This window comes from Giraffa tippelskirchi, chromosome 6 (assembly GCF_054371585.1).
Source record: "Giraffa tippelskirchi isolate mGirTip1 chromosome 6, T2T-mGirTip1v1.2.pri, whole genome shotgun sequence".
In the NCBI taxonomy this organism is placed as follows: Eukaryota; Metazoa; Chordata; class Mammalia; order Artiodactyla; family Giraffidae; genus Giraffa; species Giraffa tippelskirchi.
The window spans coordinates 75,152,596-75,220,115 of record NC_137280.1 but is presented as its reverse complement, the minus strand read 5'-3'; the positions used below and the strand labels follow the sequence as shown (position 1 = coordinate 75,220,115).

The window sequence follows — 67,520 nt, the reverse complement described above, 5'->3', positions numbered from 1 at the left end:
CTGAATAATTATCACCCAGGGGTAATTAGCCCCATCATTTCCCCCCACCCCCAGCTTGGCTGGGGGGGTGGAGCTGTCTGGGGAAGGCCAGGGGGTGAGCGGGTGTGGAGGGCGGCAGGAGGGGGTGGCTGCATTTGGGAGGGGGCTCCTTGGGGATTAACCCAGATTGGGGGGCCTGGAAAGACAGATGGACATTTGTGCAAGGATGTGAGGCTGGTTCTGTGGCCCGGGCAGTGCACAAGGTCGCTTCTCAAAAGAGAGCCTGGTGCAGAGGTGGAAGTGGGTATAGAGAGCCGGTGCTGGGAGGCCCAGTTCAGCGGTGGGAATCAAGGAGGGGTGGGTGACCCCTGGTCTTGGGTTTCCTGAGAGTATTAACCCATTAATACTCGGCACAGCTCAAGCATATGGGGACTACCTGGACCCTGTGGGGGAAACTGAGGCACTTCAGAGTGTCTCCTGCCCACCAGCACCCAGGACTTATTTGCACATGGGGGACTAGGAATGGCTAGGGCTCACCCTCAGGCAGAGAGGCCTCTTCTTCTTGGGGAGTTCCAGAACACTGACCTGGGAAGGATGGCCTCTGAGCCTGGGGCTCTGAGAGTCTGAGCATGGCCTCCTTCCTGCTTGCCCACGGTGCAGCCGCCAGCACCCCGACTCTCTACGTAGAGGGGAGAGTTTTGACATCAGTCGACCTGTGTGTGCAAGGACACCCCCATAGGGCACCCCTCCCAGAAAACCCCCAGGGACTCCCACAGGTCCCCCTGCCCAAAACCCTGGCAGAGAGGTGCCCTTTCCTGCAGCACAGCCCCCACACTCCAGTAAGGAGCTTCTGGCTGTCCCACCTGTCCACTTGTCCCATCACAGCTCCTGGATCCTCCCAGCCCGGTCCCCGCCGGCCTGGCCTCTGCCATGCTGCACCTTCTGCCTGAGGGTTCTTTCCCCGGCTGACAAATAAAAATCCATTTGTCTGTCTGGGCCCAACTCTGGGGCCACTCAGTCCAGAAATCCTTCCCAGATGGCCCCACCCTCTATGAAGACCACGGTCCCTCTCGGCAGGTGCCCACAGAGTGTCCAGTGCATGCCCCACTCCGGCCCACCCGGGTTACATGCTGTCCCTTCATCGGCCACACTTGCATGGCCTGTGGGGTCTCCAGGCCGGGAGCCTTGTCCCCACCTCCATGTCTGTGGGACTTGGAGCCAGATGCTCAGCACTCGGGGTCTGGCTAGGACCAGACTTTTGCTGCAGACTCCCCGTCCACCTGACTGTTAGTCAGCAACTCGTAGCACCTGCTGTGTGCAGAATCTCAGAGCCTCGGTCCTCCGGTCCAGGCAGCAGTCCTGGGCCAGGCGAGGACACTGGGTGAGGGGAGCAGGGGCCGAGAAGGAGGACTCCGATCGCCTCTGTCCTGGAGGCCGCCTGAAGACCCCGTCCACCACCTCCAGCAGTGCTCCTCCTGCCAGACTGGCACTTGCAGGGGGGCAGCGGGGCACAACTGTCCCGAAGCAGAGCCTGAGCCCGCGGCTCATCTTAGGGGACCAGGAGCACCTCCAGAGCAGGAGGAGGGAGAAGAGGCTCCCAGCCCAGACCCAGGCCCCAAGGGATCCCCCCATGGCTGCCTGAGCCCCCAGCCCAGACTGACCACGGGCCTGTGCTTCCTTTCCTCCCAGCCCGGGCCCTGCAGTGCGAGCCTCTGGTGGAGTGTGCCCCGCCCGACAAGTACTGTGTGATTACTCGGGCCGGTGAGTACCCACACCGGCCCCACCTCCCGCATGTGGGCCTCTCGGCCCAACCCGGACCCCGGGGACACCACGTCCTCCTGCAGGAACCCGGCAGTGGGGCCCACCCGGGGCTGTAGGGGCAGGGACGACCCATCCTTTTTTGTAGGCTTCATGTGTCCCTGCAAGGGCTGGTTAAGAGAAACTCCTTCAGCAACCCAACAACACTGTCACCCTGAGGTCCCAGTGCCGGCTTCCCGGTTTGAGTGAGTCCCTGCAAGGCGGGAGATGGGGGTTTGATCCCTGGTTTGGGAAGATCTCCTGGAGAAGGCAATGGCAACCCACTCCATTATGCTTGCCTGGAGAATCCCATGGACAGAGGAGCCTAGAGGGCTATAGTCCTTGGGGTTGCCAAGAGTCGGACAGGACTGAATGACTAACAACAACAACAACAATGTAAAGTATTTGGGAGGGAGGTGGGGAGCAGGTGGCCCATGGATTCACCAAGACAGGGACAAGGGGCTGGGGCGGAGGGCGTCTGCACAGTCTGGCCTTGGTTGGCAGCTCGGCCAGCATGCCTTTCCCGGGCTGCCTGCCTCACACTGTGGGGTGCAGGACCCGTGACCCCCGACGTGGGCACCCTGCACTGTGCCCGGGCCCTTGGCCTGCCTGCCCAGCCACACCAGGCCCCTGCCATCCCCAGGGTAGGCCCACTCCTTCCTCCCACCTCCCGGGATCCCTCCTCTGGTCTGAGCTGCCACGGGCTGAACCTGGGCCCGAGCTCTCGAGTCGGGCCTGATAGTGACAATGACAGGCAGGGTCAGGGTGCAGGTGGGGCTCCAGGAGGTCACATGGTGGGGGTCTGCTCAGTGGGAACGCTTGGCCTGGATGGGTGGCAGAGATTGGGTAAGGATCTGAAATGAAGAGGGCCCCTCAGAGAGAAGTGATGTGACGGTGAGGGGCAGACGTGGGCACTGCGTGAGGGCCCAGAGATGCAGGCTGGGCAGCTGGGTCCGATTCTTGGAGGGAATGAGGCGCCCTCTCCCCTTGCAAGTGTGTGCTTAGTTGCTCAGTAGTATCCGACTCTGCGACCCCATGGATTGCAGCCCGCCAGGCTCCTCTGTCCTTGGGATTCTCCTGGCAGGAATACTGGAGTGGGCTGCCATTTCCTCCTCGCAGGTAGCTACTGCCACTGGGGTCACGTCTGCCGAGGCCCCGCAGAGGCCCCCAGGCTCCCCACGTGAAGCAGGGCAGCCAGGCAGCCTCACAGGGGTCACCCTCTGGGCCACCGCCCGTTGTCAGTCCCAATGACGCAGAGGCCCTTGCAGCCAGGATGCATGACAGGGGTCATAGGGTCTGGCCCAGAGCCCCCACGAGTGCACGGCAGGGCTGGGACACATGCTGGGGTCTATCTCCCCCAACCCAGCTGGCCATCAGCCATGTTCAGCCCAGAGACACCGTGTGGGAGTGAGGCACCCCTCTGATGCCTCTTGGACCCTCCCCTTTTGTCAGGCAGAGAAAGACCTCACCCAGAGGCATGAGCATGTCCCTGTCTCGGGACTAGGGGACGAGCCCTGCTCCTGGCAGAGCCACAGCTGCCGGGGCCACAGCTGTGAGCTACTCCCCCTCCAAGTCACCTGGCAGGTGGCCCTGAGTGTCCACTAGGTGCCCCTGGCTCTGGCCCTGGTGTGAGGCAGGGACCACAAGGTTGCTGGCCTCAAGGAGCTTACTAGGGGGAGGTGGCCACAGTGAAACTTGAAGTGAGAAGGAATAAGCGGGGCGGGGGGGTGGGGGGCACACTGCTTCTTCCCAGCGATCCCCAGCAGGCTCAGGATGACCCCTGGGGCTTCCTTCACCCCAAGAGCCTCAGCCCTTTCACCCTGGACAGGACTAAACACTCTGAAGGCCCACAGTTCTATCCCGGGGTCGGGGGCTTCCCTTAAATGCCCCAGGTCTGCTGTCTCTGCCTTCACTCCACTTCCCACCTGCCCCTCACCATCCATCTGTCTGTCCATCCCCCTGTCTGGGCAGGCAGCACCCCCTGGGTATCCCTTCCAGGGCCAGCAGTCAGACGCAGCCCAACCTGAGTCAGGGGTTCCCCAGACTGACAAGTGGGGAGGGAGCAGTGAGACCCCATCTAAGGGGGATGGTGCTGGGGGACCTGGGGCAGGGAGGGGCGCAAGGCGGCCTGGATCAGCAAGTGGAGGGACAAGAGCCCTCTGGCCAGTTCAGGCCTGGGCGGTGGTGGGGTGGTCATTGCTGTGTGCTCCCTGTATCACCCAGAGTGCCTCCAGCAGGTTGTGAGTCTTCCCCAAGCCTCAGTCTTCTCATCTGACCATGAGGACAGTAGCTGGGCGACCCTTGGAGTTGGGGTGGTCTCTGGGCCTCAACTTCTGTGGATCTGCTGAGGAGGGGCTTGAGACCGTGGCCCCTCAGAGGTCCTCGTCACAGAGTCAGCTCCCACTGGGTGTCAGGCCCAGTCTGTCTTCTCAGTCGGTCCTCTGACAGCCCTGGCCTAATACACCATTCCTCAGGCCAGGAAGCTGGAGCTCAGAGCCTTCAGGGGAGGACGTGGCCACAGTGGGAGGGGTCTTCTCAGTTGTAACTCAGAAACGGGTTAGCCAGTTACCAAACAGAACTTAGGTCCGCTCAACCGATGTGCAGCAAAGCCAGTCTGCTCACACTGGGTGGTGGTGAAGGGAAGTTAGTATTTATTACAGGATCTAGCAAAGAGAATGGACAGCTCATGCTCAAAAGCCCAAAACTTCCCGAAGGCTGATTTTAAAGGCAACATTAGAGACGAGGGTGGAAGGTGTGTGATCATGGGTTGGTGGTAAAGTTTTCACCTGCAGGATTTTCTGGAATCTTGACCATCTGGTTCCAAGCCATCTGGAGTCCAGTGCTGTGGTCAGCGTGTCGTCATCATCCTCCAGTGGCCGGGGGGGTCTTAGTTTCCACAGAACAGCTCATGACAAGCATCAGAGTGTCATCCGTGCCCCTTCCAGAGGGAGCCAGCTGCCCTGGCTCTGTTGTCCTGGTTATAGCTGCTCGAGTTTGCTCTTTGAAGCTCGAGGAGGGCCAAATAAGAAGCAAGGACACCGAGGGGCTTGTACCCAGGAGACCCCCTAGGTCCTACTGGTTTCATCAAGACCGCCCCTGTTATGTTCTGCCCACAGAAACACAGCTCCTTACCCAGATAACTCAGCAGAGCTGCAATTAATTGTTGCATTAACTGAATCCACTGCTGGGGTAAGAGGTAAAGAAATACCCCATCCAGTGTGCAGCCCGGGGCTGTCCCCCCATCCAGGAGCTTCCTGGGGATGGACAGCTGCCCACCTGGGCAAGCTGGTCTTTGCTCGAGGTCCCTCAGAGGGTCACACCGGCCTATGAGCCTCTTGGTCAGGCCACAGCGTCGACCCGCCAGGAGCAGGCGTTTCTGTCCTCCTTGGCCAAGGCCTTGGTCTTAGAAGGCGAGAGCCTTCCTGGCACCGGTGGCTCTGACAGCAGCACCCTACACATCACCAGCCACGCCGGCCAAAGCCGACGTTCACTCAGCTTGCTCTCAATGCTACTCACAGATGAATTCATCTAACCCTGAACAATTGCGCACTTGGTTCTCTGATTATCCACATTCTCCACACAAGGAAATTGAGGTGCCTGGAGACAGACCCTGCATCCTTTCCAGCCTCTGGGCCGACTGTGAACGTGAGTCCCCTTCAGGCGGGCTCACAGTTTCCAGCATGTTCTGCGTTAAGAGAAGCAACTCACACTGACCTAGCACCACTGGGCTCTGAGCTGCCGGCACCATCATCTTGGGGGCCCTGCTCAGCGGCTCCCCCAGGGCAGGTGCAGAAGCTGAGCCAGTATCCATGGAGGAAGGCATCTTGCCTAAGCGCTCTGCTCACTCCCTGGGGCCCCGGCTCGCCTTGTCTCCCTGCACGAGGGGTGTGAAGCTTTGAAGGCAACTGTGCGGGCTTCCCCGTGTCCTCTAGCCCACACCCACCTTTTCTAGGGCTTCCACAAAGGGACAGGTGAGCACAGGGCCTGGCCCTCCCTCTGGAGCCTGAAACCCAGAGCAGAGAAGCACCTCCACATCTGTCAGAAGGGCTCGGAAGACAAACAGGGCGCTTGGGAGCCGCTGTGTCAGTCCCTGGCCCCGGGCGTCATGGAGGAGCCAGTGTGAGCGGGAGACACGCACAGTCACACTGGAGAGCCTGGAGCCGGCTGTGCCTGCAGCACCTGGGGCCCCCGGCGGAAGGCCCTCCCCGAGTGCTGGCTGGGTGGTGGAGCAGGCACCCACAGGCCCATGCCCCTCTCTCTGCAGCCAGCGCCAGCGGCGTCCTGGTCATGAAGTCCTGCGCCCCGACCTGCCCCAACAGCACCGTGACCTCGGACGGCGTGGCCCTCTCCGTCTCCTGCTGCCAGGACAGCCAGTGCAACAGCAGCGTGGCTTCAGGGCTGCCGGGCGGCCCAGGCGCCCTGTGGGTCACTGCCGCAGCCAGCCTGCTGTGGGTTCTGCTCCAGGCGGCCTGGTGATCCCACTCGTCAGGGGCCAGCCCTGGGTCTCACCCGAGCCCTCACAGCCTGCATGGGGTCGGTTTGCAGCACTTGTCTCCCAGTCTCTCCTCCCTGCCTCCCCCAGGCCCCACCAGCCCCCTCCCAAGAGAAGCTCTCTCCCGCCTCAGGGAACCACTAGCATGGGAACACCCTCACTCAGCCTTCTTCTGGGTTCTGGAAGTCCCCTGTCCATCCAGCAGTGGGAAGGGCGCCTGGATTCTCCCCAGCTCCCTCCAGCCCACTTGAGGGGCTCCCCCTGGGGACCCCTCTCCCTCAGGCTCTGCCTCTCAGGGCCTCCTGTGCTCTGCGGTGACCCCTGCTCCGGCCGCTCCTGTGTAGGTGAAGGCGGACCTGAAAGCAGGGCTCTGCACACGCCCCACCGGCCACTCCTGCCCCACGTGGATGCTGGCTCACCCGCCCGCCTGTCCGTTGCTCAGCTGGAGCACCCACACCTCACAGACCCAGGGACGTCCTTGGGGCCGGTGGCCTGCCTTCTCGGGCTCTCACACTGGGGCTTGGGGTGCTGAAGCCCAGGGGTGGGACGGGATTTCTGGAAAGCCACCAGCACCCCTGCCAGCCCCTGCCAGGTTGGCTGACCACTGCGGGGATGGGCCTATCTCCCCGGGGGCTTTCCCCCAGGATGTGAAGAGGGAAGGAATAAAGCTGCAAGACCGCTCTCAGGTCAGTCTGAGATGTTGAGTCTGGGGGGCGGGATTCTCATCCTTGGTCTTGGGGACCCCCTGTGCCTTGAAGGCGGGTGGGGGACACGCTGTAAGTGTGGGGGAACCTCAGTGCACATGCTCAGGTGGGGAAGCAGCACTTCTGCTCCTCGAAGAACAGGGTCTGTCCCCAGCCCCTCTAGCCAGGGTGGCAGAAACACTCTCTCAAACCATGAGTTGGGGGCTGACATGGCAGCCCCTGGGGCGCCCCTCTGAGCCTCAGCGTCCCCCAGTGCAAGTGGTCAGCTCTGAGCCCCTCTCCCCCGCCCACCCTACCTCCCTGATCGGGGCACACCAGGCGCCCACGGCTCTGGGGCTCCTTGCAGGCCCCAAGATCTCCAGTTCTGCCACTGGTCTGCTCCCTGGCCCCTCTGCCCAGGGCCTCTGGGAGCCCCCCTACCTGCCCCAAAGGGAGGAAGGCCCTTCTCTGGCCCCAGGGCCTGTGTGCCCAGCCACTCAGGGCCGCTGTGCCTGTCACAGGGCGGTGGTGGCCATTCCGTCACAGTGGTCCCAGGACGTGTAGGACAGCAGAGGTTCAGGCCAGTGAGGGGGCCTGCCCTTTCAAGGGGCTTCCTCCTGCCATTGCACCTTGGGCCGTGTGGAGGGCAAGACAGGCTGCGGGCACCCTGCCTTGAACCAAGGGAGCCAGGGTTCCCTTGGGGCCCGTCCCAGCCTTGGGCACAAGCTGCCTGCATAGCCCGGGCTGGAGACCCAGGAGGAGGTGGGCCTGCGGGGTCCATCCCCACAGCAAAGCTGAAGCTCAGGGCTGGGCCACTCCGCCCAGCCTGAGAAGCTTGGGGTTTCTCTTCTTAAGGAAAGCGGAAATTTCCTTTCTTGATTCTCCTGTCGACCAACCTTCCCTCTGGGGCAGGCCCCACCCCTACAAGTCCCAACGGAAAACCATGTTGGACGCCACCCAACGACTGGTGGCTGTCTCCTCTGTGTTCCGCAGAGGGGGTGGGGCGAGGAGACTGTTTGCGGATGAAGTTGTTCATGTGTCCTCAGATCTCAGAGCTTTCTGGACTGCCTCCCCAGGCCCCATTCCACCCACCGCCGGCTCTTGGGGCAGAGTGGGGCACTGAAGCCTGAGTCCTCTCTGAGTTCTCCCCACCCCTGTCCACAGCTGCTCGCCCCCGCCCCCCACCCAGTCTCAAGTCCGCAGACCCTCGGAGAGTGCCTCCCGCATGACAGGACCCCACAGCGCCACACCTGGGAGCCACGGCCCAGCGACCGACAGGCCGAGCTGGGCCCGCGGTTTCCCACGGGGGCTGGAGGGCTCAGAGGTGAGGCTGTGGCAGCGATCCTGACTGCGGGAAGGCAGCAGGGCGGCAGGTGCAAAGGCCCAGAGAGAGGCAGGGCTAACCCCTGGCAGGAGGCTGGAGGGCGGGCAGCAGATGCCCCCGCAGGGCAGGCTCTGCGCAGCGGGGTGGGAGACCAGCTCTCACCCTCGAGCCCCTGCTCCTGCTGCTGGCTTAGGGAGAGGCATTTCGGGGGGCATGGGGGCAGGGCTGCCAGTGGGAGGCTCGGGCTGCGACCTGTTATTCCTGATGTCCCCAAGGGAGGGCCAGGGCAGGAGGGCAGGCACCAGCTCAGAGAGACCACCGGCCAGCCGGGGTCCTGGAGCCCCGAGCCCTGCTTGTGCCCTGGAGTTTATTCTCAGAGCTGCCACCCCTGGCCTGGGTACAGCCCTAGGGCCCCCCACGAGTCACGTTCTCCCTCACTCCCCAGGGGGCTGCCCATGCTCCCTTCTTACGCAACATCCCCAGGTTAAGATGACACAAACCCCTTGATCCCCTAAGCTCTTGTGATTGAGCTCCTGGCAGGCCCGGATGGGGACCCACCACCCTGCCCAGGGGCCTGTCCCCACACCCAGAGCAGGCTGCAACAACACGTACACCCCTGGACTGGGCTGGTGCCAGCGCTGGGCCCCCAAGGCCACCAAGCAAAGCAGAGAGCGGCTGGGCTGGGCGGTTCCAGATTGCTCGCTCAGCAGCGGCCTGAGGCCTGGAGCAGCAGACACCGGGTCTCCTCCACTCCGGGTCACGTGAGAACAACATGCCATTAGTTCTCAGGCCACGTGGCTGCCACAGGGGCCACGCTGCTGACCCCCATCATCCCGGGCCCAGGAATCTTGTCGGTAAAATGCAGGGTCTGAAGAGAGGCTGTTCACGTCTGAAATCTGGGTCTCACTGACGGGTGGAAGCCCTCTCACCCCGACACATGCTTGGGAAAACAGTAGTCCCCATTCCACAGTTTCATCAGCTGTTTCCAGAGAACTTTTTTGTAAGAAAATTCTAGGTTGTCCTGGCTGTGTTTCACTGGGGCTTAAGGAGTCGGATCACCAAATAAGGGGCCATTTCTTGTTCCCAAGGGGCAAGGGACAGAGTGACGAGCGTGGAGGGTTGTCATGGAAAGGAATTTATACAATGCTGTGGATAAGAGGTACGAGTGCCAAAGACAGACAGACCAGCAGGGCCCATGATTTACATTAGATATTTATTACAGTCTTAAGGGTTATAGTCAATGATGTCCTCCCAAAGCCTCCTCCTCCCCTGTTTAATGTATCAGTACTGTTCAGTTGCTCAATCATGTCCAACTCAGAGACCCCATGGAGTGCAGCAATCTTAAGTAAAAAGGGAGTGTCTGCATTTCAGGTGTTGCAAATCCCAGAGCTGCCCACAGACCTAAGGCTCTTAGAGCCCCATCAGGTCTCACTCCATGGCCTTTGAGAATGACCAGACATATACATAAATGAGAAAAGGAAGAGGACTCAGGACATAGAGAAACATCATTGTAACTATCTCCGAGAGCACACGTGAGTGGTATGAGTGGCTGGGTGGATGGATGGACAGATGGATAGATGGATGCATGGATGAATAAATGGATACATGGAGTGGTGGATGAGAGAGTGTGTGAGTCGTTCGGTCACGTCCAACTCTTTGCAACCCCTTGGACTGTAGGCCACCAGGCTCCCCTGTTCATGGAATTCTCCAGGCAAGAATACTGGAGTGGGTTGCCATTCCCTTTTCCAGGGGACCTTCCAAACCTAGGGCTCGAACCCAGGTCTTCAGCACTGCAGGCACATTCTTTACTGTCTGAGCCACCAGGGAAGTCCTGGATGAGTAGATGGATGGACAGATGGACAGATTAATGGATGGGCGGAAGAAAGACGCATGGATAGACAGACGGGGAGATGGATTGACAGATAGATGGATAGATGGACGGAAGATGGAAGAATGCATGGATAAAAGGATAGGTAGCCACATGGATGGAGAGGCAGTTGAGTGACTGGATGGTGGGGAGGATGGATGGCTGGGTAATGGATGGGTGGGTGGATCCATGGATAGATGGGTGGATGGATGCATGGATGCATGATGGATAGATGGGTGGATGGGTGGGTGGATCCATGGATGGATGGGTGGATGGATGCATGGATAGATGGGTGGATGGATGCATAGATGCATGATGGATAGATGGATAGATGGGTGGACGGGTGGGTGGATCCATGGATAGATGAGTGGATGGATGCATGGATGCATGATGGATAGATGGGTGGATGGGTGGGTGGGTAGGTGTTGGGAGCAAGTGATGGCAGTGGAGTGAGGGAGGAAGGTGAGAAAGGCCCCGTGTTCACTACCCTAGAACTTCTACCCAGGCCTTCAAGAAGGATACAGCTCACACCTGAGGGCTTCGCCCTCATCACCCAGATCCCCAAGCTCTGGTGTCCTCTCAGGGACGCAGCCAGAGGAGCTGACAGTCAGGGCCCAAGCAGGGCTCCACGGAGAGGTGCCCAGGGCTGGTCCTAGGTACCGGTGTGGGCAGGGGTCCTGCAGGGTCTCACCAGGGAAAGTTTGTCTCTCTTGGCCCTCAGAAAGCTAGGGCTCCTATCTGGCCATTCCTGGCAACAGGCTGCACCCCAAGGCAGGGAAGGGCTGCCCATGTGGCTACTCCTTGGATTTCCCATCTAGCAAAGCAGGAAAGAGGGGCCCTGCAGGCAGGCGAGGCCAGCACAGGGGGGCAGAGCTGGCCTGGAGCCCTATCCCCCAGCCCGGCCCGAGGACAGTAAGGGCATCAGGGAGCCTCACTCAGAGTGGGGGGAGCGCCCCTGGAGAAGGGCAGCTGGTGGCCTCGGGGTAGGGCTAGGACGGGGAAGGGGCCACCTCAGGCCCTGGGAAGTAGCTGGCCCGTGGCCTTGGATGACAAGGTGATTCTCCTTGACCAGGAGGGAGGAGCAGGGAGGCCTGGGTAGGGGAAGAGCCCCAGGCCAGGGGACCAGGCCAATGCTGCTCTTGCTCACTGACGGGGAAAGGCCCTGCCCTCTGTGCATCACTGAGGGGGCCCCGAAAGTGTGGACAGGTGTGTGACTTACAGGAACAGAGCAGGCCTGAGATGCTGTGTCACTCGGGGGCCTGACTCACGGGGAAGTCACAGCTCTCCAGCTGGGGAGGAAGGAAGGCAGAGACGGAGCCCAACACCCAGGCCACGCACAGCCTCTGAGCCAGGTCCTGGCTCCCTTACTGGCGTGCCTTTGCCCCACACCACCCTGGGAGAGCTCCCCAGGCCCCAGGCCTCCCCGGTCATCATGCCCACGTGTGGTACACAGAGCATCGCAAGTCCACCCCCATACCTCCCCAGCTAGTCGGGGGGCCCCCAAAGGCTAGACCCAGTCTCCCCTGTTTTGGTCTCTGTTACACCCTCTGTGCCTGGCCTGTGCTGAGTCCCTCTAAAGCTCTGTTGAAGGAATAAAGGAGGGGTGAACGGGGTGAGGTGGAGGGAAATCTGGGGGTACAGCTGAAGCGATGCTGCCCCTGTAGTGACCTGCAGCTGAAGAAGCCTGTCCCGGCACCAGGTTTGGAGGGGTCCAAACTGGGGCCTGACTTGCCCGCCCTGGTGCCTACTCTCAGACCAGGATGGGCCTGGGGGCTTTCCCAGGGCTACACTTCCGGGAGGCCTGGGTTGGCCATTGTGCAGCGCGGAGCCGGGCCTTCCCTCTCTGGGCCACCCTCCTGCTCTGTGGGCCTGACAGCAAGGAGGTCTGGGCCCTGTCCCCTCCCATGCCCAGGCTGAGACTGGGGAGGAAGGCAGGGTGCAGGCAGGGGCAGGGCTTGTCTTGGCTTTCTGACCCGCTGAGTCCAGGGAACAAGCAGAGCTGGGGGCAGACGGGATGGTTCCCCTTCAAGGCCTCTCCTGGCTATCATGCCTGCTGGTACGGTCAGGCCAGGGACCCAGGAGGACGGGAGGGTGGGGCCCAGAAAGCCGCAGATCTCTCCAGCGTGAGGAGCATGAGAGGAGGAAGAGAAGGAAGGGCTACTGATGGTAGAAAGAAGTGCCAAGTTCTGCCCCACTCCCAGGTGACCTGGTGCCAGCCCCATCCTCTCTGACCCCTCATTTCTTCACCAGTGAAAGAGGACGAGAGACCAACTTCAGGGCTCCTCTCTCCCCTGAATCCTGTCTCCAAGACTGTGGTGGCCAGGTCACTGCCTACAAGAAGCCTTTCCTGACTGCGTTGTCCTGGTAACTCCCAGTCCTCTGAGAGCTCCTGTCATTGGGACCACCCACTTTCTCCCACAAGTAAAGGGTATCTGGGCTTGATGTTTCTGCTAGGAAGCCCCCAGGAGAGACAAGAGCCCTGTCAGGGACAAAGGTCTCCTCCTCAAAGAACAGGATCAAATGCCACCTCTGCTCCAGTGACCAGCCCTGCCACCAGGGCACACAGCCACCACCCTGGAGGTGGACCCAGGGTACAAGGCCCCCAGCCCCACGTGAGGGGAGCCCACCGCCCAGCGGCCTCACCCCCAGACTTCCACTCCCAGCCGTGATTGTGCCAGCACCACGGGGCTAACAGGAAATCCAATCCCCTAAACCTGTTTTTCCAGCAGTGTCCATGCCCACGGGCCCGCGTGAGTCACCCGTCCCCTCTTGCCATTCCCCAGCCCTGCCAGTCTCCGCCCTGTCACTGCGCCTGCTTCCCAGGCCTCCTGGGCCCCCTCCCTTATGCCCCTGCCTCCTGCCTGTGGGGAGGCCCCGGAGCACAGGGTGACTTTCTCTGTCTGGATCAGGGCATGAGAGCCCCACGTTGCTCGCCTTCTCAGTCTGGACCCCTAACAAGCCCTGGGACCAGCCTGCAGGACAGGCAGCCTTCTCGGCCACAGCAGGCTGAGTGGGGCTGCCTCAGTGCTCTGGTACCCGCCTCCTGTGCCCTGGGGTCCCAAAAGGCACCAGAACACCCCCTCCACCTTTGGGCGGGCCCTGCAGGCCCTGTACAAGCAGGCAGCGCCTGCTTGGGCCCCCAGCACCGCACACCCCAGTGCAGTCTGACTCGGCCCCACCCCGGCAGGGAGGACAGAGGCCAGCTCAGCCGTCCACTCGCCGGGGGCCTCAGGGAAGAGAGGCCTGAGCCGGTGCCCCAGGGAGCCTTGGGCTGGCCCTGACCTCCAGGCTCGGGCTGGGAGCCACCTTCCTCGCAGCAGGCCCGGCCCCCAGACCTTCGGGGCGTGTCCATCGGCAGATCCATCAGCGGGTTCGCTGCTGGCGGGGGCCCAGGGCTGACCTACAATGATGCTCCAGCCCCACCCGTGGTCCTCACAGCCTGCCTCTGTGGGTCTCACCCACACCACCCAGCAGGCTCTCCGGGCACAACAGCGAAGTAGTGGGGTCCCAAGGCCAGCAAGGGATTCCCTGGTGGCTCAGGCGGTAAGGACTCTGCCTGCAATGCAGGAGACCTGAATTCGATCCCTGGGTCGGGAAGATCCTCTGGAGGAGGGCACGGCAACCCACTCCAGTATTCTTGCCTGGAGAAGCCCATGGACAGAGGAGCCTGGCAGGCTCCATAGGGTTGCAAAAGTCAGACACGATGGAGCGACTTCACTTGCACTTTCAAGGCCAGCAGTGGACAGAGAAACCTGCTAGGAGAGGGGCAGGGGGACGGGAACCTCTCCTCCGAGTTGGACACTGCAAGAGGGGGATGGGGGTGGGGATTTGCCTGGCACCCCCAGCCAAATGCCACACCAGATGAGCCCCTGAGCCTGGCCAGGAAGAGACACTGCCTTTCAGGACCAAAACAGACACAGAGAGCACCATCACGATGAGGGCCTGAGTCTTCCCTCCTCACCGCCCCCCTTCCCGGCATCCACACCCCTGCCCCTCCTCTGCCACTCCAAGTCCCACTGGATCACATGCCCCCCAGCCGTGGTGCTCACCTCTCTGCAGGCACAGCCAGCATCCACACCCCTGCCCCGAGGGCTTCTCCTTCCCCTGTCCCCCAGGGTCAGACATCTTAGTGAACGCTTTGCTTCCAGGTGAGAAACAAGGACATAACAGTCAAGCGCGGTTCCAGCCATCCAGGCCAACCAGGAAGGAGAAGGATACCTGCCATCCGGCAGCCACTGGGCTGCAGGGCGCTCCCCCGCAGTGAGCACTGAAGATCCTGGCCCCAGGTCGCTGAGATGCATATGAAAGGAAGGATCTCAGTGAGCCCAGACACTTGCATCTTCCCATACAGAGGAAAACCCTAAATTGCTTAACTCAAGATAACTGGTTTTCTTTAATTCACAAGAAATACTTCGAATGTTCAGACTACACGCCTTGTGTTACAAACTCCTATATAAGCTGACTCCTCTCTGCCCTGCTCCTTGGAGCAGTTCTCTCAGGGTCACTTGAGATGCTGCCCTCCAGGCTCGAAGTCCTAAACATTCCCACTGAATAAAACATAACTCTCACCTATTAGGTTGTGACTGTTTTTTAGGTGGATGCTGGGGTCTTTTTCTCAGGAGACCTGGGGGTTGACCTGGCAACCCTGAGCCCCTGGCCCCCAAGCATCTAGGGCCTCCTCCTGCCTCCAACCTCAGCTCGAGCGTGGCACTGGGCACCCCCAGGGCACCTGCACAGACCTGGGATTCTGTGACCCTATTTGAGGGTGGGAGTCGGAGACAGTGGCCAGAGCTGGGCAGAGGGTGAGAGCGGGGTGAGCTGCAGACCCAGCTGACGCCTCTGTCTCCAGCCCGCTGAGGGGAAGGCGCGGGAGGTGGAGAGGGGCAGAGAGCCCTGCAGCTGGTGGGGGCAGGGGTGTGCTGGGCTGGAGGGTGTGGGCCGGGTGGGGTGGGGCAGGTCCCCGCCCCTCCCACCAGCACCTGTCCCAACTATAAGGCCTCCAGAGACGGGGGCCGCCAGTGCTCCCAGAAGCGCCCCGAGATGAAGACAGCCCTGCTGTTCCTCGTCGCCTTGGCTGCGGCCGCTGGGCCAGGTGAGGGGCTGGGTGTGGGCTAGGGGAGTGGGGAACCAGATCCTAGAAGCCTGGAGTGGCTTCCCTCTAGGCACAGAGAACCCTGGGCTTGTGGGGGCTAGAACAAAGTGAACCCCGCACTTTAACTTTGTGGGATCACAGGCTTACAATATTTCAGAATCAGAGAATCTTAGAGTCAACCCAGTGGATCAGACATGTGGAGAGGGGGCAGTGCTGAGGGTTGTCTTGATATACTTCTACCCAAGAAAGACAGAGGCCGGAGGCCAGCCCCAATGCCCCCCCAGGACCCAGGGCCCTCCAAGGGTCACCCACCCCCTGCAGGCTCAGCATGGCCAAACTGACAGCCCCCAGGGTACAGAATCAGCCTCAGGTCCTCACCGTGGGCTGTCCACTGCCTACTGCGAGACAGTCCCCAGGGAAGGGACAGCAGAGCTGCTGTTAGCACACCCTAGAGCCTCTGATGCCCCTGGGGAAGGGTCTTCAGTGCAGCCATATTTGCCGCCTCGCCGGTCCTCTAGAGATGCCCAGTGCTGGACAGCTCCTCTGGCGGGGAGGCGCCAGGGCCCCAGCCGATGGGGACGTTACCTCCTGCCTCCGGGGGCTGTGTGCCAGATGTGAGCCCCAGTGGGGCCCAGGGGCCTCAGAGGGACTGGCCCAGGGCAGGGGTGGCAGAGGGCTCTGTCTAGCAAGGGTCTTTCCCTACCTCTCTGGGAGGGCCCCCTGGGGCCTGCTGAAGCCCTGGGCTCTCACCTCAGCCCAGGCACTCCATTGCCACGTGTGTACCAGCTCCAGCAACTGCAGGAAACCGCAGATCTGCCCAGCCAACTCCAGCTTCTGCAAAACTGTGATCAGGGGTGAGCGATCTGAGGGGGAGAAGGAGGCCCTGGGGTGCCCTGGGGCTTGAGGATCATCCCTGGGGAGGCTGGTGGAAGGGATCTCGGTGACAGTCCGGGCCTGGTGGCAATAGAAGCTGGGCCCTGGGACTTAGGAGGCCCTGGGGGACAGGGGTGCCACCTGGCCTGACCTCGCCCACCCATCCCCAGTGGAGCCTCTGTCTGGGAACCTGGTGGAGAAGAACTGCTCAGTGTGGTGCACGCCCATGAACAGCCAGCAGGGCCAGGTCAGCAAGGGCCAGGAGACCACCCTGTGTTGCAAGGGCGACCTGTGCAACGAGGGTCTGCAGAGCTGGCAGAGCGCCGCACCCGCCTGCACCAGCGCCCCCCTTGGCCTGGCGCTGGCTTGTAGCCTCCTTGCCCTCCTCTGAGCCCCTGGCCTGTGACCCCCAGAACCAGGGCCCCACCCACTCCTCTCCCTGGCCAGGATGGAGGCTCAGACACCCTGGGCTGGGGGCTCCACAGAAGGTCTGGGGCCGGGCAGGCGGCCGTGGGGCAGGTAGAGCTGAAGGCTTGGAGCGTCTCCCTCCCGGAGCAGCGAGGTGGGACAGGAGGCCTTCCTCTCCCTCCTGATTTTATCTTCATTCTCTTTGGTTTCTGTTTATTTTTCTATTCAAAGCCCAGCGTTAGAATAAATGACTGAAAACCAGTGTGGTCGCGTTGGTGCTATTCCGGAGTGGAGGGGGTGGGGGGCGGCGGTTATCCGCACACGCAGGCCCCTAAGTCTCAGGGCTTGTCACCCAGAACCAGTCTCGGCAGCATGCCCAAGGCCTAAAGTGCCGCCGTCACCCCGCCTCGCTGGAGGGGCTATGACCCTCCTCAGGCCCCTCCTCTGCAGCCCCAAATAAGGAAGGCCCTCCTGGGGGAGGCCTGAGCAGAAGCAGGGCACAGAAGCTTGTGGGTGCAGCCGTGACGGGCAGGCCGAGCTCGCCACCTGACTGCCTGAGACCACCCGGTGGAACACCCCGCCCACCCTGCCAGCACTTCCCCAACCCCTACATCCAAGCCTCCCGGCCCAGGGTCGCTGGGGTCCCGCTTTGTCCTACCAGTGGCCTTGAAAGCGAGACCCTTCCGCTCCCGGAGCCTGGGAGCCCTACGCGTGCCAGCTGCGCGCGTCCGGGGAAGCCAGCGCGCCGCAGTGTCGGAGGTCCGAGGTACCGGCGCCCGGCCGCAGCTGGCCTCTCCCTCTCCGCTCTCCCAGCGCCTGTGATCCGGCCGCCGCTCCTGCTGCGCCGGGAATATTCCGAGGACCAGCGCGCCTCCCGGTGGCCACACGCGGGAGCCGGACCTTGGGGGAAGCTGCCAAGGGGTTGCCCCGCCCCTAACTCGGAGCCCACTCTGGGCCCTGGGCGCCCCCGGAAACCCGCAGCAGGGAGTGGAAAGGCCGGGTCAGACACGCGGGCCACGGAGGTCAGGCAGAGGGGCAGGGGCGCGCCAGGAGAGGGCTGTGCCTTGTCCTCAGGGGCCCCACGGCAGGCTGCCCGTATGGCTGGGCTTTGGATCAAGAGGTGGAGAGCGGGGACAGGGACGTTCACCTGGAGGGAAGGGAAGATGATTCCACAGGGGACCCCCACCCCCACCTGGAAGCCCGGGGCAGCCGGCGAAGTTCCCAACGGAGGAGGAGGATGTCGCCACGCGGGACCAGCAAAGGCTCCGCAGAGGGGACATCCCTCAAGGGACAACCCAGGCCACGTGGCCCAGGAGGAGCTGAGAGATGGGAGGCACCTTCCAATTCCTGGGAGGGCCAGTTGCTCCCCCCCTCCAACCCCGGGCGGGAGCAGCGGCTGTGAGTGAGGGTGGCAGTGAAGGGCAGGGTAGTCTTCCAGAGCTGCTGGACAGCAACCGCCTGGCTCATGGCTGTGTCTCCAGCACCTAAATTAGTGACCTCAAGCGTGTTTGAACCATTCAGTGTGAATCCAGGTGACATGGGTTTAAGGCTTTCATCCTGCCTTCCCTGTTCTCTGTCCACCTGTTCTTTTTTCCTTTCCCCTCTTTTTCTGCCTTCTCTTTTGTGAACAGATTAACCTTCTGTGATTCCATTTTATCTCCTTTGTTACTTTATTAAGTAGAGCTCTTTGATTTTTCTTTTCTTCCTCTGTCTTTTCTTTCTTTTTTTAATTTTAGAAAGGAATTCTTCCTGCTTTTGCATGTCTGAAGACTTCATTTCCCCTTCACTTTTCAGAGATGTTTTCACTGGGCATATAACTCCAAGTTGTTTGTCTTGCTTTTGTGCTTTGGTGTAGTTTTCTTCAATTTCTTGTGCTTGAAGTTCATTGAACTTCTGGGTTCCATGGATTTGATAATTCCCCTGAGGGGAATTCAGGGTGGAGGAAAACAGGATACTGGCCCTAGATAGCTAAAGTGGAGGTGTTAGTCACTCAGTTGTGTCGGTATCCCATGGACTATAGCCTGCCAGGCTCCTCTGTTCATGGAATTCTCCAGGCAAGAATACTGGAGTGGGTTGCCATTCCCTTTTCCAGGGAACCTTCCTGCATTCCAGGCGGACTCTTTACCCTTTGAGCCACCAGGGAAGCCCCAGCAGTCCTCAGTAGGGTCCCCAAATAAAACATTGACGCGTGACTTTCAGGTTGTGCAGGGTTTGGTTTTGTTTTTCAGTCGACACAAGGTTTGTCCTCCAACCTTGTGTGAACTCTGGGAACTCTTCTTAATATTTTATCTGTCTTTGATTTTTGTCAGTTTGATTACTATGTGTCTTGGTGTGTTTCTCCTTGGGTTTATCCTGCCTGGGACTTTCTGCTCTTCCTGGACTTGCTTGACTGCTTCCTTTCCCATGTCAGGGACCTTTTCAGCTATTATCTCTTAAGATGTTTTCTCGGGTCCTTTCTCTCTCTCTCTCTCTTCTCCTTCTAGGACCCCTATAATGTGAAATGTTGGTGCATTTAATGTTGTCCCAGAGGTCTCTTATACTGTTTTCACTTCTTTTTATTCTTTTTTCTATATTCTGTTTTGCTGCAGTGATTTCCACCATTCTGTCTTCCAGGTCACTTATCCATTCTTCTGCCTCAGTTATTCTGCTATTGATCCCTTCTAGGGTATTGTTCATCTCTGTTGTTTGTTCTTTAGTTCTTCCAGGTCTTTGGTAAACATTTCTTGGATCTTCTGCATTCTTTTTCCAAGCTCCTGAATCATCTTCACTGTCGTTATTCTGAATTCTTTTCCTGGAAGTGAAAGGTTGTTGCTGAATCATGAAAGACGCCAGGATTCTTTGCCTCCAGAGGAGAAGAGTTCAATCCAGGGCCAGTGATGAGGCTTGATCGCTCAGAGCTTTTGTGTAATAAAGTTTTATTAAAGTATAAAAGAGATAGAGAAATCTTCTGACATAGACATCAGAAGGGAGCAGAAAGAGTGTCCCCCTGCTAGTCTTTAGCTGGATGTTACATAGCTACTAGCAGTCTGCTAATTAGAGAAAGGAAATGTCTCCAAACTCAGAGAATGGCACCAGGCCACTCATCCACAACATACATTGAGATAACATTGGCACCAGGTGAGTCATCCGGGGCCATAAAAGGATTGACATGAGTCTTGAAGAAAGGCAGATTTCCATACAAATATATAGTTTCATTAACATAGATTAGGAGAACGATGTATAACAAACTAGTTTGTCAAGTCAGTTCTGAGCTTTTAGGCAGAACTGACTTGAAGACAGAGTCTAGGGTAAAAGCACAGTACATTAACATAGCTTAAGACAAACATTTTCATAAGAAAAATGCGTTGGTTAGCTGAAGGTTTGAGAAAAGTTAAGTTCAGGTGGAACCAGGTGTCATTATGGCACCATAGAATTTTAAGAGAAACTTCTTTTTAAATTTGTATAGACAAGGGGAAAAAATATAACACTAGTTTGTTTCTTCCTGCTGCTTAAGAGAGAGATAAAAAATGTCTGACACGTGCAGCCTATTTCCTCCATTTGGAGACCCCTGGCCTTCCTGCCTATTACCCTCTCAGAAGATTGCCTATCTCCACTTCATTTAGCTGTTTCTCTGGGCATTTATCTTGTTCTTTCATCTGGAAGACAATCCTATGCCTTTTCATTCTGATTAGCTTCCTGTGACTGCGGTTTTCCATTTTGGAGGCTACGGGATTGTAGTTCTTTCTTGCTTGCTTCTTGTGGTTCGTCTGCCCTCTGGTGGATAAGGCTAAAAGGCAAGCTTCCTGATGGGAGGAACTGGCGGTAGAGAAAATTGGGTCTCCCTCTGGTGGGCAGACCATGCTCAGTAAAACTTAAATCCAATTGTCCGCTGATGGGCCGGGCTCCTTCTGTGTTAGTTGTTTGGCCTGAGGGGACTCAGCCCTGGAGTCTACAGGCTCTATGGTAGGGCTGATGGCTATCTCCAAGAGGGCCCACACCAAGGGTCACCTCCCGGGACTGCTGCTGCCGGTGTCCCTGTTCCCGTGGCAAGCCACTGCCGACCCTCACCTCTGCAGGAGACCCTCCAACACTCACAGGTAGGTTTGGTTCAGTCTCCTGTGGGGTCACTGCTCCTTTCCCCTGGTTCCTGGTGCACACAAAGCTTTGCCCATGCCCTGCAAGAGTGGAGTCTCTGTTTCCCCCAGTCCTGTGGAAGTCCTGCAATCCAATCCCACTGGACTTCAAGTTCAGAATCCTTGGGGATTGCTAGTCCCTTTGCCAGATCCCCGGGGTGGGAAGCCTTTTGCGGGGCTCAGAACCTTCATAACTGTGCGAGAACTTCTTTGGTGGTGTTCTCCTGTTTGTAGGTTGCCCATCTGGTGGGTGTGGGATTTGATTTAATCATGAGTGTGCTCCTCCTACCACCTAATTATGACTTGTTCTCTGTGCTTGTACGTGGGTATCTTTTTCTGATGGGTTCCAGCATCCTCTGATCAATGGTTGTTTAACTGCTAGTTGTGACTTTGGTTCTCTTTCAGGAGAAGATTATCAAACGTCCTTCTGCTCTGCCATCTTGAGCCAATCTCAAGCCAATCTCTTTTGTTGTTACTCTGGCTGCAAGATTAACTCTTTTTTCGCAGCGACTTATGACCCGATCTGACTGAATGTTCTAGATTCTCTAGTATTTTTTGATGGAACTTCCTACAAGCAAATTCTGATGAACTTCTTTTGATTTCTAACTAACTTTGGGGTGCTTCAGAGGACTTTTGAGGCATCCCAAAGAAAGATATTAAACTAATTAGGTTAATTTGGTATGTTAAAGGTACGTGGGAAGTACTGTCAAATAAGTAATAAATCTTCTCAGGTTATATTGTATGGTAAATGAAGAATTGGTGCTTTTGAACTGTGGTGTTGGAGAAGACTCTTGAGAGTCCCTTGGACTGCAAGGAGATCCAATCAGTACATCCTAAAGGAGATCAGTCCTGGGTGTTCATTGGAAGGACTGATGTTGAAGCTGAAACTCAATACTTTGGCTACCTCATGCGAAGAGTTGACTCATTGGAAAAGACCCTAATGCTGGGAAGGATTGGGGGCAGGAGGAGAAGGGGATGACAGAGGATGAGATGGTTGGATGGCATCACCGACTCGATGGACATGGGTTTGGGTAAACTCCGAGAGTTGGTGATGGACAGGGAAGCCTGGTGTGCTGCGATTCATGGGGTTGCAAAGAGTCAGACACGACTGAGTGACTGAACTGAACTGAAATGTTACTAATGGAGATAATCTAGAAATTATATAGAATTCATAAAGGTTTGATATGTATCGGCAAAAGGTTATCAGTTATAATTCTAGTTACTATCTTAATCACATGTCACAGTAGTAACCAAGTTACCTTGTCAGTTTCATTGTAATCAGATTTTATACATGCCTTCTTGAGCCTTTTTGTCATTATAGAAAGCTATAGTTTCACTCTGATGCCTTTACAAAAATACTACTTCTTCAAGATTTATTGAAGGGTCTTTCTAAGATTAAACTAAAATTAACTAGATGAACAAATTTTGTTATTAATAATGAGCTGGTACCAGACTGGAATCTGGCTTTCTCTCTCTGTTAAGAGAACAAAGTTTTCTTGGAATGCAGCTTTTAACAGCAGGCTATATAAATTTCTTCGCCTTTAAGTGATTTATATTTGTTTTTAAAATCTTCTGTTACTTTGATAAAGTAAATGAGTATTATTTCACAATGATCTATGAAGATCATGGCACACATAGATAACGCTCATTCTGTGTCTACAAAATTTAACCCTTTGTTGTCAGACTTTTGCTATCCTGATATCCTTAAAACATGGCAACAGTCTACCCCTAAATAAAATGAATAAACAATAACTATAAGTTTTTTAAAAATCAAGGGTATGGGAAATCCAAGATGGCTGCTTGGCTTTTTCCCAGCTCCCTGACAAACCTCATTTTCTGCTTGATGGGTTAAAGCCTTCTCTGGTTTCAGGGCTGATGTCCTCACAATGAAAAAGAAAAGGTTAGAAAATATGTTTCTCACCTGGAATATGGTTTCTACAATCTCCAGTGATCAAGACACCCACTTAACTGGACAAATCATAGAAACCTTAAGAAAAAATTCACAAACTTCTTGAAATTATCCCTGTCACTATGATCTTCAATCATTAGGCATGGTTAATGACACTAATGAAAAAACTGGACTCAAACAAAACAAAGATTAATTATATGGGATTCAATGAACAGCTAAATATGATTATAATTTTTATGACTTGTCTGATGTACTAATGGCTTCTAATCTTTGTTTTTCAGATATAGAAAAGCCCTTTTCCTCAAGTGACTTTTGATTTATAATAATTTGGTAATGTACACCTGTGGATAAAATTAAAATATTTTTCTTTTCTCTCTGCCTGATTTCTTCAAAAACTGGAGACCCTTGAGGTCTAAGCAACTTTATCAAGTGAATGGAAAAGACTGTCTCTTGACATATACAAGAATCTAGATATTCTGGTACCAAAAAAAGAGATGTGTGTGTTAGTCTCTCAGTTGTGTCCGACTCTTTGCAACTCCGCGGACTATAGCCCTTCAGGTTCCTCTAACCATGAAATTCTCCAGGCAAGAATACTGGAGTGGGTAGCCGTTCCCTTCTCCAGGGGATTTTCCTGACCTAGAGATCAAACCCAATTCTCCTGCATTTCAGGCAGATTCTTTATCATCTGAGCCACCAGAGAAGCACAGGTAAAATCTGAAGGCTTAAAAGAGCCTATATGAGCAATTACATTTATATGAATAAGCAGGCCATGTTTATTGAAACCAGACTTATTTGGAACAAATCAGCCTTGATTTGGCTGGATTTAATAAAAATGAGGATAATCTAGAGAGAAAAACTTCGTTTCAATAGTATACCTTTGTGGATATTGAAGTTTTGTATTTACTGAGGCTTTGCTATGTCCAAGATGACTCCTTGTTGCTCTGTTAAGCTATTATAAAATTTAATTGAATTAGTAGAAGAATATTCTAAGCTTGTTTCTGAAGCCAATCACAATAATCTACCTTCGGATGAAGATCAGATGCCCTGTGACTTACAACTAAGAGATTATGGACACTGGAAAAGGCATCCTTTAAAGGATTGTCTCCAGACTAAATAAAAGGACCCATATCGGTATTCTTAACTAGTACCTGTGCAACAATACTGAAGGGAACTGACTCTTGAATTCATATTTCCCACTTGAGAAGGGTCTATGCGTTGGACTGTCTATAGAAAAGACTGTTGACCCCAAATAACACCCAAATTAAGACGAGAAGAAGGCAACAACAGTGAAAGACAGCTGATTTTAAAATCTGGACCAGACCTGTAAGAACCATCCAACTAATTCAACTGCACTGTCTACCAAATGTTTGTCTTCCTATCAAAATGGAAAGTTATTGTTTTACTTTTAACCATACTTTTGACCCCAGTGTTAAGGATTAAAAAAGAAAATTCTCTAGTGAAGCTGTCATGGAATATAACTATTCATGATACGTATCTCTGCTTTTTTTAAGTGCACTGCTTAAAGCACATGTACAATGCTTGTGTGACATTTGGGGATAAGTGATAAAATGTATAGCCTACAAAGCATTTCCCCATTCACATATCTCTGAGCCGGTTCATGATATCTGATTAGTTTTCCCCCCAACATGGACAACTAGGCAAATATGTAAACAAAGAGGTTTAGCACTGAGGGACATAAATGGACCCAGAGCAGGTAACTGAGTCACTCTGACAACATTGGAAAAATATATTGATGGCCAATGCCATTTATGGAAAGATTTGCAATCAAAACGGAAAAATGATGGAAGAAATTTTTGCATATTGAGGTATGGGAAATCATTCTGGCTTATACATGATTATTTTGAACTTTAGGCTAACCAAAACAGCCTGTTTGTGGCCTATTAAACATGCATTCCTGTATCTGCTTTAGCCATTAAAAATTACATTAAAAAATCAGAATGGAATAACTGTGGTTCAGACATCCAAAGTGGAACTAGATTGTCAGTGTGGATATGGGTTCAGACATATTTCTATATTACTGAAAACTTAAACTCTCTAAACTTTATCAGACTTGAGGATACCATCAGCCATTTTTAAAACCGTATCTACTAGCAGCTGCCAATTGCAACCTTACAGTCTTGAGGTCTTCTTGTAACTATGAAATCTTTATCCTACTTTAAAAACAATAGTTTTTGAACTGTGGTGCTGGAGAAGACTCTTGAGAGTCCCTTGGACAGCAAAGAGATCAAACCAGTCAACTCTAAAGGAAATCAACCCTGAATATTCATTGGAAGGACTGATGCTGAAGCTTCAATACTTTGGCCACCTGATGCAAAGAAGCGACTCAATGGAAAAGACCCTGATGCTGGGAAAGATTGAAGACAGGAGGAAAAGGGGGCGACAGAGGACGAGATGGTTGAATGGCATCACTGACTCAGTGGACATGAGTTTGAGCAAACTCAGGGGGTTAGGTGAAGGACAGAGAAGCCTGACATGTGGCAGTCCGTGGAGTCACAAAGAGTCGGACATGACTGAGTAACTGAACAACAACAAAAACAGTAGCAACTGAGACAACTCAACCTATAGCCTCCCAGCAAAAGACTACTTGGTTACTGAATATATGTAAAGAGGAAGCACTCCAAAACTTAATTTTCCTGGTTGCCATCAAAAAACAGGAAGACTTCTTTGAAAAATACTACAAAGGTGTGTTTTAACCATTATCTTCATTGCAGTATGTCTAATAATTTTCAAATGGTTGTCCAGGTGCTAGAGCAAAGCAATCAAAGAGATACAATATTTTCTTAATTCAAAATATTGATGTTAGTCTTGGAACTCAAGATTATTTCCAACTCTGTGTCCATTCCCCAAATTAGGCAGGACTACGCCCCACTTCGGCAGGACGTAACCAGGGGAGTCGTCATCCCATTCCCTAAAGAGCTGAGGAAAATTGAAATAGAAACAGAACAGAAACTAAGTTCCTCTGCCAAGTTTATGATTAACCTCTCAATCTAGAACTTTCTTCTCTTTCTTGTTCTGCATCTGCTCCTCCTCAAGATTGAGGAGCACCAAAGGAAAGGTGGGACTTGAAACCATCTACAAGACCCTGTATCCTTGTCTTTGGAAGTAGAATTCTGGCTCAGGAGTTAATAATTGGGAAATGTGAAAACCCAGAAACAAAGAATAGCTGTTGGGTTGGGGAACTGGTGGGCTTCCCTTGTGGCTCAGCTGGTAAAGAATCCGCCTGCAATGCGGGAGACCTGGGTTCGATCCCTGGGTTGGGAAGATCCCCTGGAGAAGAGAAAGGCTACCCACTCCAGTATTCTATCCTGGAGAATTCCATGGACAGTCCATGGGGTTGCAAAGAGTTGGACACGACTGAGCGACTTTCACTTCACTTGGGGAACTGGTAACCATTTAAGACGGTAATTCTGCCCCATAGTAGAATTACCAAACTCCCAGCTCCCCGAAAGATCTATATGTAGGTCTGACACACATTCCTAACTTGTTTTACAGGAAGCAGACCCCCCCAACTCCCGCCTAGATGAAAACTGCTGACCACAAGGACATAGACCCTCGACTGGCTGAAACCAGAAGGTTGATGATGCTTGAAACTCCACCCTGACACCAGCCAATCCAATACTCGTCCACGAGCTGATCGTGCTCCTTGAACACTATAAACTCCTCACCATTCCCTCCAGGGTGGGTCAGACAGTCTTGAGGGCACTAGCCCACTGTGGCCCCCTTTGCCTGGCAAGGCAATAAAAGCTTCTCTTTTCTACTTTCAAAACTCTGTCTCTGCATTTCTATTTGGCAACAGTGAACAGAGGCTGAGTTTTGGCAACACCCTTAATTCATCATGATCTGAGGTTGAAGGCCACAACACACACAGGTTTCCACACCCGTGTGTTTATTTTATGCCCCATTAGCTTCATGATGTTAAGAATATTTGGGAGTGTTTGTCAGTTTTATCCCCAACACCTGGCACCTGTGGCACCTCAGTGACTATTTGGCAAACAGGGTGACCAACCATCCCAGTCCATCCAGAGAGAATGCCCACCTCCCTCTGGAGGCTCAGTGCCTAGGGCCCCCAAAATGGCTCAGCTCTTTGAAAGAAAAATAAAGTTTAGGGTCAAAGAAAATGTATTCTGATTTTTTTTCTTCCTCTCGCCCATAGATGTAGTTCCTTCGGGCAAGTGCGCACTGTCTCCTCCCGCTCCCCTAGGGTCCGCGGCCACCATGGCGTATTAGAGGCAGCAGTGCCTGCGGCAGCATCGGCTTTTGCAGCGGCGGCAGCAGCACCAGGCTCTGCAGCGGCAACCCCCCAGCGGCTTAAGCCATGGCGCTTTTCACGGCATTCAGCAGCAGCCTTGCTGTAACCGACAAAGACACCTTCGAATTAAGCACATTCCTCGAATTAAGCACCAAAACCTCGCAACATGGCCGAGACGAGCTTCCTGAGCAGCGAGGTGTTCGTGAGGGACTTCGTGTCCCCCTTCGACCAGTCGGATTTGGGGGCTGAAGAGAGCCTAGGTCTCCTAGATGACTACCTGGAGGTGGCCAAGCACTTCAAACCTCATGGGTTCTCCTGCGACAAGGCTAAGGCAGGCTCCTCCGAACGGCTGGCTGAGGATGGGTTGGTCAGTTTCTCAGACAACAGCAAGGAGGATGCTTTCTCTGGGACAGATTGGATGGTGGAGAAAATGGATTTGAAGGAGTTTGATTTTAATGATACCCTGTTTAGTATGGATGACTTGGAAACCATGCCAGATGAGCTCTTGGCCACGTTGGATGACACGTGTGATCTCTTTGATCCCCTATTCCAGGAGACTAACAAGGAGCCCCCCCAAATAGTGAACCGAATTGGCCATCTTCAAGAAAGTTTACCAACAATTGATCAGGGTGCCCCCTTCACTTTCTTGCAACCTCTTCCCCCTTCCCCAGGGGCCCTGTCTTCCACTCCAGATCATTCCTTTAGTTTAGAGCTAAGCAGTGAAGTGGTTATCTCTGAAGGAGATAGCAAGCCAGACTCCACCACTTACATTACTGTGGTCCCTCAGTGCATAAAGGAGGAGGATGCCCCCTCAGATAATGATAGTGGCATCTGTATGAGCCCTGACTCCTCTCTGGGCTCTCCCCAGCATAGCCCCTCCACCTCCAGGGGCTCTCCAAATAAGAGCCTGCTATCTTTAGGTGCCCTCAGTGGCTCTTCCCGCCCCAAACCCTACGACCTTCCTGGAGAGAAGATGGTAGCAGCAAAAGTAAAGGGTGAGAAGCTAGACAAGAAACTGAAGAAAATGGAGCAGAACAAGACAGCAGCCACTAGGTACCGCCAGAAGAAGAGGGCAGAACAGGAGGCCCTCACTGGTGAATGTAAAGAGCTAGAAAAGAAGAATGAGGCTCTGAAAGAGAAGGCAGATTCCTTGGCCAAGGAGATCCAGTATCTTAAAGATCTGATAGAAGAGGTTCGCAAGGCAAGGGAGAAGAAAAGGGTCCCCTAGTTAGGGTAGTCAGGAGTATGTGCGCTTGTATATAGGAGGCTGAAGCTGTGTTTTAATAAATTATTTTGTAGTGAAAAAAAAAAAAACAAAGAAAATGTATTCTTTTCTCACATTAGAAAAAAAAATCTTAAATTTTGCCTTAAACATCATTATTAATTATTAAACATTATTATTAATATTTAAGGGAGTTATGAAACAGTGGATTCCTTTCAAGACTTGCTTTAACCCTTCGGTGGGTGGGACCAGGTGTGGGGAGGAGGCCCAGAGATGCTGGGTAGCTTGCAGAGGTCACACAGCAGGTAAAGGAGGGCCAGGTTGGGGACCCAGAAGCCCGGTCCCGAAGTCGGCTCCATTCCACCCCCACCCTTCCCTGTTAAACTGAGTGGAAGGAAGGAGGGGGCGCAGCGGGCTGCTGGGGTGCGGGGCTGACTACGTAACCCTAACCCGGGGTGAGTGAGGGGCTGCGGCCGCTGGAAGCAGAGAGAGCGAGGCAGGGCCAGACGTGTCCCGCGGTGCGCGTGCGTCTGAGCGTCGCGTGGGTGTCCCCGCAGGGCCTAAACGCCTGGGCACCATGGACTGTTCCCGGGGGTCCCAGCCCCGCAGGAGGGACGAGCCCTCGGGCTAGCCGGGCGGGGCGGGGCGGGGCCTGCAGTGAGGTCACCGGCGACGGGCGGCTCCGCCGCGGGTGTGGCGACGCGGCGTGGTCACTGCGGGGCGCACGGAGGGACGGCCGCGCTGTCAGACCCGAGTTGCAGGGGCTGGAGGGCGCCCGCGGGTGAGTCCCAGGCGCAACGGGGCCTCGGTGTGGTGAATGAAGGTCATGGTTGAGGTCATCCCCTAACTTGGGACCGCAGTCTCGGGGGCGGGGCTCCCCGGGAGGGGGCGGGGAAGAGCTGGCGCTGCAGGCCCGGCCCTACTCAGACCTTGGATACCCCGAGGGGGACGCCCGGAAAATGGGTCATGGAAGACGGGTTTGTTGTTCTCTGGAAGGGGAGAGTTTGATTTAGTCCCCCTTTGCGCAGAGGCGGGGCTGGACTGTCCCCGCGCAGGGAGGGAAGTCGTAGTCGGATTCTGCCCAGAGCCTGTCTGGAGAGGGGGCATCTCCGCTCCAAACAGCAGATCCGGCTGGGAAGTTCTTGTCCTCACCAAGGGCCCCCTGCAGTCCTTTCAGAGTGCGCCCCCTGCAGACTGGACAGAGCTGCAGCCCACCAACGCTGCCAGCCCCGCAGTGGCTGAGGGCTCCGGAGGTCTCACGGGAGAGGGGCCCCCAGCTGGGCCCTGAAAGTGGGGGTCCAGGCAAGGACATGCCAGGGGCACAGAGGAGGGGAGTAGTGAGGATAGACCCACTCCCCAGGGCCCAAGGGCGCTGGCCAGTCACCTTGTACTCGGGGCCCTGGGTGGGAGAGGGCTGGATGCCAAGTTCCCTAGGGGCCCTGCCTCAACCATCCCCAGGGAGGGTGTGGGTTCTGGCCTAGCATTCAAGGCCCCTCCAGCCTTCTCTTGGCACCCCACCCCAGCTGTGGCACTGCCTCTTCCAGTGTGCACGGGTCTTGGCCTTTTGCAGGCACTGGTGTCTCTCGTTGGAGTGTCCCACCCTGCTTCCTTCTCATCTCATTCGTGTCTTCTCCTCCAGGAAGCCTTCCAGGCTGAGCTGGGTGGCCCCTCTGCCCAAGCACCCTGTGGGTCCCTCAGGCCCTGCTATGACCTCCCGTCCTCGTTCCCCTCTGTGCAGGAATACAGCGCCGCCAGTTGACCAGGAGCTCCCGGAGGGCAGGGGGTTGTCCCACCCGCTCTGTGCCCTGGCCCAGCCCTGGCCTGAGTTGAATCAAGGACCAGCTGCTCTCCACATCCCTGCTCCCACTCTGCCCTCTGGCCCCCGGCCATGACGCCCCTGCTCACCCTGTTCCTGGTGGCCCTGGTGGGCCTCCCTGTGGGTAAGATGGGTGGAGAACAGAGGGATGGACAGACCCACCTTTGGGGTCAGCCAGGCTGAATGGGGGTGATGGTGGCAGAAATCCCAGTGACCACCTCTCCTTCCAGCTCTTCTGTCCTGGGGAAGGTGATGGGATCTGGGGGCTGGTGGGCTGGACGAGGGGCCTCTCCCTGTTCTCTGACCCCCTCTCCCTGCGGCCCCTCCCCGGCCCCAGCCCAGGCTCTGGACTGCCATGTGTGTGCCTACAATGGGGAGAACTGCTTCAACCCCATGCGCTGCCCAGCCATGGTCTCCTACTGCATGACCACGCGCACTTGTGAGTTCCTGGGATGCTCCCCCAGCCCTCTCTGGGGAGCATTGAGGTGGGGCGGGGGGTAGTGTTGGGGAGGCTGAGGAGGGAGCTCCCACCTGCTCCAGGATCCTTTCTGGGAGCCCTGGGCGGAGGGAAACCTGGCCTAATGGCCCTGCAGGCTCGGGTTGGCACCTCTCAGGGTCCTGGCCTGCCTCCCCCCGCTCTGCAGACTACACCCCGACCAGGATGAAGGTGAGCAAGTCCTGTGTGCCCAGCTGCTTTGAGACCGTGTACGACGGCTACTCCAAGCACGCGTCCACTACTTCCTGCTGCCAGTATGACCTCTGTAATGGTGCTGGCCTCGCCACCCCCACGACCCTGGCCCTGGCCCTTATACTCCTGGCCACCCTCTGGGGTCTGCTCTAAAGCCAGGGAGGGCAAAGCGCTGAGCAGCATAGCCCTACCCTCTCCCCCTGCACCCCCCACCCACCCTCTGCCCTCCCCAGACCCCCCAGCCACACCCAGCACTGTCTGCAACAGGACTCTTGACCTCCCCCAGCCACCCTGGGGTCTGCTTCCCCTTTGTGATCTGCTGTTTCCTAAAGGCTGATGTGGGACTACACCTCCCAAGCTTCTGGCTTTGACAAGGCAGATAAGCCTCTCCTCATCTAAGGACTGGGACGTGGGCACAGTGTGCTGTTGGCCCAGGAACACTGATTTGAAGGGGCCCTCTGCCCGCTCTGCCTTGTAGGTGTGCTGGAGGGGGAGGGGCGATCGGGACCCGGGGGTGGGGGCCGGCTCCAGGAAGCAGGCTCTCCAGGGCTCCGGGAGGGCTGCCCAGGGCCTAGAGGGATGGAGGGCAAAGGGAGGCAGGCCTAGGCTCCTGGGCTGTGCCCTCGTTCCAGGCAGCCCTGGCAGGGGAGGGACTAGCTCCGCCTGAAGAGGCCCCCGAGGGCCCTCCCGATCCGGCTCTGGGCCCCGGCGCAGGACGTGGGTCCGGACAGATAAGGCTATATTTGGTGGAGCTTGAGAGCTGATCCCGGGGCTAATTTTGGGTCAGGAGGGAAGGGTGCTGAGCGGCAGCCACCCGAAGCTTGGCCTCCAGCCCGGAGCAGGCCTGGCCGAGGGCGCCCTTTACGGAGAGGAGTGAACTCTTGCCCGGTGCCCGAGAGGATTCGCCCAACCCCATCGGACGCGCGGGGGCCAGGGCACGGGCTGGAGAGACGCCCTCTCGGGGACGCTCGGGGTCGCACTGGGCGAGGGCGGCTGGGCTGGCCGGAGAGGAGGGGAAGGCGGGCTTCGCGGGGGCGGGGAGGCCGAAGACTGGAGGAGGGATTGCAGCAGGAGGGTCAGGGGTCCGCGTTCCCAACGCGCGCAGCGGGCGTTCCCTCGCCCCTGTGCCCAAGGCCGCGCCAGCCGGCCCGGGGTGGGGGTGGGGGGGTTCGCGGCCTCTCGACTTGGACCCTGCCCGCGGGGAGGGCGAGAGCTCTGCGCCGGCTGGAGCGCTCCTGCCTCAGCTCTGGGAGCGACTCTCAGCTGCCCCCAGATCACGCTGGGCCTCGAGATCTCCAGGGACCCAGAAAGACAGTCGCTTAGTCGTGTCTGACTCTTTGCGACCCCACAGACTGTAGCCCCAAGCCTCCTCTGTCCTTGGGATTCTCCAGACCAAGAATACTGGAGTGAATTGCCATGTCCTTCTCCAGGGGCTCCTCCTGACCCAGGGATGGAACCTGGGTCTCCCGCATTGCAGGCAGACTCTTTACCTTTTGAGCCACCAAGGAAGCCCGGGGACCCAAGAAAGCTTATCATTTGAAGGGTACCCACCCCTCCAGGTTGTGGAAGCCCCGGTCTGTCTGCGGAGGGGCGGAGGAGCGCCTTGCAGCTGGCAAAGCCCACACCCCACAACAGGTGGGGGTTGTCCCTGGAACTCAGAAGCCTTTGGCTGCTAAGCGTGGCCCCTGTCAGGGGCATCTGTGCTGGAAATTCTTTCCTGAGAGCTTCCAAGACCCCAAGACGTCAGGGACCAGGACGCTTTGGGGAAGCCAGCGCAGGAAGTCCTTAGCTGGGGCTGGGTCGGACTTCTCAGAGGGCCACGAAGCAGAAGGACCGCGCCCGAAGGAGCGGAGGGTGGAGTGCTCAGCCCAGGTATCAACCTGGTGCCCTGCCCAGTCTGTGTGAACCCCTCCCTGGAGGAGGCTGGGAGGAAGCCTGACCACCCCACCACCAGCTCCTCTACCCAAAGCCCCCCAGGAGTGGGCCACCTCAGGGAGGAGACCAAACCCTCTGCTGCACGTGCAGGCTGATAGCGGGGTCAGCTGCGGGCAGACCGCTCTGCTGACTCAGCAGGAGAGGCCTGGGAAGCTGGGTCACTGACCGCTTGTGCAAGTGCTTTGTTCCGGGTCTAGTGGCTCCTCGGCTAGACCCGGTCCTCCCCCAATCCGGTCCCAGTGAGAATGGAGTGGAGCCCTGCCTGGCCCCATGTGGGCTCTGGGGCCACTGGGAGCCGGAATCCAGTGGCAGCCGAGAGTGCTGTGGCGGGGAGGGGGGCAGGGGGGCTTACTCCTGCCTCCTTCATCCATCTGTCCATGCTGACCTGGGCCCATGCCAACACCCATGGCACTGCCCCAGCACCGGGGACCAGTCTGCCCACATCACCCCTGCAGACTGGGTTCTGCCTGGCCTGGCTGGGGGAGAAACCCAGCACAGAGTTCCGAGAAGCTTTTCCGCTCCTGCCCAGGCCCGGCCCCCTAGTGGGAAGTGGCTCTGCAAAGGCAGGAACACCAGCGGGGCCCTTGGAAATCAAACAGGTAAACTTGCCGGGACTGACTGTCCAGAAGGTTAGTAACTAACAGCTGCCAGTTTCCCTGCAGTTGGGGCCCTAAGCACTCCAGCACAGCCCTGCACGTAGAAGCCGTCACATGCCCCTTTCACAGATTGGGAGACTGCGACAGAGGCTTGCAGTGGCTGCCCAAGGTGGGCTAGACTTCTGGCCGCCCCCACCGCACTCCCGCCCCACCCCCACCGCACCCTGTCCCCCACCACACCCCCACCTCACCATACAGTTGCTTCTCCCATCAGCTGGGAGAGAAAGGGGAAGCTGGGAAGGTGGGTTCATAAGTTTAAGAGGAATTTAGCATGTAAAGTAATTATAACAGCTTCAGGTCAGGAAAGCTTAGAAGGAGAACATTGGAACTAGGTGTGAGAAGCCATAAATGCCACAGTCTAGCGGTTCAGCCCTGTGTGTGGGCGCTGGACCGGGGTGGAAAGCAAAAAGGAGGGCAGAGGGGCGCCAAGCACCCCAGGCTTGTCTGGCCCAGACCCCTTCCCCCCCTGTGTCAGGACCATGGGTCCCCCCCAAAAAACGAGAGCCTCTCAGGGCGGGCGGTGTCCGAGCTCGTCCTCACGGCTCTTGGCAGCATCTCAAGTCTGGAAGCAGCCTGCGCGTCCCAGGAGCGGCTGCCTGAGCAGGGGACGGCCCTCCGTGGACCGCCCTCCTTAGGCTCCTGCGCCATCCGTCCATCTGGAGTCCGGCTGAGAAGCCGGTGCCACAGCTCTGACCCAGAAACAGAATCGGGTCTTGCGCCGTCACGTAAGGAGGGCGTGGGTGCCCCATTGTGCCCCTGTGGCTGGTGCCCGGGTGTGGACAACGTGCCAGAGGGGAGATCGGACAGCTGCTTCTCCTCCTCCCTTTGTAGCGGGTGATTTGTGGTGATGAAATGTATTTCTTCATGATTCTAACCCTCTGAGAAAGGTGCAGAGAAACTGAAAGGCCTCTTTCCTTTTTATCCCTGCCCCCCCCCGTCCGCCCGTTTGTTGGGTCCTGTCGCTCAGGCTGACCTGGAGCTGCTTGTTTGCATCTCCGAGCCTCAGCTGTTCTGTGGTTAAAATGAGGATGATAGCGCCCACCAAACCAGGGCCCGGTGAGAGTGAGGGAGGCTGTGTAAGTGCCCACCCCGGGCCTGGCACACTGGAGCCCCCTGGGGTGTGAATGGACGGACAGATGAACGGATGGTGCCCTTCCCCTTCAGTCCACTTCTGAGGTCCAGGCACTTCCCAGGCCCATGCCCCAAGCCCTGCCACTATGGGGCATGGAATCACCTTCAGGCTACGGCCCCCACTGTGTACCTCCTCAAGCCAGTAAATAAATGGATGAATATGTGTATCTGCTTTCTTTCAGTCCTCACCAGCCACCCAGCTGTATACTCAATCCCAGTGGTCTGGTTTGGCTGGTCCCCTACCCTGGTTCTCCCAGTCTTGACCCTGGAGCCAGCCCTGGCCCAGGGCAGAGGATGACCTAGGGGAGGGGAGGGGAGCCAAGCAGGAGAGGCAGGAGCAGCCCCAGTTCTGGTTTCCTGGGAGCGAGACTGACCTACCAGCTCACCCAGCCGGCCCCTGGGGGAGGCTGACGGGGCTGGAGAGAAAGCAGGACCCCAGGAACCCACCCATCACCCAGCTTTCTATTGACACCAGCTCTGCTGGGGGGCGGGGTCTGAGACCAACCAGCCTACAGGAGCCCACCAAGTAGAGGGATGGACAAAAACCACTCTCGGGCTGCCAGAGTGGACACAAGGGCCTCTGGGCCAGCAGGACTGGCCCCTGCAGACGGTCACCTCTGCTGCCCCCACGGTGCGTTGCCCATTTTGGCAGAATGGCTTGCCTGGCACGTCACTCCCAGGAGGTGTGGCTCCTGCTCTCAGGAGGGCTCTTCTGGGCTGGCACCCATTATGGGGCCTCTCTTAATAGCAACGGCCTTTCTGCTCCTAGCTACTCCACCCCTCTCCAGCACTGGGCAAACACCCACAGGCCCGAGCAAACAGTCAAGATCATGACCATCATTACTCCCAGGGAGGCAGGCCTCTCAAGCCACTGCTTTTGGATGGAGGCCCACTTGACAGATGGGAAAGCTGAGGAGGCCCACTTGACAGATGGGAAAGCTGAGGACTGTGCTCTGTGGCTCTCTGGAGGACAACAGGTCCACCTACTCACTGCAGGCTGGCGTGCTGGTGAAGCTTGAGCTTTTGAGGCTTTGAGATTCATTTGAACGTTTAGGGACAGGAATGGGCTCGCAGGCCTTGATGTAGGAGATGGGTGGGCTCCAGGTTAGACATTCACAACTGGCCTCCTGTTTGCATCTCCTGAGACAACAGACAGGTGCGCTCCAGTTGAGGCATTTACAGTCAGCATCCTGTTTGCCCTCCAAAATGAAAGTATCAACAGAAACAAGGTAGTCAGTGTTTGTCTCTTGTAAATGCCTTAAGGCAATAGTCATGGCAAGGACAGAGATGTGCAAAATCCTGTTTGAGTAAAGGATTAAGGATCTCTGCTTCCCCCTCTTTTGGAATAAGGGAGACACTACATATGCACAGAAAGGCTCTTTGTGGGTCAAAAGTCAAGGGGTAACTCCAGACCATAATGAGTCTTGCTCCCCCCAGAAGCCTTCACTTCAAGATCCATCTTGGCTGACGGGTGTGTGCGCATCCCAGGGGAGGGTCCCAGGGTAAGTCAGGTGTGGGGAAAGAAACCAGATAACTGGTTTCTTTCTGAAAGAAGACAAAGACCCAGAAGAACTGACCAATAGAAATGACTTAATGGCCTCTGTACAGGGCTCCTCCTCACTGGAGGGGATGCCCACACCCTTTCTCTCTGGGTGTGCATCTCTGCCTTGCTTCTATCTCAACTAAACAAACCATTTCTCTATGTGTCCTCCCACTTGTTGCTGCACTATGTCTCTAATAATAAACTTTGCACCTGCATTTACAGTTTCTGCCCACGTGATAAATGCATTTTTCACAAGGGGCAAAGATCCAGGGAAAAACAGCTTTTAGCCTCTAACCCTTGCTGGTTTGGTGGCTAGAATCCCTGGTTTTCATTCAGGCTCCCCAGGTTCAATTCCTGGGCAGGGAATTAAGATCTTGCTTCATGCCACTGCTCGCTGCTGCCTCGCTGAGATCAAATGGTGCCGAAACCCCGGGGGTGGCGGAGAGGGGGCTGCAACCTGGGAATTAAGGTAAGCTGCAGGTCTTGCCCACACTGCTGGCTGGAGACTTCTGACTTTTGCTCTCTGTCTCTCCCCCATGGGAACTGGCTTGCACTCACATTCCCTCTGCTTTGTTCTCTTCCCAAGACCTGCAAGGCTTAATCAGCTCGGTGAAGGAGCTCAGGCTCTCTTCTCTTTCCTCTCTCCCACTTTCTCTCACTTTGCCTAGACTACGACCCCCAGCACCCCCCATGCCCAAGGGCTGTGTCTTCAACAACGTTAGGAGTAATGCGCTGGGAGCTGGAGCTCGGCACCTGCCCTTGCCTCCACCAACTGCACCCTGCTACCTGCCGTGCTTTATTTCCTAGGGTAGAAAAATTACCTCCCCCTTCCAGAGGGAGGATTCCAGAAACACTCCCTCACTGCCTTCCAGCAGCTTTTCCCCGTGCAGCTCACCGGCCTGTGCACCATGCTTCACTTTTTCTCTTACCTACTCTAACTTGGGAAACATGATTTACCTGACTCCACACAAGCAAGGCGGTAGACTTGGGGTTCTTCTTCTGCTTAATTTCCATCTTACTCTGTGCCCAGAAATCCTCTGTGGAAATCCTTCCACCTCTCAGCCCTCAGATCCTGACACCAGTGGCGTTTTCCACTGCAGCCACCTCTGGCCCTCCAGGAGTTCCCCTTCACTCCAGGCCTTGGCAGACAGCCTGTTGGGTTGGCCACTTGAGTGCTGACTGTGATACTACAACAGACCTCTCTCGAGGAGAGCCCTGGCAACATGATGGCAATGGTTTAAAAGCCCTTCTCTGGCCATGCTGGGTTGGACACCCTGCGCAGGGTATCAGAGAGGGGCCAGAGACGTCTGGCCATGATTCGATGGATTCATGACTCAAAACCCCATCAGACAATAAGATCAAACGGAATTCAGGGGATGCTCCGGTCCTCCTAAATGGATGGTATGCTGGATGCTGGATTACTTTTCTAGGAGCTCTATGTTCTTGGTTTCAGGCTATTCAACATGGGCAGATCCTTTCTAAGCCAGAAGAAACACAGATGTATTAAGAAAGGAAAAATTTAAGTCTTACTGTAGCAGTGCCTGGTCTTTATTTAAAGTTGGGGATTTAAAAATGACCTGAAAATGGGTCTCTTATCTTTATTGCCACAGGATGGAAAAATGGACTGAGGGTCAGCATTTTCTCCTATAATCAAAAGCCTGAGGAATCAGAAAAATTCTCCTCAAAGTCTAAAAAATTCCCTTTTAATTTCTCCTGTCTCTCTGGCAGGGGTGGTGGAGTGGTGTGGAGGAAACCCCTGTAAGTTTCCTTACTCCTTCAGATTCTTCTGACAGGACAAAGGCCTCACCTCCCCTGAGAGACAGTCTCTGCTGGGACAAGATTTTATCAGTCAACCTGCCCCTGTTATCAGAGTCAATTTGAGCACTCTCTCTGATTTAAATTTAATTACGAGACCATGATCACAGAAAGAAAAAAAGAGTGTGGCCACAATATTCTTTAGACTCTGGAGAAAATGAGCTGAAACAAAATTTCTTTTGAAATTGCAAAATCAGTTCTTTCTGCATAGGCAATTAAAAACAACAGGGTTGTTAAAACGTTGGGCTTTCCTGATAGCTCAGTTGGTAAAGAGTCCATCTGCAATGCAGGAGACCCCGGTTCAATTCCTGGGTTGGGAAGATCCACTGGAGAAGGGATAGGCTACCCATTCCAGTATTCTTGGGCTTCCCTTGTGGCTCAGCTGGTAAAGAATCTGCAAGCAATGAGGGAGACCTGGGTTCAATCCCTGGGTTGGGAAGATCCCCTGGAGAAGGGAAAGGCTACCCACTCCAGTATTCTGGCGTGGAAAATTCCACCGACTGTATAATCCATGGGGTCACAGAGAGTCAGACACAACTGAGCGACTTTCACAAAGCTTATTAAAAAATATATACCTACAGAAAACTTGAAGTTAACTCTTATGATGTCCTTGAGATACACAGCCCACCTTGCCTGAAACTTTAGCTTTGAGGTAATTTTTAATAGAATTTCAAGCAAAGGGGAAAAAAGGGGGCTAGGAGACATTTTAAGTCTCAATCAGAAACTATGACATCTCTGTCTGTTCGGGTATATATGTGTGTCTCAATATGTGTCTTTGTCTTTAGATAATATTGCTGAGGTTAATTTGTAAATGAACTCCATTCAATTGGTTTAAAGAAAAGTAAGCACTTACAAATGAAACAATTCTAAGAAAAATTAAGCTAAATAAATTTCAGGTTCATGTAAACTGGGAAGTATTTAGTATAAAATTAACTGGTATTAAATTAGTATTAAATTAGCTGGTATTAATGTTTATTGATCTAATATAGACAGGTCTAAGAGTCATTAACATTAAGCATAATATTTTCATTGTGGCTAGGTTTAATATAAGTTAAATAAAATTTTGTTATATCTATTATAAGTTTGTCAGAAAGGAAAATAACTCCAGTGAAGAAACTTTTAAGGAAAGAATGCAAATGAGATTGGAGCTTTTAGATAAACTCTGTTAAGAATAATTATTGTTTAGGAATGTCTAAAACTGTCCAGATTTTGGTAACCTGAATTTCTAGGGTTGTGCTAAACTAAGTGATGAAAAAGTTTATTGACTAGCTAGGTGATTTCTAAATAAAATAAGATTCTGAAACACTGATTACTGAAAACTAATTTCCTCTTACCGAAAAACTAAAGACATTTTGGACTATTAATGAAGAATGGTTGGTGCCACCCTGAGATGTTTTCTACAAGAAAGCAAAGGTTTTTAGAAATTATCACTGGTATTTATGGTCTCCAATCTATGGAATGCTAAGATAAAGGTCAGTTCTTGGTTCCTTAAAGAGAGGAGGATGTGTGTTTTTGGTAAACAGGGTATGAGGAATGAAATTGCATTTTATTAAGGAAAAACAAAGTAGGTCTGGCTCACAGGTGACTGTTTCTGAGTGGGAAAAGTGATTGGATACAGAAAGTAAAAAAAAAAGGCTTTTGGAAAGTAGAACCTGATAAAAGAGTTTTGTACATGGTACAAGTTTTCTTAAGATATTGAACTGCCTTTGAAATCTTTCATTGTTATTTTCTCTAAGTGAATAACTGTTGTTACACAGTAAAGATTGTATGGTAGGTGTTACTAATACAGATGTTCTAACAATTAAATGAAATTCATAAAGATCTGACATGTCCTGGTAGAATGTTATCAGTCATAGTTCTAGTTACTCTCTTAAAATGTTATATGTCACAGCAGCAACCAAGTTGCTTTGCCTATTGAATTGCAGTGAGATTTTAAACGTGCCTTCTTATTCCTGTCATTACAGAGGGCTATGGTTTCATTCTGATGCCTATGCAAAAATATTACCTCTTCAAGATTTGTTTAAAAAGGGAGGGGGCTTTCTAAGATTAAATTGAAATTAACTAGGTAAACAATTTTGTTATTAACAGAATTTAATATATTTAATATACTATAAATGATAAATGTATTTAATATAATTTTATATTATTATATTGTTTTCTATATTGCCTGTTTCAAAAAGGGTTGTTTCTTACATTACCAAGTGTGTGACTGAGCCACTGATAAAATGATGGTATACAGTTCCATATGAGATCAATGATTGTAATAGTGTGACTCCAGATATAAGAAGAAGCAACAAGAGGAGCTAGTTCCCTGGACCAAGAGGCCAGTAAGACAGGTGTGGTCCAGAGACGTTTGCTACTCACGGGGCCTGGTCCAGAAACAGCACGCTGAGTGGCCATGAGTGAATCTTTGACAGGCCTGGGAGTAAGCATTCCTAGCACCGTGGGACAAAATGGTCATGAAATGCCCCCAAACCATGGTCAACTTATGGCCGTGAAGGGGCCCTGCTGACTGAAAACTGGCACTTGCTGTGTGCCTCTACAAGGATTAAATCATGGCCACTACAGCTGCTGCCCTTCAACACCCCCTCAAAGGAATTCAGGGTGGAGATCAGAAATTAGGCACTCACTTTGTGCTCTGGGAAAACGGACAAAACAGGCCTCAACTACTTCTAACTGGATCTGTTGTACCTACATCAATAACACTAGGTTAACAGAAAAATACATCAAAAAATATGACCACTCCAGATGGCTCCATTCCTGAAGAGGGTAACCCAAGTGTTGACTCTATCTGTACCAAGATCAAAGTTGCTACTGGTTCTTACTCCTGCTTGGACTGCTGGTTACAGTAATTCTTTTACTGACCTTTGCTCCCTGCCTTTTTAACCTGCTTGTCTAGTTTGTTCTTTGTAAGGACACAACGGCTTCCCAGACAAAGTGATGGTGACATCTGACCCCTAACCCCAGTCACACTCTGACCACTGACTCGGGTCACACTCTGACCCTGGTCACACTCTGACCCCTGACCCTGGCTGACCTAGAGGCTGACCCCAATGCTCCTAGAGGAACAGGGAAGGGCATAGGCCTCTTAGCAGGGAGGTTTCCTAGCAGAGCACGCAGACCCTGGCTGGGGCACATTCCTCCTTGCCCTGTGCACAGATGCGACTTCAGAAAGGCTCAGCCTGTCTCCCCGTGGGGGTCAGGCAGAAACTCTAGGAGGAGCTAATGCGCAGCGGCCAGATTTGTTCCAGAAGAAAAGGACAGGTGGGGTCCCTGGGTCTGAGGACAGAAGGCGCTGGGCTGGGCCAGCCACTGGAAGAATGGCCCAGGAGGAAGCTCGGGTGTGGGAGGTGCTATCTGCTCCTTTTAGCCGCACCCAACATCAAGCTGCGGCCTGGGGAGGGGCGGAATCAGACAGGCCCGGCTGCCATCTTGGCCGTTGCCCAGCCCTCCCTTCCAAGTGACTAGCCTGTCAACTCGCTGCGACAGCCTCTCATCCTGCATCTGAAACTCTGACACCGCCGCTAGCTGTGGTGTTAGGAACCAGGTCCGGCAGGCCGGCATCTGACACCTTCTGAGTGTTAAGGGAAGGCTAGGCGCCCCTCCCCACCCTGGTGCCCAGGGAGACGCAGGGCTCCCAGTCTCGGGATTAAAGACCACAGCCCACATGGGGCTGCTGCCCCTGGGACTAGAAAAGGCCACTGGGGGCCATCAGGTGGGGTGGGGGGCTCCCAGGCAGGATTTCAGCCACAGGACGAGGAGGGAAGGAAACCCTGCAGCAGGAAGGCAGGGGTGGAGCTGGAGGGGAGCAAGATCTGGACCCGGTGGGAGAGGAGGAAGGAGCCCAGAGGGGCTGTGGTGGAGCCAGGGTGAGTCCATGGCCAACCGGGCCTGTCAACAGCCCTCCCCCATGCCTACCCGCTGGCTGGGGCAGCATGGGGCCCAGCAGGGGGTGGCAGGGTCACAGGCAGGGCAGACCTGGGAGAGGCCGAGGTGCAGTGCTCTGGGCTGGGGGGGGGGTGGGGGCGGGGGCGAAGTGCCTTGAGCTGCTTGACCCTAGGACCGGAATCCGACTCGGAATCCGTTTTTCCCCCTTCTGAGCCTGGGCCAGGCCCATCCTGTCAACTCGCTGACCTGCACCGGGGCCAGGGGCTCCCACCAAGGCATGCTGGCCCCTGGAGGGGACAACAGGATTCGGTCCCCCTGCAACCCCCTTCCCCCCACCCACCCAGGATCTTTCTGTTGACCCAGCACTTCTGCTGTCTTTGTGCCCTTAAGCCTCCCAGCACATTTTGGCTGGTTGTCCAGGCAACTATTTCCCCATCATGACGCCCCATGTGACCATCTCAAAGGCACCGTGCACTGGGGCCTGGGCACCCTGGGAGGACTCGAACCCACAACCACTAGACCAGGACTCGGCGCTGCATACAGGAGTGGGCATCCAAGGCCCCTGACAGAGGCGGGAGTCAGGGGAGCCCCCCTCTGCCGCTCCCTTCCAGGCAGGCTGAGGCCATGCTGAGGGGCAGTACTGTCGGGTAGGGAGAAGTCAGAGCACCCCCGAGGGAGTTACAGAAGAGGGGGGGGAACCCAACCATAAGAGGGGGGTCACGAGGGTGCAGGGAAGGCCCAGACTGCGGGAGGCGGAGGAACGAGGAAGGGGCAGGGAGGGGCCGAAGAGAGCCACGCGGGTCCTGGGTGGAGGCGGGCGGGGCCCCTGGGCGGGGGGCGGGCCTCCGTACTTCCGCCACCCGGGGAACTGATCCCCCTAATCTGCTCGGCTAACTGGTCGGTGGCTGCACGGGTGCTCCCATCCCCGAGGGGCAGGCCCAGGACCGACGGGCTGCAGGAACCAGACCATGTGGGGGACACGGCTGGCACTGCCAGCACTGGTGCTGGCTGCCTGCTGTGAGCTCGGTGAGGGGTGCCCGGCGGCCAGAGGGGGCAGCGGGGGCCAGGGAGAGGCAGAAAGCAGGGAGGTGAGGAGGGCGTGGGGGGCAGGCGTGGAGGGGCACCGACAGAGGGGCGCCTGCGGCCCAGGGAGGGTGAGGACGAGGACAGCGGGAGGCGCCGCTCCCAGGGCTAGGACTAGGCAGGCTGGTTGGCTGCCAAGGCCCCAGGTGCCCACTGTGGGGAATGGCCCTTCATCGGGGGCGTGGGCACCAGGGATGGGCTCTCCGCTGGGGTAGGCAGGCAAGGTCAGAGTCACATTCCCAGATTCCGGGGCCGTAGTTCCCGGGGCAGGACTCAGGAGATGCTGTGGAGACCCTGGGGAGGCACTGGGGAGGGGGCGGAGAGGGAAGCAGACCAGACATCCTGGGGGACTTGGGTCTCAGACGCCCAGACCCTCACGGCCCCACTCCCAACCGGAGGGGGAGCTAGTGGGGTGGGCACCAGCCAGGTGGTCCTGCCCAGGAGGAAACGGAAGTGTCCTAGGAGACATAGTAACAGCAGTGGGGGCAGAGGGCCAGGCTGCGGGGGTCTGCCTGTGGCATGGGCGCTGGAGGGAAGGGGGCAGCCCGCCAGCCCGCACTCTGACCCGCCTGGGTCCCTCTGGGCCTCAGCTCTCCTCCTCTCCCTTGTTAAGCTTCCCCCAGCGGACACAGCAGGCCCAGCCCACCCATACACCTCCCTGCCCGATCCCCAATCCCCCTGCAGCACTTGGGGGCCTGCATGTTGCCGATGAGGACGCAGGGGTGGGGAGTGACCTGCTGCAGTGAGGTCCTCCCGGCCCCTGCCGGGCCCTTTACTACAGAGCCGTGGGTGCAGCCCCACCACCGCGTGCCTCCCCGACACGGCTTCATCTCAGCTTTGGCCTTGGCCGGCAGGCTGAGCCCAATCCCCAGGGGCACACTCTGCCTCAGGTCTCAGGGACCCAGCTTGCGGCTCTTGAATCTTCCTGCGGTTTGGGTCGGTGGGCAACTGGAGGCTCAGTGGCGTTGTCCCCCTCAAACCTGGGCTCCCGGGTCCGAAGGCCTGGGAGGGGCAGGCCTGCCTGACCGGCCCTGGCTGCTCCTTCCCCAGTGGTCGCCCTGCGGTGCTACACTTGTCCTGAGCCCATCAGCGTGTCTAGCTGCATCACCATCGCCATCTGCAATGCCAACGAGACCATGTGCAAGACCACACTCTACTCCCTGGAGACAGGTCAGTGGGGCGGGGTGGGCAGGGCCCCAGGGTGGAGCTGCCTCCTGCCCAGGCCCTGTGTGCCCAGCTGCCACCTTTGTCATTTCCAGAAAGAGCTTTTGGTCCAAGCAGCCAGGCTCCCTCCCTCTTTCCTCACCCTCCTTCCTGGAATGGGAGGCTCTTGCAGCCTTGCTGGAGAGTCACGGAGCAGCCTCACCCCTCGAGGCATCCTGAACAAGTCACCGCGTGCCCCTGGCGCAATGGTGGTGGAAGGAAGAAGGGGCTGGGTCACGGAGGGGCTGAGGCAGAGTGCGTGCTGCGGGAGGCGGCTGGGCTGGGGCTCGGGGGCCAGCCTGATGCTGGTGCCCCTGTGCCCCCAGTGTACCCCTTCCTGGGGGACTCCACGGTGACCAAGTCCTGTGCCAGCAAGTGCGTGCCCTCGGACGTGGATGGCATCGGCTGGACCCGGCCTGTGTCCTGCTGCAACACTGACCTGTGCAACGTGGATGGGGCGCCCGCCCTCTGTGGCCCCCGTGGCCTGGCCAGTGCCCTCCTCCTGCTCACCCCACTCTTGAGCCTCCATCTCTAGACTCCGGCCCACAGCCCCGTGTAGCCCAGCCCCCAGCGCCTCTGAAGAATCACAGCCCACACCTGCACCAGGCCTCCTGAATCTCTTTTCTGGGAGCAGACCTGCTCGCTGGACAGGGGGAGGGCTGCTTACTGCAGCTCTGGCTCCTCAGCCTAGGCTGTGTCCCCCTCGGCCCTTTGAGCCCCTCCATCTCCCCACCACCCTCTGCCCGGCCCAGGCTCTCTCTCAGCTACTCCACTGCCCCATCTGTCTGTGGGCCCTCCATCTCCCTGTGATTGCATAAGGGGGGCCACTAGACCTGGACACCCACTGGATCTGGACACCCACTAGTCCTGCACATCCACTCGTCCTGCACACCCACTAGACCTGGACACCCACTAGTCCTGGGACACCCACTAGTCCTGGGACCCCCACTAGACCTGGACCCCCACTAGTCCTGGGACCCCCACTAGACCTGGGACCCCCACTAGTCCTGGACACCCACTAGACCTGGGACCCCCTCTAGTCCTGGACACCCACTAGACTTGCACACCCACTAGTCCTGGGACCCCCACTGATCTTGGACACCCACTAGTCCTGGTACACCCACTAGTCCTGGGACCCCCTCTAGTCCTGGACACCCACTAGACCTGCACACCCACTAGTCCTGGGACATCCACTAGACCTGGACACCCACTAGTCCTGGGCACCCACTAGACCTGGACACCCACCAGTCCTGGGACATCCACCAGTCCTGGGACCCCCACTAGACCTGGACACCCACTAGTCCTGGGACACCCACTAGACCTGCACACCCACTAGGCCTGGGACCCCCACTAGACCTGGACCCCCACTAGACCTGGACACCCACCAGTCCTGGGACCCCCACCAGTCCTGGGACCCCCACTAGACCTGGACACTCATTAGTCCTAGGACACCCACTAGACCTGGGACACCCACTAGACCTGCACACCCACTAGTCCTGGGACACCCACTAGTCCTTGGACCCCCACTAGTCCTGGACACCCACTAGACCTGCACACCCACTAGTCCTGGGACATCCACTAGACTTGGACACCCACTAGTCCTGGGCACCCACTAGACGTGGACACCCACTAGTCCTGGGACCCCCACTAGTCCTGCACACCCACTAGACCTGCATACCCACTAGTCCTGGCTCTGGGGGCCTGGCTGTGGCAGGACAGGAAGTGGCCCACAGGTAGGGGGCACACCACATCCACCAGGGCTGGATCAGGGGTGGCTTCTCGGAGGAGGGGGCATTAGGACCGCCCTTGAATGGCAGAGACGTTGGCTGGGTACAGGATGGCAGGCCAGGCCAGGCAGAAGGTAGGCAGGGGAGCCAAGAGTGGCCCAGCACCTGGGATTACTCCATGAACCCCCCCAAGGCTCACTGGCCCGGGCCCGAAACGAGGCCTTACCCCAGGTCAGGCCTGTGGTGACAGGGTCCCCTGCGTCGTGTGGCAGAGAGGGCAGAGAGGGTGCACTGGACTGTGAGCTCCAGGCCCTCTCCAGGCCCACCCCAGAAAGCCCCCAGCCCTGCCCCCACCAAGCCCCACACCCTGGCGCCCAGGGCAGCCCAAGCTCCAGTGCAGAAGGGAGCTCCGTCTCCCCTGGGCCTCAGGCCAGCCCCAAAGCCTCCAGGCCGCCTCCCCAGGGAGCCCCCGCCCCACAGGCCTCTCATATCCCCTTCTCTGTGCCCTATGAGCACAGGCCTGGGCACTTGAGGAGGGATGCAGGGCAGGAGATGGACCCTGGGTGCCCTGGGACCCACCCCTGGTCTCTGCCCTGCCCTGCTCCAGAAGCTGCTCTGCGGCCCCAGGTGCACACAGCACCCAGAGTCTCCAGTCACATTGAGACGGGGCTTCACGGCCTTCCTTCTGCACCACAAGGTGCCCCTCCAGCCCACAGCCCTGAGGCAGGGGAGCCCCCACTGTCCGTCACCCCCTTTAAGGGTTTCCTGCCCCTGGATGGAGGGAGGCAGCCGCCGGACGCACGGTCGGGTCCCTCTGAGGGCGCCCCACACCTGCAGGAGAGGAGGCAGGCAGCCTCGGGGGCCTCCTGTCCCTGGGACCCTGGGAACGCCACACCTCCTGTTCCTGCGGGCAGGACTTGAAGTTCCAGCCAGTCCCCAGGGGCAGGACTCTTGCAGACCTGCTGCCAGGAGAGCACCTTGGACAAACCCCCCAAAACAGCAGGAGCCAGGAGGCCAGGAATGCTCAGACACCACCCCCGGGGCCGCATCTCTGGGCTCTGACCTTGTCAAGGCGGAGACCCCGCCCTCAGTTAACCACCAGGCCTCCCACCTGGCTCTTCCCATGTTTCTCACAAAAACAAGGATGGCTGTGGGTCACTTAAGCCTTAAAGCCTGGACTGAGACTCAGTAAGGGCTTCCCTGGTAGCTCAGCTGGTAAAGAATCCGCCTGCAATGCAGGAGACCCCGGTTCAATCCCTGCGTAAGGTAGATCCCTTGGAGAAGGGCATAGCAACCCACTGCAGTATTCTCGCCTGGAGAATCTCATGGAGAAGGAGCCTGGTGGGCTACAGTCAATAGGGCCGCAAAGAGTTGGACACGACTGAAGCAACTGTGCACCCAGGCATGAGACTCGGTAAACACACACACACATAGCCCCACAGGCAAACATGGGAAGATGGTGTGTCCATCCTGGTCACTACCCGCCCCCCCTCAGCACCCTCCCTGCCATTTCCACCTCCAAGGTCTTCCGGCTCCTTCAATGCTGCTTTCCAGGCAGCCTGCCCCGTCGGCCCACAGGGTTTCCCAGCCTGGAGCCCAGACCAGCCCACCTGGCCGCTGCTCCACATCCATCACCACTGCGACATTCACTAGCTAGTTTTCACAGCTGCCCCCTGGGTTGGTGGTCCTCTGCCATCTTTACACCTAAAAGAAGGGGGTCAGGGTAGCTCATGAGCGGATCTGGTCACACAGGAGACTGGCAGTGCCAGGAACCACCCGGTCTCTGAGGCTCCAGACCAGACCCTCCTGGCTCCACTCACATAGTCCTCAGTGCCTTCACGGCCCAGGCCCCAGGGAAGGGCTGCCCTGCTGTGTTCTGGGCCCACGCCTGCTGTGTGTGACTCCATCGTTTGACCTGCATTAACCACGGTCCTCCCTTTGCAAACAATTTCCTTTGTTTCCTTGCAACCACCTCCCCATCCACGAGGCCAGGTCATTTCTGCCCTTCCAACTGCCCTGGGTCCCTAGTTTCATCACAGAAACAGAAATCCAGTCTGGAGGAAGAAGAGTCACCCCAACGTCACACATGGAGATGGCAGCACAACTAAGACTCAAACCTGGCCTCCCGAGTGCCAGCCCCAAGCTCCTCCCAGCACGTCACCCTGCCCTGAGACCGGGATGTAACTCCCTGCCCACCCCCACCCTCCACCCAGCACATACCCCTTCATTCACCACCTCCCCCTCCCTTTCCAACCAGCCCACCCACCACCCATGCACTGTCCATCCATTCATTCCTCCCTCCACCCATCCACTCGCTCAAGCATCACCTACCCAGCCGTCTGTCTTCTCAACCATCCACCATCCATCCGCCCGTCCATCCACACATCCACACATCCACCCACTGCACCCTCAGAGGACAGAGAAATCAGAGGCTGGGACAGCAAACGGGACCCAGGCCTTTGGCATGGGGGAGGCAGGCGGCAGGGTGAGAGGCAGAGCGCAGGGGTGGACATGGGGCAGCGTGCAGTGGCAGGTGGGTGGCATGGCGGGTCCGGGAGCCCTGCTATCTGGGGCCAGGAACAGGAAGCTCAGGCCCGGGTCTAAAAGCCATTTGTGAGGAAGGGGTTGGCGGTGATGAGGGCACCATTGGGGATATGGGCCTGGGGCACCACACTCGGCAGCCGGAAAGCGGCCTGCTGGGTCCAGGCCACCCCAGCGCCTCGCCAGGCACTCGCCTCCTCCGCACCCGGCCTGACACACTGACTCCAGACCTCTGCTCGGATGGGGTGGGGGGAGCAGGCAGGATCAGGTACACGCCCAGCAGAGGACATCTGGGCTGGAGGGATGGGCCTTGGCCTGGGTGGGTTTGGGAGAGACCCGAGTCCAGGCTAGAGCCTGACGGGCAGCCCGCGGCTCCCGTGCAGCGGCCAGGGGAGGGGCCGGCTGGCTCCAGTGCCCGGGGCTCCCGCCCCGAGGGCCGGCAGCCACGCGTCCGCCAGCTGCCTTCCCAGCTTCCACCCCGCTGACTCACGGGCGGCTCCTGCCACCACCCAGAGTGGGGACCCAAGGGCTGGGTATAAATCCCCACCGGCGGCCGGCGGAGACCGCAGCCGCTCGACTCGACTGGAGGGATGGCCGTCCCCGCGGCCCTGCTGGCCCTGCTGCTCGCCGCGGCTTCGGTTGTGCGCCTGGGTGAGAGGGGTGGTGCGGCTGGCCGGTGGGGGGCCCGGTGCTGGTCCTCCCCCAGCCCACCTCCGCCGCGGAGAGGGGGTCACCGACTGGGCTCGTTGCCCTGACCCTTGATGAGCCCTCCAGTCCTGAGCTTGGCTCCACTCGGGGCAGGGGTCATGGCCTGCTCTCCAGGCAGAGAGACCGAGGCTCAGGTGGGGGTGCAGGGGTCATGTCTAAGCCGTGAGGCCAGGCCTGAAGGGGCTTGGCAGGGCAAGGCACTCCCCCAGGGAGGGACGCCGACACTCGCTCCAGGTGGACCCGTGGGGAAGGGCCCGGGGTTGGACCACCCCAGCCTCTTCTCCGGCCCTTCCTGCGACCCCCAGGGTGGGCCTCAGGGCTGGGTGATGAGGGTCTGCCCCTGCCCCTCCTCCTCCCCCAGGTGAGGCCTTAAGTTGCATCACCTGTGAGCAGCCCACGGCCCTTCCTCTGTGCAAGAACATTACCTACTGCAAGCCGGATGCAATAGCCTGCAAGACCACACTGGTGACGGTGGAGGCAGGTGAGACGGGGGTCAGCCTGGGCTCCCAGCTCCCACCTCAGGGCCACGCTGCAGACCCCAGCAGGGGCCCGGGTGACTTCCAGGCCGGCGGGCAGTTAGGGTGTCCTGGGAGGAGGCAGGAAGCACAAAGTGAAGAGCGCAGACTGGGACGGCCAGGGAAGGCGGGGGCTGGGAGACTGCTTGCTGACGCCTGCCCTCCCTCCAGAGTTCCCCTTCAACGAGAGCCCCGTGGTGACCAGCACCTGTGCCAGCTCCTGCGAGGCCACTGACCCAGACAGCATCGGGGCTGCCCACCCCATCTTCTGCTGCTTCCATGACCTCTGCAACTCCGTGGGCGTTGACAGGCTCAGTGCCGGGGCCCTGGCCACCCTGGGGGCCATGGTCCTCAGCCACCTCCTTCCCTGAGGTGCCCGATGCCTCTGGCCAGCCGCTCTGTTGGCAAGCGCCCACGGCCCAGGCTCAGCGGGCACCAGGCTACTTGTGGGACCCCAGGGGAAGAGTCGTTTTGGGGTGCTCTCTGCCCTCCTCCCCCAAACTTGTGGGATACATAAATAAACCGAGGCTAGAGACCATCTCTTCCTTCTGGACACTGAGAGCCCACGGGGCTGCCTTCGGGGAGCTGGGTGGGACCAGGTACATTCCAGCACTTGAGCCTCGCACCCACCACGGCCACGCTGAGCCGCTTCACAGGCAGGCAGACAGAGGCTTCCGGGGACGAATGCCTTCCTGCAGTCCGACCAGGACTTGTTGCTCAGCCCAAGGAAAAGCTGACCCTCCTTCCGGAATATTTCCTGGGGCTCTGGAGGCAGAATGGGGAGGAAACAGGCTAGAATCCAGTGTTCTCCGTGGGTGGGTGGGTCTGCAGGGCCCAGGTCTGCGCGGCAGCCAAAGAGGGACCTGGGGAAGAGGGCGTGTGGGGTTGGCCTGCCCCCCCAGGCTGGGTCTTCCCAAGGGTCTGGGGTGGGGTGTATCTAGGTCTGCGGGCACCCACACAACTCCCCAGGCCCCGGTTACCTCCTGCGACAACAGGCCTACTACACCTTGGGCCCCGGGGACAGCTGAGATTAGAGGGGAGTGTGTGTACGAAACGAGAAGGCTGTGCTGGCTTGCCCCGGACCCCCAGGGCTGGCTCAGGTGCTCCAGGGCCCCTCCGTGGTCTAGCCTTTCTGCTCAAGGATGGGCTGCAGAGTGTCCTTGGGGGCTAACCAACCCCTGGAGCCCAGGATCCTGAGGCCCCAGGAAACCCTGCCAGCTGTCCCTGGCGTCCCTGGCAGTCCCTTGCTCCAGCCCCACTACAGGGAGTGGGGAGCAGGAGCTGGACTGACCCCCGCCTGTCTGTCCACCTTGTTATCGGGCCTCTGGCTGGAGACTCGCCACATTGTGCATCACAGCCAGACTTCCAGATGGCCCCTGATGGACCCTGCACTTGGAGGCCAGGGCTACCACCGCACCTTGGGGTGCAGTGAAGCCACATCACTGCCCCCTTCAGTCTCGCCAGCAGAGCAACAGGGGGGCACCTCTGGGCGCTTCAGGGGTGCAGAGCAGGTGCGCAGCTGGGAGAGGCATGGCAGCTGCCCGCTCCCAGGGAAGGCGGGTGGATGGGGGCAGGCACCTGCGGGGCCTCCAGGTGGCCAGCAGAGGGCGCACGCCCCTCGGAATCCTCGCGGGGCACCAGGGTCTCGGGTCTTCCCTGCCTGCACCTCCAGCGGGAGCCATGCGGGGTGGCCTGAGTGCACGGGCCCCACCAAGCTCCTGGCCCTGGGCACGCCTGCTGGCCTGTGCCCCTGTGGGAGCTGGGGAGGCCACAGTTGGGGACCACAAGAGTGACCGCAGGGTGGACGGCAGCTGCCCACACCATCTGCGGACATGTGGGGCCTCAGGCAAGTGGGTGCTGATCGCACACCCCCACCTCCCGTCACGTGGAAGCGGGTGGGTCACAAAGAGCTGCGGCAGGGAGAAGCTCAACGCCCCCCCCACACCCACTGGCCAGAGAAAAAAGTAAGGGCCCCTTTTCCAGCGCGAGTACAGGAGAGATGGTGAAGAACACCACCACCGCCCCCAGGAGCTCCGCCTCTCCGGATGTCCCACAGGCAGGCGGCGGGGTGGGGGAGGTCACCCAGGGAGCCAGATGCCACACGGACCACAAGGGGCGGGGGCTGGGGTGGACAGTCCTGTAGCCACTGGCCTGCGGGAGGAGTGTGGTCCAGGGAGAACCCGTGTCCAGCACACATGTGGGCTGACAATCATGTGAACTTCTCAACAAAAGTGGCCGCTGCATGGGATCAGTGGGTCTTGCAAGAAGAACTAGGCTGCAGATACACTCCCAAAGCCCCAGCCCTGAAGCCAGGCCCCCTAGTCAGCAGGTACCCTTCTCCCCTCTGCTGTGGGCCTGTCCTCCAAGTGTGGACCCAGAGCCTCCCCTCCCCTCTCCAGCTGGGCTGCATCTCCCTGAAGTGGACACAGAAGTCCCCATTCCCCTGGGGCAGCCAAATGCAGCCTAGATGCCCGTGACCATCCTGAACCCCTCCCCCACTGTGCCAAGCGGGGCAGACCATGCCTAGGCACTGCCGTCCCATCTCCCCAGGCGCCCACCCCACAGGCTCCCAGCCAGCCACTAGGGGCCACCGGCTGAGTGCACCATTTCCTGTCTGTGGTCCCACCGGGAACTTGTCCTGTCTGCCAACAGTCAGCTCAGTCACCTGCCATGATCCCCCAAACCTCCCGCCCCTCCTTATAGGACCTGTGCAAACATGTGTCACATGAAGAGAAACAGACCTTCTAGGAGGGCGCCCATGTGACCCTTGTGTGGCCATTGGCTCAGGACAGGCATGAGGCCCAGCCTGGCAGGCCCCAGGGCCCTCAGGTAAGGTGGAAGGTGCAAAGGGCTGAGGCTCCAACCTCCAGGAGCAGCACTGCCCTGCTCTGTGCCTCTCCAGCCCCACCACCCCATCGCTGAATGCCTGCTGCACCCCCAGCCACTTCCAACTGCCCTTCTCTCCCAGGCCCCATTGCTGGTGGCCACAGCACAGACACCACCCACACCCCACCGTTCACCTGCCTTCCGTCCCAGGGCCTCCTGGGAGGGCCTGCACAATGGGCCCTCTGCTCACCCTGCCCCCCACCCACTCAAGCCCACTGGCCCAGACCCCGAGTCTGGGGCGGGACCTCCCAAGCCTCTGTGGACAACCACAGAGAAGAAGAGGGCCAGTGTGTAAGGGGCTTGGGGCAACTCCCTTCTGGCCTCGACCCCGTGATCCGTGGAATGGGCACAAGTCCTGCCCTGCCAGTGTGGACCCCAAGCTCACCCCACAATCCTGACAGCGCCCCCTGCCCCATGTCAGAAAAGGCTTCAGAAATGAAGACTCCCCAGCACGCTCACATTGAAGGTTGAAGGCCCTTTACTCTTGGGCTTTCCTTAAATAAAACAGGAATGCCACGGTGTTCCCAGTGGCTGAGGGAGATGACGCCGTGGACGCAGGGGAACGAGGGCCTTGGCCGTGCTCCTGGCCCCACTGGCGGGGGGCGGATGGGGCGGCGAGGGAGCAGTTCTGGGCCCCTCTAGGCTGCCCCGGGGGGCAACTGCAGGGGCGCAGGGCAGAAGCCCACCCCCAGAGCCCTGACTGTCCCCAGCCAGGGACGAGGTCCACCTGCTCTGCCCTCGCGTTCTCAGAGGCCCCGGGCCAGTGCCTGCTTCTCCCCAGGCCTCCCTCGCCCCAGCGGCAAGACAAGAGAGCGGCCAGGCCCCAGCTGGCACCTCAGCAGGCTGGTGACGCCACTGGGGGGCCCAAGAGCAGCAGCCAGGACAGAGCTGCTTGAGCAAAGCCAAGAAGACCCTGTGCGGCCTCAGCCCACTGTGGGAAGCAGCTTTCAGTGCAGGAAGAAAAAAATCAACAGCCAGGCAGGATGTCAGGTCAGGCAAGGACAGCCCCAGTGTGAGGGCAGAGGCGCTATAGATCCAGAGAGGGCAGGACCCCAGCCAGGGTCACACAGTACAGTGCTATGGGCACCAAGGGGTGCAGATGGGTGAGGGCACCCAGGCAGGACCCCACCACACTCTGCAATCCCTCCTCAGCAGCAGGTTCCGACTAGGACCGCCCCCCCACCCCCCACAACAGCTTACCACCTCCCCTGGAGCCACTGCACATCTGACCTGTGCTGGGCCCACCATACTCTCCAAGGCCACAAGTCCCTGCTGCAGGCCCTGCCGCCACCCCAGCGCCCGGTGACCGGGGCTCTCTCCTGAGCGCCCTGGGTCGGTCTGCCTGGCCCCTGGCCAGCCACACTCTGCCCTGCCCTCATGCGCAGCAGAGGGATCTGCCTTGAAATGCTGCTCTGATCCTTCCAGCTCCTTGGGGCCCACATCAGGGCCCAGGCCTTGGCCAGCTCCCTCCCCGCCCCTCCCCTCCCCCCACTCCCCCAGCTCTACCTCCAGGACTGCTCTGGCCTCATCCCCACAGCAGCCTGACTCCAAGCTCTTGGCACTCAGGGCAACCCTAGCCGGTTCCCAGCCCCAGGCACCCTTCCCAATTAGAGCACAGAAGCTTGGCTTCACCTGCAAGGCGGCTCACCCCAACCCCCTGCTGCCTGCATGTCAAGGGCCCTGGGCGTCCCAGTTTGTCCATCATCACCACCACGAGGGCAGAGCTGGCCAGGGTGCCTGTGTCACCCCAACCCCATGCTTGGCATGGGATGGGGTACGGAGAGGCATCAATAATGGGGGTGGGGGAGGGCCTGGAGCGTGTGAGGGGGCTGGGCGGGTCGCAAGGCCACTGCAGCTCAGAGAGAGCCCAGTCCAGCCGGCCCATGCTGCACTCTCTGCCCCCTGGCAGTTGGGGAAGGGTGGGCAACTGCCCCCAGGTCAAGGCTGGTAGGCAGGGTGGGCAGGCCGTGGCGGTCACTGGTCCTTGAGAACGTCGTGGAGCCCGCTCTCGGCCCGGAGTAGCTGGCTGCTGGCCTCATTGTAGGCAATCCAGTGCTGCAGGTCGGCCGGCAGCTCCGGGGGCTCCACCTGCAGAGGGAGAGGGGGGTGAGACAGGATCCAGACTTGGCTGCAGCCCAGCCCTCCTCACGAGGCCGGGCCGCCCCATGCCAGCCTTTCGGCAGGCAGATCCCGGGCACTGGGCTCAGCCTGCCCCACGCTAAACCCGACACTGCACCTGGGGCCCTCCGCCCCATCTGGGACCGGATGTCCACGGGGTGTCCCTGCCAGGCTGGGGGAGGACCGTCTCACCTCTCACGTGGGCATCACCCTCAGCCCACACCTGACCTCATGGCACCCTCCCCTGCAGGAAAGTGGCCTTGGCTCCCTCTCCTCCACACTTTGGTTGCAGCTGAGTCCACGGATTTAAAGCCTCAATGGCTCTCCCCTCCCGGTCTCACGACAATGAAGGGACACACATAGCATCTCTGTGGGTGTGAGGTGGGTAGGATCCAGGCTCTTTGGGGGTGCCCTTGACTCAGACAGAAAAGCAGCGGGCTGGGCCTCTGGCCTCCTGTGTAGCCTCAAGCAGTTTGCATCGCCTCTCTGAGCCTGTTTCCCCACCTCTGATAAAATGGAAAAGCATGGCCTCACCATGACCGAGGTGAGGCTGTGTCCCTCTTCTGCACCTGTCCAGGGCCAGAGAGGGCAGCGCCCTGCCTGAGGGCACTGAGGGGTCCAGCAGGTCCTGGCTTTTGCATGCAGGTGTCCAAGCATTAGGCACCTGTCTGCAGCAGGAGTCTGCCCTGGCAACTGGCACCGCAGCAACATCCCCAGGGCCCAGTTGCCATGCTGCATGCAGCAGCAGGCCCCGGGGAGGGGCCTTGAGCCCCAGGCAGGTGCTGCAGCCCTCTTTTCTCCAACTGGAAAAGGCGCAGGGCCTGCAGCTCTAGAAAGCTCAGTTCTCGCCCGAACCCAGGGGATGGTGACCCAGCCCCTCAGCTCTAAGCAGGATGCAGGGGGTCTCAGGTCCTTGAGAACGCCCACCAATCTCCTGTCACCGACACCACCCCCACCCCAACTCCATCCTACATTCAGAACCGAGGACCCGTGAGACAGGGCTCAGCACTCTCAACCACATTTGGACCCCTTGAGGAGGAGAGGGGTCTTCCCTGTTCTGGAAATGGTCGAGGGTGCGGCAGGGAGCCTTGAGGGGCTGGGTTTGTAATAAGTGACAGGAGGGGGTCATGCTGAGTCCAGCTACAAAGAGGTGATCAGGGAACCCTGAGGTGTCCCACGAAGAAAGGCATCAGTGAAGAAGGCCCTAGTCTGGGACCAAAGGGAAGGGCGGGAGCGGTACCCAGCGAGACGAGAGCACCCCGCAGAGGGGAGGCGGCAGTGTGGGGTCGGGAGTCTTCAGGGGCTGGGGAGACGTGCGGGGGGTGGGGGACGCTCACCCTGCGCTTGCACAGGTGCTGAACGACTCGCTCTGGCGAGGTGCCCAGCACGTGCTGGCGGGAGCGCAGCAGCGCGCACACGAAGCCGTCGCGCAGGCTGATGAAGCGCGCCTCCACGTAGAAGGCGCGGTCGTCCCAGCCCAGCAGGCGCGTGCGCACCTCGAACGGCTCGAGCAGACGCAGCGAGCGGCGGTAGCGCGCGCAGGAAGCGGCCAGCACGGCGCGCGCCCCGAGCGCGCGCAGCGCCTCGAGCACACCACAGCGGGCCAGGTGCGCGGCGCGCGCCACGTCGGCCTCGCGCAGATAACGCGCGTTGTTCATGTGCAGCAGCAGGTCCAAGTCCGAAAGCAGCACGCGGCCTGCGTAGCTCTGCTCAGCCAGCAGGTCGCGGACGCGCGGCTGCAGCAGGCGCGCGCGCAGCACGGCGCAGGGTACGCGCACGAGGTACCAGCCGTCCAGCAACGCGAAGTAGGCGAGGGCCAGGGCCAGCAGCGCTATGAGCAGCTCCAGCATCGTGGCGGCGGCCGCAGCGGGCGCGGGGCGCGGGACAGCCGTCAGCGCCGGTGCCGGCTCCGCGCTCAGCGTCGCAGCCGGCGGCGCTGGTTCCGATACTTGGCTGGCCGGCCTGGGAACTGTAGAGCGTTGCGCGGGCGGAACGAACCATCTCGCGAGGCCGGCTGAGGGGGCGACGCGCCTGGCCGCGGGCCGAAGTACCGCCTCTCGCCTCGGGCCCCCCCCTCAACGCTCTCAGTGGTTCGTCCCACCCCGCGAGGCGAGCGGCTTTCGCTTTCTCCGCGGCGGGCGGGGCACAGGCCGCCGAGCCCAGGGGTCGCAGCGGCACCTGGCGGTCACTCCCAGCGCTGCGGCCGCAGGGCTGCACCCGGGTCTCCCGCAGCGTCGCCCCCACTCTGGGAGCGCGAGCCCCTCGCGCCTTTCCCTGGCCCTTGAACTGACCCCGGAGATTCCACCTCTAATTTGGGAGAGTCTCCAGCACTTCCCTGGCCTAGGCTGTAGAATTTTGCGGGAGAAATGGCAAATAGCCCGGTCCCCGGCGGCGTTACTTGGAGACGACTGGAAACCGACCCTCCTCTGCTCCCGAACCTTCAGGGGCTCCCCGCTTTCGCAGGACGACAGCCCCACGGGGGGGCGGATTCAAGGAGTGTCTCAATCTGGCCCCAGTACACCTGTTCAGTCTCAGCCTGTGACCTCATTAACCCCGCCGCACTCACCCCTGCCCCCCAAGATCCTGACAACAGCAACCTCATTTCCAAGCATTCCCACCTTTTGCCCTTTTTAGAGACGAGAGGAAAGAACAGCCAGGGTGGAGAGGGAGGAGTTAGTAACTGGAATGACTCAGCAGTGGATTCAACGGTATCTTGACTTAGGCACCTGGGAGCCTGGCCTGAGGCATTGCCGCACTGAGTTGGTGTCTTGTCCCTCTTCTCTGCAGGGCTTCGCGCGAAGGCCCAGAGAAGGCAGGCCAGCTCGCCTGACCAGCCTCCAGGCCTCTCCAACGACCGTATATGCCACTGACCCCTGAGGCTGCCTGCTCAGGTCAGTATTAGAGTCCTGGGAGTGTGGGTTTGCCGAGTGATGGCTGCGGTCTAGTGTCTCTGAGAAGGCCTCTGGCAGCAGCTGGACTGAGGAAGCTGGGTGTCCATCCAGCCCACTCCCAGCGGGCTTGGGCTGCAGCGTTCTCGAAAGCCGGGAAGAAGGAGCTCCTGAGGTAGCCGTGGTCCACAGTCCACGGAGCTGGGTGCTAGGCAGCCTCCTCGCCAGGGTCACTGTCGGGTGGACGCTGAGTGGTTTGCTTTTCTGGCTTTGCTTCTGGGACCAGCAGCTGGGCAGAGTAGGGCAAGGGTTGTCCTGGGTCCCTGGATCTGCTTAGATACTCCCAGGAACAGGGGGCTCATTTCCTATCAGGGCAGGTCCAGCCCTGGCAGTAAGAAGACCCTTCCCGCACATGCTCACACTTGTCCCTGTGACGCTGTCCCTGCCCTGGCTGGGCTCTGAGAGGTCTGTCCAGGGGTGGGCTAGCTTCTCAGGGCCAATAGAATGACATACCCTTGGAAGCCCCCTTGGCCACCCCTCATAATGCAACCTCCTTGTCACCCACCTTGTCCCATCCCTGCAGGGGAGGACCCCATAGCTAGAGACCTGGTTCTGGAGCCCACAGGGCAGGTTGATCGGTGAGAATCCAGCGGCGAGCTTACAAGACCCCAGCCCTGCCCTCCTCACAGCCTGTGTGCCCTCCACCTGGCTCCTTCTGAGCTTCTGCTGTGCAGGTCACCCAGCACACAGACGTACACGCACGCACACACATACATATGCATGCATCCACACACGGACGTGCACACACGCGTGCACATACACATGCACACACAACATGTGGGCGCACATGCGCGGACGCACACACGCGGACGCGCACACACACGTACATACACATGCACACAAGACATGTGGGCGCACACACACGCACATACGCACACACTGCACATGCTGTTCTTCTACAGGGGATCTTCTCTTCCCTCTGCCCCTTTCTGGAACCCCAAACTGGGCTAGATCCCCAGAGTACTTTTACACTGATGCATTCCGTAGATAGGGTGTGCTCTCTCCCCGCTGGACCCTGCGGCCAGGTGGCCAGGGCTGGTCTGCCTCGTTGACTGCCAAATCCCAAGGCCAGCAGGATGCCCAGTGCACCGAAGGTGCTCAAAACGTGAATGCCGTAAGGGCCAGCGCCTTCTCTGCGCCCCCACCATCCGGCTGCTTCTGTCCCACCCAGTGGACACGCGCATCTTGGGATAGGTTGCTGGCAGCTTATAGAAGGCTGGAAGGAGTCCTGGGCGCGGGACCTCAATCCCTTCCCTCGGCCCTGGAGCCTCCGAGCCTGAGGAACCAAGCAGGGCAGAGGAACAGAGGGGTACTCCTGCAGCCCCTTGGTTCCTAAGGACTCTTATGTCTGGGTAGCGCCGGGCGTCGCCGCCAGAGGCAGGCCCGCATCCTAAGCTCTACTGGCTGCCTCCTGGGTTCGAGCCTCCAAGCGAAGAGAAGCATGGGCTCAAGACGCCACCCAAGGAAACAAAAGCATCAGTGCCTGTAGCCGGAACCAGCAGGCAGCTCCTGGACCCCGGCCCCACCTGGACCCTGCCACTGGGTCCGGACCCCAGCAATTCTGCACGGGGGGCCCCGGATCCTGCCGGAGTCCTGCTCCAGCTGTTCCAGGAGTACCCAAGGGATGAACGGCGTCGGCGAGAGGAAAGAAAGAAACAGAGGTTTTTTTGATGGCCCAGGGACCATAATCTTTATTGCTTTAGTCTCTATTTATATAGCACATGTTCTTCTATGTAATGACTCGTATAATATTTTTCCATTCAGATCTACATCCCCTGATTCTAAGATGTGTTAAAAGTTTTTTCCTAGTCCTTTGTCACATTTTGGTTACATGTTTACCCCGAGACCTATTTTTATTCTACTAAAACATAGTCTATGAGTCATATTATTCCATCTACTTATTCTGTACAGCCTGCTACTACAGCGAATATAGCGTCTTGCTTCAGTGAATAAGTACTATAGCAGCATTTAAGGTCAAGAGTTCCTCATAGCACAGCCATTATCAGTGGTGGTTTGTTTACTATCTACCCACATACCACAAGACTATTTCTGGCAGAGACAAGTCTTTTGCAGTTTACCTTGAAACTATTTACAATACAATTCATATATTTCTTTCTGTTTATGCTTAGATTCTAGGGGGCACAAATACCTCTAGTGTCCCAATCTTTATGAGAAAAGGTAATTGGCTTAGTTTCTGTAATTTTGCCTGATACATGACCCAAGTTTTCCAGTCATCAATAATAATCTCCTCACGAGGCCAGGTCACAATAGGCTTAGGGCTTGTTTTCCAAATGAACATGGCCTTATTCTCTGGCTGAGTGTTAGGGACCCACCAGCCAGGGGCCTCGGTAGGTTTAATCATTTTTGGAATGTTTCTCTGGGGCAAGGGATCATCTTTCTTTTCCCCAGACTCTCGTGACCTTGTCATGGAAGTCCCTACAACTCCAGCCATCAAAGAATGAAACAGAGTTAGCCACAACAAAAGCATAGAAACAGGAAGAAGTGAAGGTTCCGATCCTGGAGAGAAACCGCTTTGCAGTTTCTTCTTAAGTGGTGCCATGACTTTGTCATCGGGCAGTAGATCCAGAACAGCTCCCAACAGGATCCCAGTGGCAGCAGCTCTGCAGGCCTTTTTGGCCTAGCCGGTCCCGGTTTAGGGCTCGCATGGATCTGTGCACGCCTTGGTCACCACCATATTGCCATAAAGAGGTAGCCTGCGGGCCGGACAGAACCAGGGAGCAGACCTGTTTGTCCGCAGTGCCAGCTGGGCGGCCAGCCTGCTGTGGAGCTGAAATTCAGTTCTATAAAAACGGGGTGGTTGCCCTGGCAGAAGGCAGCTCTGTCAAAGCGCAGGGATGGACCCCGGGAGACTCTGGGAGGACTAGATTACTCCCAGGGCTGGAATTCTTTTCTGGGTGCTGTGTGTCCAGGCCCAGGCTGGGGGCAGGGACAGTCCCTGAGCATTCAGCAGTGTGGCCGTGACTCACCTGGGGGCTTCCCCACCCCCACAGCCTATGTGGGCTGGATAATAGGGTCTCCAAGGGGTGCTCTGCAGTCCTGGGGTACCTCAGGGGGCCCTTCCTGAGTCAGGAGAGATGCCCACCGGGTGTGGGGAAGAACTGGGTGTCTCTCCTGACTCAGGAAGGGCCCCTGAGGTACCCCAGGACTGCAGAGCACCCCCTGGAGACCCACACTCCCTGCCGTCCAGCCTGCCTCCTTGAGCAGCTGGAGTCAAGTGGGGAGGATGGGGATATCCCCAGGGAGCCAGACCAGTTGTCAGCCTGGGGGGAGCCCGCCAACCTCAGCCCTGGAAGGCCAGACAGGTGGTCCAGCGCAGCCAGAGTCCTTGGAGGAGGACGGCCCAGGGCTGAGTGTGGTTGGGAGCTGGGGCCAGAGCAGGAGATGCCCACTCGGGGGCCTGGTATGGCATGGGCAGGAGCCAGCTGTGTACCCTCCCTCAGGTCAGCTCCTTCACCTCTCTGAGCCTATTCCTACTAGGGTTCGAATTTCCAGCCTCACCATTTCTGACTAGCTGACTGCATGATCTTGGGCAAGCTGCCTCACCTCCCTGCTTCAGGTTCCTCCTCTGCACAGCCCCATGTCTAAGTAGGGAGGAATGAATGAATGATTGTGTGGGAGGCGGCAGAGAAGAGCCTGGCGTGTGGCGAGGGCTCTGTCACGTCTGCTGGGTCATCACCTGCTACTGGAGATGCAAGCAGATCAGACAGCATATCCCCCGTGGAAGATTCAAGGGTCATCTTAAAAACAGAACACGTCGGTCCATCTGGAGGACCACTTCAGCCACCACAGGATCTCTATTCCTTACCAAGAAGACAGAGAGGTTAGAAATAAAAGTGGTTTCCCTAAGAGAGTGTGACCAGGTGTGTCAGCTCGAAGAATGCACCTTGTTCCTACACAAGAAGCATTACCGTGAGGGTGAGCTGGGGCAGGTGTCGTCCCGGAGCTTGGGGACGGGTCTGCATTCCTCTTTGTCCCGCAGTCTCTGTGTGGGGACGGGGTGGGGGTGGGGCTGCCCCTGCATGTGGCCCCGTGCTGTCTGCAGGGGGCGCCCATCAGCGCCCCGTCCTGCAGGAGGGGAGACCTCAGCTTGGGGAGCCGGGCCGGGAGCAGAGCTGTCATGAAGGCTCACGGCTGCGAGACCTCAGGGATGGCAGGAGGTGGGGCAGGACCCAGGTCGCAGGACGTGGAGGGCGCAGCCAAGGCTCCCACCTCCAGGGGCCTGCCGCCTCTCCCTTCTCACACTCGCCCGCGTGATTCAAACCTGCGGAGTCCAGAACGGGGTGTGGGGCCCCGGAGCACCTCACCTCCTGAGCCTCGGCCCAGGGCAGGGTACCCCTTCACTGAGAGGGGCTGACATGTGGGCACCGTGGCACGGGGGTCTGCTCTCAGCCAGTCCTCCTCTCAGTCCTTCCCTCTGGACCTTGGGTCCTGCAGAGGCCTTCCGGCCACCGGCGCTTGGGATCCTTGTCCTGGTCTTTCTTTCTATGAGCTCTTAACAGTAATGCGCTCCACGTTTCCATGTTTACGCCCGCACAGCCTGGACCCCGACCCTGACCTCCGCCTGGGGGCAACAAGGACAGAGGCTCTCTGCCGCCAAGCCAAGGGGCCTTTATTAAGGGCCTACCGTGTGTATGGCGTTGCTGCTCCCCCGACCCCCATGAACAAGCCCGCCCCCTCCGAGCTTCCTCTCTTGGGGCTCTCAGGACCTCACACTTCTGCCTCCAAGCCTACTCGGAACATTTCTTCTCAGCCTTTGGAGGGCCCGCCTGAGAGCCTGCTCCATGCTGGGTGTGGAGGACACTGCAGGCAGAAAGAACCTGGCTCAGCTCGTGGAGGGGCAGGCAGGGAAGGCTTCCTGGAGGAAGAAATGCTTGAGCAAGGGTTAAGGGTGGGTTGGAATATTGGGCAGGGGTCTGGTGGCCTATCTGCCAGCTGTTTCACATCATAAAGCCCAGCCTGCTGGGCGGTGGGAGCTGGGCAGGAGTCCTCGAGGGAGCCACGGAGCGCTGGGAAGGGCGGAGGGCATCGCCCGACCTGAGTGAGGGTCTCGGAGGGTCTGTGACGGGGCCAGATGTGTCAGGAGTGACCTGGGCCCTGGAAACCGCTGCCCGGCAAGAGGCACAGCAGGGTCCTCCTGGATCCTACAGCTGGTCCCGGCCCCAGAGTAGCAGACGGCCAAGAGCACCCGGCAGCGTCAGGGTGAAGCCAGCCAGCTGCAGGGCATGGGCCCCGCTGGCGTTGCATAGGTCGGTGGAGCAGCACGTGATGTTTTTCTTGCTGGCGAAGGAATTCCCCGAGTCCTCCATACAGTGAGAGCTGCAGCCTTTGCTGATGATGGTCAGGAGCCCCATGGCTTCTGTGGGGGTGGGGGGGATGCTGGGCGGGGCTGGGCCTTGGGCACTCACCCACCTGCCCTGGCCCAGCTCCCGCGGCCTGCCTCCTGTCCCAACTCTGACTGAAACTCCAGAGTCAGCTTGGGTCGACCCCAAGACAAGGAGCCCTGTGAGGGCGGGGGCCTGGTCTCATCCATGTCCATGTGTCCGGGCATCCAGACCCTCTGCCGGCACTAGAGATGCTCAGTGAATGAGTGGATGCAGGTGGAGGGACGAGGGCCAACGGGTGCGCGGACGGGTGAGCGGTGAAAGGGACGGGTTATGGGTGAGGGGATGGATGGGTGGATAAGGGGTAGGGCGGGGGGTGGACGGATGGGAAACGGAGCGCCCTACGTGGACGGGAGAACAAGGGAGCCGGGGGGCGGGTGGTCAGAAGGATGAACAGTCCAGTGCGGAGACGCCATCCCGGGCCCTTGGAGTCCCTGCCGATAGAGGGAAGGTGCAGGGCGTCCGGGGGCGGCGCGGGGAGGGGCGGGGCGGAGCGCGGCAGGGCGTCCGGGGCCGGCACGGGGGGCAAGGCAGGAAGCAGAGAGGCCAGGGGGCATCGGCCACTCACCGACGCGCTCGGTCCAGCACTAGGTCTCGGAGCGGCTGCAGTTCTGCACACGCTGGCAGCCCTCGTTGTTGCCCTGGTCCTCGCAGGAGTAACACTGGAGGGCGGTGCCTGTGGGGGAATGAGGGGTGGGGTTAAAGGCTGCCCCCTCTGCAGTGCGAGGGGACAGGAACCTCGTTTCCTCCTCTCCTGCATGGAGTGGGGGGCACCGTCCGGTGCACAAGAGCCACAGACTAAGGGCCCCGCACACGGGGGCGCCCTGCCCAGCCCCCCTAAGACCCTGTCAGGATGCCACGCTCCTGAGAGTGAGGGACACCAGGCAGGGGAGGGCACGGTGGACAGAACCCTTCCTAAATGGCCTGCATCGCCGGGCAAGGTGCCTCTCGGTGGCCCCGTCCCCGGAGCGACGAGCGGTGGGTGCGTCCCTGGCCGGCCGGCCGGCTCTGTCCCTGGGGCGGGGCTCCAGCTCCTGGTGATTAGTCTCCGGCAGGACGGGACGAAGCTGAGGTCCACAAAGGCCGCCAGCGGCCCGCCTGCACGCAGGCTCCGCCCGCGCCTCGAGCACCTTCTCCCGCTTGCCTCCTCCCTCTCGGCCCCTCTTGCCTCCCTCATCGTCCCACCCCCAGGGCCCTGCTCCCCCAGCTCTGCCCCGGGCCCACCCAAGCCTCACCCGGCTGCAAGGCCAAGTTAGCAGCGAGCAGGGGGAGGAGGAGAGCCTTCTCGGTAGCGGAGGGCATGGGCTAGCCGAGCCTAGGCGGCTGTAAGGGCTCTGCTGGCAGGGAGGGGGCGGCTGCCCACGGTCAACACAGGCGGTCCGGGCCCCAGGGCGGGGCAGATCGGCAGCGCCCGCCAGGCTGCGCCCTCCCTGGTCTCTCTGTCTCCGGAAGGCAGAGCCTGACGGGATGGGGGCCATCTGTCAGCCACCCCGGGAGGAGACCCGCAGGCGGCTTCTCCACCATCGCAGGGAGGGCGGCTCCATAAGGAGCCGAGAAAGGCTTCCACCAGTCCAGACCTGAGGGTGGGAGGTTCATCAGCAGGCCAGCTCTTCGGCCACACCCGGACGCCAGGTCCACCCTGGCAGTGACTGCGTCCCTGTCCCAGCCTTCTCCCATCACAGTGGCTCTGGCCAGCCTCTGGGAACCCGCCTGTACTGCCGAAAATTGTTTTAGGTTTGACGGATTTGTTAACAAAAGAAACCACTTGTTACACACAAATAAACAATTTCAATATTTAATAGAGGACTATTTGACTTAATTCTAATATACAGTCATTAAAAGAAAAGCAAAAAAAAAAAAAAAAGAAATAGAAACAACAGACAGAAGTTAACAGCATGTTAAACATCACCAGCGTGGGCCAGCTCCCTATCCAGACTTAAAAGCCCTGGGAAGACCCTCCAGCGATCTGGAGTCCTAATTGGGAAGGGGTCCCCAGCGGTACATCCACCCCATGGGTGAGACTTCAGATTGCAATTTGGGGGGCTCCCGCTTATATGCCCAGGCTGCAAACTGATACCATCATCAGCAAAAATGCAGCTCTGTTTTTTTTAAAGTTTTACAATGCTGATTGCTTCACGTTGTGAGTTACAAGATTTCTTTAGACCCGGGAGGTTGGCCAGACCAACCCCTTCAGGGGCTCAAGAATTCCAAGACTCACTCCGTTTCTGATCTAAAGTGCTGCCTGACTTACTGTGATTGCAGGCAGGCAGTGTCCAGGCAGGGCAGAAGCAGGTCAGAGGCCTGATCTGCTTCTGAAGCCTGAACAAGACTTCTTCCATTTTAATTTCCCTAAAGTGGCCCTTCCTGCATTCCTCCGAACGCAGCAGTGAGGGGTGGGAACGGTGGCTCCGACTGCTGTTGACCTGGGGGCCAGGAGTGATCCCTGCTGTCCTTTCACCTGACCTTTGTGAGCAGTGGAGTGTCAGCAGGGGCTGACGGCCCAGGCTGTACCCAGTGCCTGCTGGCCCCGGCGTGAGTCTGGGGGCAGCAAGCCCCTCCCTGCGGGGGAGAGTGCCTTTCGTTTCCTTAGATCTTCCTGGCCCCGCGGATGGCCCCATGGATGGCCCCATGGAGCAGATCTTACTCCCTCCTTGATTTACCCTGGAAAAGGGCCAGGGCACATCACGGTGGAGAGGACGCTGCCGGAGGGTGAGCACTGGGGGGACTCCCTGGGCCGTGGGGAGGCTGAGGGGCAGCCCCAAAGCAGGATGACAGGGGCGACCTGAGACCCGGCCCTCCCATGGCTCTGCACCCCTGGGTCTTCCCCATCCCCCAGACCCCGGCTCCCACAGGCTGGGCTCTGTCCCTCAAAGCCTGGGGCCCAGAGATGGGGAGGAACTTGACCTTGAGCGGAGGTGAGTGTGGCACCAGCACCAGCACAGCTTCCTTGCCTGGGCTGCCTACCTGGAGCTTTCTCTCTGAACCCCATGCCCCCAGGCCATCACCCACCCAGGCTCAGTTGCCTCGCATGGAAAGTAAAATGCTTGTGCCTTTGCTGTTTCCACTGGGGCTGCCTGTCTGCACCCCCACTCCAGTTCACCAGAGCCAGGGTGCCTTGGGCTGGGGCCTTTCTTTGTATCCAAGGCACCCAGCACCTAGCTCCAGCCTGGAAAACTCATTCTTCAAATATTGACCTTTGCCTCTGTTTGTTCATGTGCTTTGATATGAAGTGGTCATTGTGAGGCAGTGGTTTTCAGACGGGGGCATTATTTCTGCGGCCCAGGGGACCTTTGGCAGGGCCTGGAGACATTCTCAGTTGCCCTAATGGGGTTCTCCTGGTGTCCAGGGGCACAGGTTGAGGGTGCTGCCCGATGACGGCAGTCACAGCAGAGTCATCGGCTGATGTCGGGCAGCACTGGCTTTGCTGGTGTTGGGACCCGCCACCCTTCCTTCCAGTTTCTCCCTTAGCAGTGGGAATGTCTGTTCTCAGTCTATCCCACTGCTGTATTTGGAGGCACAGAACTTGTCTGGCTTCACAGATTCACAGCTGGAGAGGATGAATCCTACCTGGACTCAGCCACGTGCAACGAGAGGAGATCAGGGGAGACTTTGGGTTTTAGGCGTTCGTGTTGGCGCTGTAATGAGTTAGGGCTTCTGAGGCTGTCGGGATGATGTGAGTGCACCGTGCGTGTGAGAAGGACGTGAATTTTGAGGGGCCAGGGGCTGGATGGTGTCCTCCCCAAATTCATATGCTGAAGCCCTAAGCCCTGACGTGATGGTTCTCAGAGACGAGGGCTGGATGGGTCAGGCGGTTGGGCACCCACCCTGTCTCTACCACGTGAGGATACAGGGCAAGGGGGCCACCTGCAGACCAGGAAGAGGCCCCAGCAGCACCTGCCTGCGGGGAGCACTGACCGCAGACGGCTGGCCTCTGGAACTGGAGAGCAGTAGATTCTCTTGTTTCTGTCACCCAGACAGTGGCATTTTGTTATGGCAGCCCTAGCTGACTGAGGTAGATGACGAACAGCCGCAGCTCAGATAGTGAAGACCTTGGCCCTGATGCCCTGAAGACCGTTATTAAACTCCACTCCTTGATCACAGTTTGAGCTCTGATCTTGGTCCTAAGCTGAGCTCTCACTGGGGTCAAAATCTGAGCTCTGACCCTGCCACTCAGGCATCCACTGAACCTGGACCCTTTGGCGGTTCAACTTTCTGGGAGGCCTGCACAGCTCCCTGCAGCCCCTCCTGGGGTGGACAGGGTCAGGGTGCACCTTCGGTGTGATGTCCCCTGAGCCCCCTCTCCTCTGTAGCCTCCTCCTGGGACTTTAGATTTTCCTGTTCTTTGTTGGCCCTCCACCTACCAGCCCATGGGCCAAGCCATTTCCCTGGAGATCCTGCCTGTTCACATGGCTCAGGGGTCTCCTTGATCTTGCCAGGGTGACGCCAGGGCTGGCAGGACCGGCTGCAGGGCAGACCCCATCTCACAGGGGCCCTTGTTGACAGACCATCGCCCCTTCCTGGGGCTGCCACATGGCCCTCCACTTCAATGGACACCATTTTCGGATTAGTTCATTACTTTCAGTTCAGTTCAGTTGCTCAGTCGTGTCCGACTCTTTGCAACCCCATGAATCGCAGCACACCGGGCCTCCCTGTCCATCACCAACTCCTGGAGTTTACCCAAACCCATGTCCATCGAATCAGTGATGCCATCCAACCATCTCATCCTCTGTCGTCCCCTTCTCCTCCCGCCCCCAATCCTTCCCAGCATTAGGGTCTTTTCCAATGAGTCAACTCTTCTCATGAGGTGGCCAAAGTATTGGAGTTTCAGCTTCAACATCAGTCCTTCCAATGAACACCCAGGATTGATCTCCTTTAGGATGGACTGATTG

At 58.0% G+C, this 67,520-nt stretch overlaps 5 protein-coding genes and 1 pseudogene across 15 annotated transcripts; 4 read left to right on the top strand and 2 right to left on the bottom strand.

Annotated features, from left to right (window-relative positions):
- Window positions 1–15,000: 15,000 nt before the first annotated feature.
- On the top strand, window positions 15,001–16,777 carry LY6D (lymphocyte antigen 6 family member D). Its single transcript, XM_081504012.1, has 3 exons — window positions 15,001–15,234; window positions 15,990–16,088; window positions 16,278–16,777. The coding sequence occupies exons 1-3, from the start codon at window positions 15,183–15,185 to the stop codon at window positions 16,496–16,498; spliced, it is 372 nt and encodes a 123-aa protein (XP_081360138.1). The 5' UTR covers window positions 15,001–15,182; the 3' UTR covers window positions 16,499–16,777.
- LOC145510789 (uncharacterized) lies at window positions 16,556–22,908 on the top strand. The gene is made up of 3 exons (XM_081502989.1): window positions 16,556–16,595; window positions 16,966–20,591; window positions 21,033–22,908. The coding sequence occupies exons 1-2, from the start codon at window positions 16,556–16,558 to the stop codon at window positions 17,919–17,921; spliced, it is 996 nt and encodes a 331-aa protein (XP_081359115.1). The 3' UTR covers window positions 17,922–20,591; window positions 21,033–22,908.
- A 3,781-nt stretch (window positions 22,909–26,689) lies between these two features.
- Window positions 26,690–28,129, top strand: LOC145511184 (cyclic AMP-dependent transcription factor ATF-4 pseudogene; annotated as a pseudogene). The gene has a single exon (XR_014057602.1). The product of XR_014057602.1 is annotated as a cyclic AMP-dependent transcription factor ATF-4 pseudogene (transcript).
- A 435-nt stretch (window positions 28,130–28,564) lies between these two features.
- On the top strand, window positions 28,565–49,815 carry LOC145511183 (ly-6/neurotoxin-like protein 1). 8 transcript variants are annotated; one of them, XM_081504004.1, is made up of 6 exons: window positions 28,565–28,809; window positions 29,767–29,968; window positions 30,182–30,283; window positions 43,634–43,753; window positions 49,124–49,243; window positions 49,449–49,815. In XM_081504004.1, exons 2-6 carry the CDS (start codon window positions 29,917–29,919, stop codon window positions 49,646–49,648), a joined length of 594 nt encoding a protein of 197 aa, XP_081360130.1. In that variant the 5' UTR covers window positions 28,565–28,809; window positions 29,767–29,916; the 3' UTR covers window positions 49,649–49,815. The 8 variants fall into 8 exon arrangements, with proteins under 8 accessions (XP_081360130.1, XP_081360131.1, XP_081360129.1 ...); XM_081504005.1 differs by lacking the exons at window positions 49,124–49,243; window positions 49,449–49,815 and adding an exon at window positions 44,113–44,388; XM_081504003.1 differs by lacking the exons at window positions 49,124–49,243; window positions 49,449–49,815 and adding an exon at window positions 43,843–44,388.
- A 2,808-nt stretch (window positions 49,816–52,623) lies between these two features.
- THEM6 (thioesterase superfamily member 6) lies at window positions 52,624–56,252 on the bottom strand. 3 transcript variants are annotated; one of them, XR_014057601.1, is made up of 3 exons: window positions 55,619–56,252; window positions 52,970–54,251; window positions 52,624–52,791 (listed from the first exon to the last, which is right to left on the bottom strand). XR_014057601.1 is itself a non-coding variant. In XM_081504000.1 (2 exons), exons 1-2 carry the CDS (start codon window positions 56,129–56,131, stop codon window positions 54,138–54,140), a joined length of 627 nt encoding a protein of 208 aa, XP_081360126.1. In that variant the 5' UTR covers window positions 56,132–56,252; the 3' UTR covers window positions 52,624–54,137. The 3 variants fall into 3 exon arrangements, 2 of the variants coding, with proteins under 2 accessions (XP_081360126.1, XP_081360128.1); XM_081504000.1 differs by having other exon boundaries at window positions 52,624–54,251; XM_081504002.1 differs by having other exon boundaries at window positions 52,624–54,251; window positions 55,778–56,252.
- A 6,139-nt stretch (window positions 56,253–62,391) lies between these two features.
- Window positions 62,392–63,933, bottom strand: PSCA (prostate stem cell antigen). Its single transcript, XM_081502988.1, is given in 3 exon segments — window positions 62,392–62,606; window positions 63,200–63,307; window positions 63,867–63,933. Coding segments are annotated over 3 exon segments (390 nt in total).
- Between the last annotated feature and the right edge of the window lie 3,587 nt (window positions 63,934–67,520).

Bases quoted from the DNA above. Each gene is read 5' to 3' on its own strand.
- LOC145510789 (XM_081502989.1), top strand. From the start codon at position 16,556: ATGGAGGCTCAGACACCCTGGGCTGGGGGCTCCACAGAAG. The intron at 16,596-16,965 runs GTCTGGGGCCGG...CCTCCTCTGCAG, and splicing joins GGCTGGGGGCTCCACAGAAG to CCCCAAATAAGGAAGGCCCT.
- LY6D (XM_081504012.1), top strand. From the start codon at position 15,183: ATGAAGACAGCCCTGCTGTTCCTCGTCGCCTTGGCTGCGGCCGCTGGG. The intron at 15,235-15,989 runs GTGAGGGGCTGG...CTCTCACCTCAG, and splicing joins GGCTGCGGCCGCTGGGCCAG to CCCAGGCACTCCATTGCCAC. The intron at 16,089-16,277 runs GTGAGCGATCTG...ACCCATCCCCAG, and splicing joins CTGCAAAACTGTGATCAGGG to TGGAGCCTCTGTCTGGGAAC.
- THEM6 (XM_081504000.1), bottom strand. From the start codon at position 56,131: ATGCTGGAGCTGCTCATAGCGCTGCTGGCCCTGGCCCTCGCCTACTTC. The intron at 54,252-55,618 runs GTGAGCGTCCCC...CTCCCTCTGCAG, and splicing joins AGCACCTGTGCAAGCGCAGG to GTGGAGCCCCCGGAGCTGCC.
- LOC145511183 (XM_081504003.1), top strand. From the start codon at position 29,917: ATGACGCCCCTGCTCACCCTGTTCCTGGTGGCCCTGGTGGGCCTCCCT. The intron at 29,969-30,181 runs GTAAGATGGGTG...CCCCGGCCCCAG, and splicing joins CCTGGTGGGCCTCCCTGTGG to CCCAGGCTCTGGACTGCCAT. The intron at 43,754-43,842 runs GTCAGTGGGGCG...TGTCATTTCCAG, and splicing joins ACTCTACTCCCTGGAGACAG to AAAGAGCTTTTGGTCCAAGC.